Source organism: Coregonus lavaretus (assembly GCF_964263955.1).
Source record: "Coregonus lavaretus genome assembly, contig: HAP1_SCAFFOLD_2309, whole genome shotgun sequence".
NCBI classification, from domain to species: domain Eukaryota; kingdom Metazoa; phylum Chordata; class Actinopteri; order Salmoniformes; family Salmonidae; genus Coregonus; species Coregonus lavaretus.
Window position 1 is genome coordinate 1 of NW_028162007.1, and position 72,089 is coordinate 72,089.

A 72,089-nucleotide genomic window follows, 5' to 3' on the forward strand; every position below is an offset into this window, starting at 1 on the left:
CGTGTAAAGGAAAGAATGAATGGGGCCATGTATCGTGAGATTTTGAGTGAAAACCTCCTTCCATCAGCAAGGGCATTGAAGATGAAACGTGGCTGGGTCTTTCAGCATGACAATGATCCCAAACACACCACCCGGGCAACGAAGGAGTGGCTTCGTAAGAAGCATTTCTAGGTCCTGGAGTGGCCTAGCCAGTCTCCAGATCTCAACCCCATAGAAAATCTTTGGAGGGAGTTGAAAGTCTGTGTTGCCCAGTGACAGCCCCAAAACATCACTGCTCTAGAGGAGATCTGCATGGAGGAATGGGCCAAAATACCAGCAACAGTGTGTGACAACCTTGTGAAGACTTACAGAAAACGTTTGACCTGTGTCATTGCCAACAAAGGGTATATAACAAAGTATTGAGAAACTTTTGTTATTGACCAAATACTTATTTTCCACCATAATTTGCAAATAAATTCATTAAAAATCCTACAATGTGATTTTCTGGAATTCTTTTTCTCATTTTGTCTGTCATAGTTGACGTGTACCTATGATGAAAATTACAGGCCTCTCTCATCTTTTTAAGTGGGAGAACTTGCACAATTGGTGGCTGACTAAATACTTTTTTTCCCCACTGTATCTGAGTGTCATTAAAAACATGCGCCAAAGTGCCAATTTCAGTATGCGCTGGTTTGGGATACTTACTTCCAACCGAAAGCTGGTCTTAGCGGTAATGCGTTTGGTTATGACATGGATTTTGACAGCGGAAGCACAGCCTATCCAGCCGTGACGCACAGTGCCCATATGCACATGGAACAAGAGAGATGTTCTTTTTGTGCCCGTAAACGTCATATTTAGAAACATAAAAAACTAATGTTTTCGTTTTATTTGATTAAAAACCAAGCATAGCCTCCTCTCCTCTCAATGAAGGCGTTTTGTTTTATGCCCAATGCATTCGCCAAGTTGTCAAGACTATCGATTAAGGGTTTGGCTCATGAGACCTTACCCTACTATAACAAAAGCTGGTTCAACAGCAATGCATCTGGTGTCTTTCTTATCCTGGCCATGCATTAGCCAAGCAGCCTATCGATAAAAGGTTTCTAAATGGTCTACTCCTGAGGGTTTTGCCAACATGCTTTTGCATTATTCCCAATTCACATAGGCCTACCTGTAGTGCATACTCCATTCAGCTTGTATACATCCCCATTTCTAAAGAGCGCCTCATGTCCGGTTACCAAACATTTTCAGTCCTATAACATCATATCAACGGTAGGCCTAGGCTATATCTTTCTTATTGAGAATGTGCCTCAAACATACAATACAATTTACGGGTGCCTAGTATTTTTTGTGTGACGCGTAAAGGCCTATACATATTGAAGCCAATTGACTGTCAACACCCCAAACATATTAAACAAACACTACATGTTTTTTTACTGTTACTGTAGCCTATGCTATTTAATAAACTGTAGTATCAATCCACAATGGACTTGGAGGAGAATATTCCGTGCCCCAAACCGTATTGGAGTTGATAACAACGCAAAGACCGTCAATAACCTACAGAACATGAGACAAATGCATGCAGTATTGAGCCATGGAACGGCTAGATTGGCCAGTGAGTGGCCAGGCCCTCGTCACACCTACAACTTGTTTATTCATCAAGATCCAGCCCTTTCACATGACTGCCAGCTATTGCGCTCATAATAACGGCTGTGAAAATATTTCTGACACACCCCCGGACCTATAGCGCTACCGCCAGGGCTTAGATTTACCATTGCGTTAGGTTTGTTAAAATAAAGCCCTCTGTGTGTGTGTGCCCCTGAGCCAAAGACAGACAGTCAAATAGGGCTTGATTGAGAAGCAGAAGGGAGAACGACTGACTCAGTGACTGTTTAAGTCATCTCATCATTCAGGCTTTAATTGCCTATAGCTGGGTATTGTCACGGTGGTGTAGGCGTTAGGCATTTGCCTCAGCTCGTCTCTCTCCTGATGTTTATTAATGCTTTGCACTCAGGCAGAGCAAACCCGCTCTTTACCACAGGCACTCATTTGAATGAAATGGTATGAAATGCATTGGTCTCAGCAGACTGTCATTTCTGTTGCCACATCTCTGACCTTGAGGGAACTTTAGAAACCGATATAACATTGCTCATAGGCTTGATCACGATCTGAATACATACAATAGTGAGTCGTGTAAGGATGAGGTTTGGTTTGGTGATTCCCTTTAAAGGAACATGGTTAATTTGATTATCTTCCTAAACAGTGACTATTATGGGATTTCTCATTTATGGTGATACGGGCCTGTATTCAAAACTCGTCTCAGTGTAAGAGTGCTGATCTAGGATCAGGTCCCACATGTCCATATAATCTTATTCATTATGATCTGAAAGGCAAAACCGATCCTTTATCAGCAATCCTACTCTGAGACAACTCTTTGTGAATACAGAGGGAGTCTGTGTCATATCATACAGGGAGGGAGGAGTCAGGTGCGATATCATTTGGTGATGACATCATACCTTCACAGACAGGACAGCACTCTCCTTCAGGGATGTAGTAGCGTTCACAGTGCAGGATACCACACTGGGCGGTGAAGCACACCGACACCCCTCCCTGACAGCGGCAGAAGCGGCAGGCGTCCATTCGGAACATGTCTCCGTCATGGTACTCAGACCCGTTGAAGCTGCAAGCTGCCTTCGTCTCTAGAGAGGAGAAAGTATTTATGATGAGAGAAATTCATCAATCAATCAGTCAATCAAATGTATTAATAATGCTCCTATTTGACATCTGCGGTTGTCACTAAGTGCTTTTACAATAACTTGCCCTGACCCCAAAGAGCAAGCGGAAGCGGAGGCACATTGTCTAGGAAAAACTCCCTTTCTTTCAGTGTTATTTATTACGCCCACCGACCAAGCGACAGCAAAGAACAACATTTAAAAAAAAAAGCAGGAACAAATGAGAAAAACACATTATAACGATGACAAAAGTGGTCCAAAATTCCAATCAGACAGCTAGTGTGGTGTCTGTTGTAAAGACACAGCAGAGTTTCAGAAGGCTATGGAATTGGTCTCTCCTGGTCTCCATGGCAACACAAGGTGAAAAATGCACCTTTCAGTCCAGTGCTTGATATAAGGCCTACAGTGGTGAGTGTGTGTCAGTGAGTACAACTCACAGAAATCCATGTATGAGATAGACAGATTGTAAACTATAGTCCCTACAGATGGATAGAAACACTGCACCACTATAGGAAGACATTTGAGGCAAGACCGCAAGACACACACATTCACACACACACACACACACACACACACAATGAATAACTGTCAACTCATTTGATCTCCAACACGACACAACTGTCCCACTGGGCACACACTGGTTGAATCAAGGTTGTTTCCAAGTCATTTCAATTAAATTACGTTGAAATAGACGTTGAATTGACATCTGCGTCTAGTGGGGTCTTAACTCTTATCCCTCTCAGGAGGAGTCTGTTCACTCCACAAGCAACTGGTAATCTATCTGTCCTCTTCAGCTATTAAAACCCCAAAAAGGTCAGGACCAAAAAAGATTTTAAAAAACACAAGCATTTAATCTAGTGCAGCTGTATCAGAGAACAGTTAATTCCCAGGAATCAATGGCACAGGAAAATTGGTTTCTACATGTTTACAATTACAGGGCCTGCCAATATGGAATGTGGGTTCTTTCATTTTCTGCTATTAAATTTGTCAATTAGTTGTGGTTCAATGAATAACAACGTGATGGGGCGATCCTGCACGCATGGTTGTCACACCAGTGAAGGCTGTGAATTCACTCAATCATTTTCTAATCAGGCCCACTTCTGTTCATATGTTCTTAAATGCTGTTCTGTGTATGTGTGCGTGCCTCCCTCATCGTATTGACTGCTATGGTGTGTGTAAAGCACTGGGAAGTGTGTGTGTGAGTGTGTGTGTGTGTGTGGGAGGGGGAATCACCCAAAACAATCCATGGGAAAAATGAAAACACGAAGCAGACCAAACTCTTTGGTCCTTTAAAAACCTGCTGTATGTACAATATTGTGTGCTATAGCTTGGAAAATAAATAGATGTGACTCTGGATGACAACTTAATGATGTTTGCTTCCAACGTTAGGGCTGTTTTCGTAAAGAAGTTAAATCCGTTTTGTGTTTTGTTTTCTTGCCACGACACTAACGAGTATCACGATACTGGTATCGTCCCGGCCCTATTAACTGTCTATTATGATGGCATCAGTGTGTAGGTGTCATACAAGGACATCACTATACAATGCATACAATGCAAGTATTTCAGGAGCAGTGTTTCAAGGTCCTCTTCATGATTAATTCAAACACAAATAGTATTTGTGTTTTCTTTCAAATACATTGAGCATTTGATTGAGCCTGCCTGGAGTGCAGGTGATGGAGATGGGCAGAGTTTGCACTTTTGGGAACAATACCATTGATTATTTTGAGCCAGATAAACTCAATCAAGAACTGGTCAAAGTACTTGGAAGAAATGCTAGGGGCTCCAGAGCTGCAGGCTGCAGTGAATCAGAGCTGCCTGGGAGAGTGGTAAGAGAGGTGTGGAGCAGTCCTAGGTAATTATGGGGAAACATGACAGATGGTAATTCTGGCATCGCACACTTCCTTCCCAGATGTTCACTGAGTGCCTCCCTCTTGGGTATTATTGCCTTTATAAATGAAACAGTTACCCACTGGCACATGAAAACCACAGGCCAGCAACACTAATGGCTACTACGGCAAAACACTGTACTGTAGTTAGGGGGTACCAATGATGCAGGAGAGACTGATGTTGTATCTGTTCTTTTTGGGGGGTGTCTGACTCATGGGAAACAACGCATCCATACTATAGGCTTGTGATTGGACAGGGCCAGAGTGGGTCCTCTATTGCTTCTCAGTATACAGGTAACTGCCAAAATACAGGAAACACTTGAGTAAATGAAAGATACACAGTACAGTATATACTGCTTCCACACAGTTGTGGAATTAACATCCCATAATGCTTAGGGGTCATGTATAAAAATGCTGAGCAGGCCCAGTTGCCCATTACTTTGGATACTTCAGTATGTCTCAGTCACCAGATATCAACCCAATTGAACACTTATGGGAGATTCTGGAGCGTTGCCTGAGACAGCGTTTTTCACCACCATCAACAAAACAAATAATGGAATTTCTCATGGAGGAATGGTGTCACATCCCTCCAATAGAGTTCCAGACACTTGTAGAATCTATGCCAAGGTTCATTGAAGCTGTTCTGGCAGCTCATGGTTGCCCAACGCCCTATTAAGACACTATGTTGGTGTTTCCATTATTTTGGCAGTTACCTGTACATTATGATACATTTGAAGCACATGGTTATTCTCCACATGGTTATTCTAGCCATGAGAATACATGAGTCTTGGAGACTGACTGACTGTGTAAGCAGTTTGCTTGGGCAGAAACCAAGCTGAAGCCAGACTCTGGTTTTCTATAGAGCTTATCCCTTTCTCTCCACAGATAAGCAGGATGAGATTTGCAGACAATCATTGTGCAAATTGTAAATCTTGATTGTTGCTGAGTGTTTTGTGGCCTTCCTCTCTCAATAGACTTATCATCTGGCATTTGAACTGCAATCCATGACTGGGATTACATTTTACATTTTAGTCATTTAGCAGACGCTCTTATCCAGAGAGACTTACAGTTAGTGAGTGCATTCATTTTTCATACTGGCCCCCCGTGGGAAATGAACCCACAACCCTGGCGTTGCAAGCGCCATGCTCTACCAACTGAGCTACAGGAGGGACTATCATAATACCAGTTTGTTTCTACATTGTTTGGTGAGAAAAGTCTTCCAACATGGAATGGGTTACCAGATTTTGTAGCCATTTGTGCTTTTAGATTTTTGGTTGAACTGAACCACTGTTTTGCTGCCAAACTGAAACAGTAAAACCTTACCATTCAAGGTGTCTGTCTCCAGGTGATTTCCTTTTCATGAGCCTTCACAGAAAATCATTCTTAAAGGGATAACTGCATCCAAAAGCATTTTCATATTTCATATTTCCATCTGAAACACACGTCGCCCACCTTGTCTGATGAAAATGGATGTAATCGGTTCTAGTGGCTCTAGTGTGCGTGTGTCTGTCTCATGCTGCAAGGATACAGAGCCCTGACAGTGAACACTTGACAGAAATGTGTTGGTTTTTAATGGTTGAATATCTTAAGCATATATCTAGATCCAGCAAGCTACAGCCATAGAAATATTCAGCTATGTACAGTACATTATCCCCACCAGATAACATCACCTCGCCTAATAGTATTACTGCTATAGCTCTGTTGGTCCACAATACACCTCCATATAACCAAACCTTAACCAACCTTTCAAATAGTAAACACGCAGGATCAGGATCACACCTTTGAAGCCTGGATCACTCAGATAGAACTTACCTTTACGTGCCTCAAAACCACTTATGATATTACAGTTTGGCAGGCAGCATATTACAGACAGCCAGGGCTATGAAACATCGATATCTTCTTCTATGGCTAAAGTGTTCATTTCTCATGCTTAAAAACACTCTTATTGCCAATGTGTTCCACTTGGGCATGCTCAAGGAAAGCCCTGCTCTCATGTAGAGAGAAATACACTCTTATTGGTAACTTTTAACAAGGCTTTAGATCTCATTACCTGGAGGACTATTTAGTTTCACCATGGTGATGGATGAGTCCACTGTCTCAGATATAATCCTATAAAGAAGCCTATAAAGCAAAGGCAGGAATCCAACACGGCTTGGCAACGTGTGTGTTTCAATGTGTGTGTGTGCGTGCATGTGTGCTTCGATGTGTGTGTGCTTCGATGTGTGTGTTTGTGTGTGCATGTGCGTGTGTTTTTCAATGCATGTATCTGTGTGTCTTGATTCAGTAAAGAAAAACACCTTTCTAAGCACCTCCATAATCTACCTCTGATAGAGCAATAGTAGAGTTCCAGCTTTTTGCAGTAGATAAACAATGGTGTGCCTGCCAAGCCAGAGCGCTTGGCAGGCATAAGGACATCAATTAATAAAAAACAACAGATGTGCATGTTGTGGCACTGCGTGATAGAGGAATCCTGTAAATATTTGATAACCCACCAACAACCTGGATACAGATTCACCATTGGCTGTGAAACGCTTTGGAGGGAACAAAAAGCGTAATAAATGTTTGTAAAAGCTACTGTACCTGTTGTGATTTGCATTCTGTGAATATATTTGGAAAGGTATTGCTAAAACAAACCAGAACTCATTCTGATGTTATGCCTTTCATGCAGAAAATAAACTCTTCAGATTGTGAAATAGCTGAACTAGCTGAACTGTGTATCAAGGACACAATTGAATGTACAATTGAATGTGTGGTCCTCTGTAGCTCAGCTGGTAGAGCACGGCACTTGTAACGCCAAGGTAGTGGGTTCGATCCCCAGGACCACCCATACACAAAAACAAAAATGTATGCACGCATGACTGTAAGTCGCTTTGGATAAAAGCGTCTGCTAAATGGCATATTAAGAAATATTATTACACTGAGAGTACAAAACAACATGCTCTTTCCATGACATAGACTGATCAGGTGAATCCAGGTGAAAGCTATGACCCCTTATTGATGTCACCTGTTAAATCCATTTCAATCAGTGTAGATGAAGGGGAGGAGACAGGTTAAATAAGGATTTTTAAGCCTTGAGACATGGATTGTGTATGTGTGCCATTCAGAGGGTGAATGGGCAAGACATGGGCTATGGTACTAGGTGCCAGGCGCACCGGTTTGAGTGTGTCAAAAACTGCAACACTGCTGGGTTTTTCATGCTCAACAGTTTCTTGTGTGTATCAACAATGGTCCACCACCCAAAGGACTGTGGGAAGCATTGGGAGTCAACATGGGCCAACATCCCTGTGGAATGCTTTCGACACCTTGTAGTCCATGCCCCAACGAATTGAGGCTGTTCTGAGGGCAAAATGTGGTACAACTCAATATTAGGAAGGTGTTACTAATGTTTTGTACACTCAGTGTATGTGTCATGTGTGCCATGTCATATACTACACATTTCCGCCTTCATTCACCTTCTTTACCCTGAATTCTGTTTCCTTTTGTAGTGGAGTGTGCTGCATACATTATGTCTACAAACTCCACACTTCCAAAACTGCAGTTGAAACAAAATTGGTTCACTGAATACAGGCTTTCTGTATGATATGAGTTTGGAGTTAAATTATATAGGTGTGAAGGACAGCGTGTGAGTGCATGAGGAGAGAGAATAAGGAGGAAGTTACTAGTCCTGAGACACACACACACACACACACGAGAGGAGTTGAGGATTTACATAATGTAATGTACCATGTAATCTGCATTAATGGTATATCTCATACCAGGCCCACTGTGACTAGTATAGCTACATATTTGTATTATATATTTATTATATTATATTCCAAGCTGATTTTAGTGGTCTTTTAAGTTTAAAATTAAAAGGTTTTGAATGCCAACGGCCTTCATTTGATATCCACAAATGAAAATGGTATTAATAGCAGTCCATCCTATGGTTACTGTGTTCATAGAAATACATATACAGTATAATATACACTACCAGCGAAAGTTTTAGAACACCTACTCATTCAAGGGTTTCTCTTTATTTTTGCTATTTTCTACATTGTAGAATAACAGTGAAGACATCAAAACTATGAAATAACACATATGGAATCATGTAGTAACCAAAAAAGTGTTAAACAAATCAAAATATATTTTATATTTGAGATTCTTCAAATAGCCACCCTTTGCCTTGATGACAGCTCTGCACACTCTTGGCATTCTCTCAACCAGCTTCACCTGGAATGCTTTTCCAACAGTCTTGAAGGAGTTCCCACATATGCTGAGCACTTGTTGGCTGCTTTTCCTTTACTCTGCGGTCCGACTCATCCCAAACCCTCTCAATTTGGTTGAGTTCAGGGGATTATGGAGGCCATGCACACCTGTTAATTGAAATGCATTCCAGGTGACTAATTCATGAAGCTGGTTGAGAGAATGCCAAGCGTGTGCAAAGCTGTCATCAAGGCAAAGGGTGGCTATTTGAAGAATCTCAAATATAAAATATATTTTGATTTGTTTAACACTTTTTTTGGTTACTACATGATTCCATGTGTTATTTCATAGTTTTGATGTCTTCACTATTATTCTACAATGTAGTTCTAAAACGTTTGACCGGTAGTGTATATATAATAATATACCACTTCTACAGTATGTGTGTACATGCCCATGGTTGAAAACAACAGTCTGTTACATTGAGGTTTGATAAACACAAAGTGGGTCCTGTAGTTTGTTTGCAGCAGACAATGTTCTCCAGGATTATTATCACCATCATGTTTATAGAAAACAGAGAAGCAGAGGTCTCTGTCTGTTCCTCTGTACTAAACCTCCCATGTAATGTCTATCTCTTAGTTATCAGGAACCTGTGAGAACCATGCACTCCTGGTGCACTCCTCTCCTACCCGTCTGTCTGTCTGTCTGAATATGTATCTATCTCGATGCCTGCCTGCCTGTCTGTCTGCTATTCTCTGTTCTTGTCCAGTTCTCTTCTGCATTCCCCACCCCTGCCATCACCCCAACCCCTCTCTCTCTCCCCTATGTCTGGACCAGACCAACCACCTCCCTTCCTCCCTCTCGCCCAGCCAGCCAGCTAGCCAGATCTCTTCATTCCTCCATGCCACCGCACCCTCATGTTTTGTCTGTGTTGCTGAGACAGAGACTAAATAATGTCATAACATGCAGCACTCGACAGGTGTGCCTCCCTCTCGGCCTCAGCAGACAGGCAGACAAGACTCAGCTCTGTGGATGAACAGAATAACACACCAGCCTGGCAGGCAACAGCACCTGCAAATCAAGGCTACATCACACAAACAGCCTCAGAGTTTAGAATAATGTGAACTTATTGAGTGAGATAGCTAGTGCTTTCTGCTTACAGCAATGCAATGAAACATAAAAAACATCTGATCCCACAATGGCTCCCAGGCCCGGTCGAATGTTATTCTAATCTCCTCCACATACCTCACAGATTAAGTTGTTGCGCCTAGTCAGTCACTGTGTTCCAATGACTTTATTAGCATACTACGTAGAATGCATGCCCAATACTTTGCTTCACTTTAAGTGGTACACTAGCCTAGGCTATTATGGATATTGGAACAGACTCAGTGTTTCTAAGGTGAAACTGATGACCTTTAGTAAACTTCCTGTTTCTAAAGCCAATAACAGCACCAGGTTCTCCTTTGACTGACTGGCCCAGAAATGTGTTGTTTACTCTAACCTCCATCTGTGAACTGACATAACATGAAATTAAATAAAAAAATTGAATGAAATTGTATTTGTCACATGCACCGAATACAACGGGTGTGGACTTTACCGTAAAATGCTTGCTTACGAGCCCTTCCCAACGATGCAGAGTTAAAAAATAATACTAAAAAGATAAATAGTAACACAAGAGGAATACACAAGAATGGAGCTACAGTATATACAGGGAGTACCAGTACCAGATCAATGTGCAGGGGTAATTTGAGGTAGATATTTACATGAAGGCAGGGTAAAGTGACTAGGCATTAGGATATATAATAATAAGAGAACAGAGTAGCAGCAGCATATGATGAGTGTAAAAGTGTGTGTTTGTGTGTGTGCGTGTGTATTTATGTTGTATCGGTATGCGTGTGTGTGTGTGCGTATGTAGTGTATGTGAATGTGTTTGGGTTTTGTGTGAGAGTGTCAGTGTAGTGTGAGTGAGTGAGTGTGTATATAATGTGTATATATAGTCTTGTGAGTGTGCATAGAGTCAGTGTAGATAGTCCGGACAACCATTTAATTCACTATTTAGCAGTCTTATGGCTTGGTGGTAGAAGCTGTCTCAGAGCCTGTTGGTCCAAGAGCTGATGCTTCGGTATCGTTTGCTGGACGGTAGCAGAGCGAACAGTTTATGGCTAGGGTGGCTGGAGTCTTTCACAATTTTTCAGGCCTTACTCTGACACCGCCTGATATAGAGGTCCTGGATGGCAGGATGCTCGGCCCCAGTGATGTACTGGGCTGTCTGCACCACCCTCTATAGCGATTTGCGGTCGAGGGCGTTGCATTTGCCATACCAAGCAGTGATACAGCCAGTCAAGTTGCTCTCGATGGTGCAGCTCTATAACTTTTTGAGAATCTGAGGGCCCATGCCAAATCTTTTCAGCCTCCTGAGGGGGAAGAAGCGCTGTCGTGCCCTCTTCACGACTGTGCGGGTGTGTGTGGACCATGTTAAGTCCTTAGTGATGTGGACGCCATCGATGTGGATGGGGGCATGCTCTCTCCTTTTTCTCCTGTAATCCACGATCAGCTCCTTACCGATGTTGAGGGAGAGGCTGTTGTCCTGGCACCACACTGCTAAGTCTCTGACCTCCTCCCTGTAGGCTGTATCATCGCCGTCAGTGATCAGGCCTACCACCGTTGTGTCGTCAGCAAAATTGATGGTGTTGGAGTCGTGCGTGGCCACGCAGTCGTAGATGAACAGGAAGCACAGGAGGGGATTAGGCACACACCCCTGAGGGGCCCCCATGTTGAGGATCAGTGTTGCGGAGGTGTTGTTGCCTACCCTCACCACCTGGGGCAGGCCCGTCAGGAAGTCCAAGGATCCAGTTACAGAGGAAGGTGTTCAGTCCCAGGGTCCCCAGCTTGGTGATGAGCTTGGAGGGCACTATGGTGTTGAACGCTGAGCTGTAGTCTATGGACACCATTCTCACATAGTAATTTCCCGTCATGTTCAGGTGGTAGAGGGCAGTGTGAAGTGCAATTGAGATTGCGTTATCTGTGGCTCTGTTGGGGCGGTATGCGAATTGGAGTGGGTCCAGGGTGTCTGGGATGATGGTGTTGATGTTTGTCATGACCAGCTTTTCAAAGCACTTCATAATTACAGATGTGTGTGCTACAGGGCGATAGTCATTTAGGCAGCTTACCTTGGAGTTCTTGGGAACAGGAAAATGGTGGTCAGTTTGAAACATGTTGGGACTGGGACAAAGAGAGATTGAAACACTTGGCAGCTGGTCTGCAAAATGCTTTGAGAACATGCCCTAGTATTCCATCTTGTGAGTGTTAACCTATTTAAAAGTTTTACTCACATCGGCCACGGAGAGCGAAATCACACAGTCATCCGGAACAACGGGGAATAACACACCAGCCTGGCAGACTCAGTGTTGTATTCCTCGAAGCGAGCATAAAAGACAATTAGTTATTTTGGGAGTTCTGCATCACTGGGCATCTCACGTCGCTGATCTAACCAGAGTGGGTTTAAGGTACCGATATTAAAGTAGTAATCTCTCAAATAGCGGACTGCCAGCTGCCTCTGTTTCCGAGGCTCCTTCTTAACTTGATGTGTGGTAATCTGACCATGGCTGTAAGAGAGAGCACATTGTTCTGTCTGGCTTTCTCCACGTCATCCCAGAGCAGGAAGAACAACCAGGCCCTATACACAGCTAGGGATTATCCCTGGGCTAATTGCTTAAGGTCTGGTACACACACTGCTATGGATGGGTGAAGCCTGGGGCTGACATAGCAAAGTTCTTACTCAAAAAGGGAAAAGGAACCTCTGAAAAACCGACAGCATGAGCTCAAGACATTTAAGGTGGTTTCCTGTCTCTCTCTCAGACCATGTGTTGAGTAGATTACATAAACTGTCAATCACCTGCCTCCCCATGGCACCCACTCATCATGTTTGAACCAGCAGTCTGCCCTCTTCTCTCTTTTCTTCTCTCTCAGCCTGTCAGAGTGGTGTGAGTGTGTGGAATCAAACGCAGGAACCAGGATGACGTTAAACACTTTAGTAAATCCAAAAATGGACAAAATAGCCTCCCCAACCGGGTGGCGCACCAATACGCACTGAAACACTGTGCGGAAAACAAGAAAGAAGCGCACGCAGTGCAAACTCTCGAAAATAACCACGAGAGACTGATACAGCTGACACAGGCTGACATAAAACAATAACGCATAACACCTGACCCAAACACACAAACTAAATAAGGGGAACAATCAAGACACAAATAAGGGACAGGTGTTATGAACAGACAAAACCAAAAGAACAAGAAACATCGAACGGTGGCAGCTAGTACTCCGGAGACGACGACCGCCGAAGTCCGCCCGAACAAGGAAGAGGAGCAGCCTCGGCCGAAACCGTGACAGTACCCCCCCCTTGACGCGCGGCTCCAGCCGTGCGCCGACCCGGAGCTCGAGGACGACCCGGACGACGCGGAGCAGGGCGCGCAGGATGACCCCGATGGAAATCGGTCAGTAGGGACTGGTCTAACACGTCCCTCCTTGGCACCCAGCACCGCTCCTCCGGACCGTACCCCTCCCACTCCACGAGATATTGAAGACCCCCCATCCGGCGTCTAGAATCCAGTATGGACCTCACGGTGTACGCCGGAGCCCCCTCGATGTCCAACGGGGGCGGAGGAGTCTCCTCAATCTCAAAGTCCTGGAGTGGACCAGCTACCACCGGCCTGAGGAGAGACACATGGAACGAGGGGTTAATATTTTTGTAGTCAACAGGTAGTTCTAACCTATAACTCACCTCGTTCAATCTCCTCAGGACTTTAAACGGCCCCACAAACCGCCGACCCAGCTTCCGGCAGGGCAGGCGGAGGGGCAGGTTTCTGGTTGAGAGCCAGACTCGATCTCCAGGTGCGTACACTGGCCCCTCACTGCGGTGTAGGTCGGCGCTCGTCTTCTGTCGACGTATGGCACGCTGCAGATGGACGTGTGCAGCGTCCCACGTCTCCTCCGAGCGCCTTACCCACTCATCCACAGCGGGGGCCTCGATCTGGCTCTCATGCCATGGTGCCAGCACCGGCTGGTACCCCAACACGCACTGAAACGGGGTTAGTTGGGTGGAGGAGTGGCGAAGAGAGTTCTGTGCCATCTCGGCCCAGGGCACATATCTCGCCCACTCCTCCGGCCGGCCCTGACAGTATGACCTCAGAAACCTACCCACATCCTGGTTGACACGTTCAACCTGCCCATTACTCTCCGGGTGGTAACCCGAGGTAAGGCTTACCGACACCCCCAACCGTTCCATAAATGCCCTCCACACTCTAGAGGTGAACTGGGGGCCTCGGTCAGACACTATATCCTCGGGTACCCCGTAATGCCGGAAGACATGGGTGAACAGAGCCTCAGCGGTCTGTAGGGCAGTGGGTAGACCCGGCATGGGAAGGAGACGACAGGCCTTCGAGAACCTATCCACAACGACCAGGATGGTAGTATTCCCCTGTGAGGGGGGAAGGTCGGTAACAAAATCCACCGAGAGGTGGGACCAGGGTCGTTGTGGAATAGGCAGGGGTTGTAACTTACCCCTGGGCAAATGTCTGGGCGCCTTACACTGGGCACACACCGAACAGGAGGAGACATAAATCCTCACATCCCTAGCTAACGTTGGCCACCAGTACTTCGTGCTAAGGCAGTGCACTGTCCGGCCGATACCCGGATGGCCAGAGGAGGGGGACGTATGAGCCCAACAAATGAGGCGATCGCGTATCTCGAGCGGAACGTACGTCCGACCCACAGGACACTGAGGAGGACTCGGGTCGGTGCGTAACGCCCGCTCGATCTCACCATCAACCTCCCACACCACCGGAGCAACCAGACAAGACTCCGGTAGTATGGGCGTGGACTCAACTGACCTCTCCTCTGCGTCATACCGCCGGGACAGAGCATCTGCCTTCCCGTTCTGGGACCCCGGGATGTATGTGATCTTAAACACAAACCGGGCCAGGAACATAGTCCAACGAGCCTGGCGAGGATTCAGTCTCCTAGCTGCCCGGATGTACTCCAGGTTACGATGGTCAGTTTGAATGAGGAAAGGGTGTTGAGCCCCCTCGAGCCAATGCCGCCACACCTTTAGGGCCTGTACCACGGCTAACAGCTCCCTGTCTCCTACGTCATAATTCCGCTCCGCCGGACTGAGCTTCTTAGAGTAGAACGCACAGGGACGGAGTTTAGGTGGAGTACCAGAACGCTGGGAAAGAACGGCCCCTATCCCGGCCTCTGACGCGTCCACCTCTACTTGGAACGGTAAAGAGGGATCCGGATGCGCCAACACCGGCGCCGAGGTAAACAGGTCCTTCAGTCTCCCAAATGCCCTGTCCGCCTCAGCTGACCACCGCAAGCGCACCGGACCCCCCTTTAACAGAGACGTTATGGGAGCTGCCACCTGTCCAAAACCCCGGATAAACCTCCGGTAGTAATTCGCAAAACCCAAGAACCGTTGCACCTCCTTCACAGTGGTTGGGGTCTGCCAATTACGCACAGCTGACACCCGGTCTACCTCCATCTTCACCCCTGACGCAGATAACTGGTAACCCAGAAAGGAGACCGACTTCTGAAAAAACAGACATTTCTCTGCCTTGACATATAGGTCATGCTCCAACAGCCTCCGCAATACTCGGCGCACCAGGGCTACATGCTCAGCACGGGTAGGACTATACACCAGAATGTCGTCGATGTACACAACCACTCCCTGTCCCTGCATGTCCCGGAAAATCTCATCAACGAAGGATTGGAAGACTGAGGGAGCATTCATCAACCCATATGGCATGACTAGATACTCGTAGTGCCCGGAAGTCGTGCTAAACGCTGTCTTCCATTCATCGCCCTTTCGGATGCGCACCAAGTTATATGCGCTCCTAAGATCCAATTTTGTAAAGAACTGCGCACCGTGCAGTGACTCCGTCATAGTCGCAATCAGAGGAAGTGGATAGCTGTACTTCACTGTGATCTGATTGAGACCGCGGTAATCAATACACGGCCGCAGACCTCCATCCTTCTTCTTCACAAAAAAGAAACTTGAGGAAACGGGTGAAACGGAGGGCCGTATGTATCCCTGTCCAAGAGACTCAGAGATGTATGTCTCCATAGATTTCTTCTCCTCCTGAGACAAGGGATACACATGGCTCCGCGGGAGAGCTGCGCCTGACTGGAGATCTATCGCACAATCCCCCCGTCTATGAGGCGGCAGCTGCGCAGCCCTAGTCTTACTGAACGCCAATGCCAAATCCTCATACTCGGGGGGAATCTGCAGTGCTGGCATTAGATTCGGACTCTCCACCGAGGTCGCCCCTATGGAAACACCCAGACACCGCCCCTCACATTGAGCAGACCACCCTTTAAGAGCTTTCTCTCGCCACCCAATAATAGGGTCATGAGTCATCAACCAGGGAAGACCCAGCACCACCGGATACGCAGGAGAGTCAATCAGATAAAGCTGAATTCTCTCCTCATGACCCTCCTGCGCCATCATCTGAAGTGGTGCTGTGACCTCCCTAATCAACCCAGACCCTAACGGACGGCTATCTAGGGCATGGACGGGGAAAGGCTTATCCACTGGAAGAAGGGGAATCCCTAACTCTAAACAGAACTGGCGATCTATAAAATTCCCAGCTGCGCCTGAATCTACCAGCGCCTTATGCTGGGAACGAGGTGCAACCTGTGGGAAACAAACAGGCAAGGTTAGGTGCACGACAGAAAGCTCTGGGTAAGCAGGGCGCCTACTCACCTGGGGGGACCCCCCAATGCTAGACCTGCCATCTCCTCCCCTGGAGGACCCGCCCCAGCACCTAGCCGCAGTGTGCCCTCCACGACCACAGTTGGTGCACGGGCCGGGTCCCCGTGGGCTCCTCCTCCTCCTTTCCCTAGCGCCAGCACCCCCGAGCTCCATAGGACTCGGCTCGGAGGCGCTGGAAAGTGGAATGGGCGAACCCCCCCCTCCGGGACGCCCACGGGTGGCGAGCAGGGTATCCAGCCGGATGGCCATGTCGACCAGTTGGTCGAAAGTTAACGACGTGTCCCTGCACGCCAACTCTCGCTGGACGTCCTCTCGGAGGCTGCAGCGGAAATGGTCAATATGGGCCCGCTCATTCCACCCTGCATCAGCCGCTAGGGTCCGGAACTCTAAGGCAAAGTCCTGTGCGCTCCTCATCCCCTGTCGGAGGTAGAACAGACGTTCCCCCGCCGCCTTCCCTTCTGGTGGATGGTCGAATACAGCACGGAAGCGGCGGGAGAACTCCGCATAGTTCGTGGTTGCGGCGTCCATTCTCCTCCACTCGGCGTTGGCCCACTCCAACGCCTTGCCGGTGAGACAGGAGATGAGGGCTGAGACGCTCTCGTGTCCCGAGGGCGCCGGGTGTACGGTGGCGAGGTAGAGCTCCACCTGCAGCAGGAACCCTTGACACCCGGTGGTGGAGCCGTCGTACGCCCTCGGGAGCGAGAGCCGAATCCCACTGGGTTCCGGAGATGACACCGGAGGGCTGACCGCTGGAGCTGGGTCGGTGGTTGGAGGTGTGGGCACCCCGCTGGTCTCCCATCGGTGTAGAGTGGTCATCACCCTCTCCAGGGCGTGACAGACCTGGTTCATTCGGTCCTCCTGACCACGAAGACGTTCGTCCATATCGGCGGTCGGCGCGGTCGCTCCTGCTGATTCCATTTCGATGCGTTATTCTGTCAGAGTGGTGTGAGTGTGTGGAATCAAACGCAGGAACCAGGATGACGTTAAACACTTTAGTAAATCCAAAAATGGACAAAATAGCCTCCCCAACCGGGTGGCGCACCAATACGCACTGAAACACTGTGCGGAAAACAAGAAAGAAGCGCACGCAGTGCAAACTCTCGAAAATAACCACGAGAGACTGATACAGCTGACACAGGCTGACATAAAACAATAACGCATAACACCTGACCCAAACACACAAACTAAATAAGGGGAACAATCAAGACACAAATAAGGGACAGGTGTTATGAACAGACAAAACCAAAAGAACAAGAAACATCGAACGGTGGCAGCTAGTACTCCGGAGACGACGACCGCCGAAGTCCGCCCGAACAAGGAAGAGGAGCAGCCTCGGCCGAAACCGTGACACAGCCCTGAAATGGGCAGGCTGAATAAACCTGAACTGCCCTAAGCATTAATGATCTGAAAGTCAATAGGGTGTGTTCTGCTTTCATCAGAATGAATCATGTCTGATTCATAGAGATAGATAAATAAGTAATCATATAGTCTATCAGTCAGTGTGCGTGTGTGTGTTATACATCTGATATATGTTTATGCAAAGTCTCATAGGAAAATGGAGAGACATCAATGTGGTCAGATCAGTCTTCAGAAAAGAGATGGCTGTCTAGATGCTGTTAGATAGCAACAGCCTGCCTGGGATAGCATCAACCTGCTTCTTAATATTTTCGTTGCAGGGCATGAATAGGCAGATACTGTATGTCCCCTCTTCTTCCAGACCGAAGGCTCCTCTCAACTGCCTCCTTCAAGCATGAGTGGCCTTCTGCAACTACTGAATAAAGGACAGACCGGCATGTCCACTTGCAATGTAGCACTTTACACACTCGGTCCAAATGCCACACACATTCAATAGAAATGCCAACTTTAAGTGTATCTGCCATAAGTGCCAACAGAGATTGTCAGCCTTTACTGCTCCTTTGTCACCGCATGACGCTCGGAAAGAGAGTAGAGCACACCGCAGACGGATAAACAGGTGGCTAAAAATCTAAGATGGCGTAGCAGTGCGGTCGTGTATTCTGTAAGGTGCTCGTGTAAATAGCCTGTTTTTTAGTTTTTTGTCTTTTTCGTATATATTTCTCAATCTCACTTTTCATCCTTCAACTAAATATACTTTCCTGCAACCCGCCTCACCCAATGTGGAACGGATTCTATTATTTCTTATACCTTTTTATCTAGAAGCGGCTGAAACTAGCCAGCTAACTAGCTACTTGCTAGCTACATGCTATTAGCCACCGTTAGTGGTTTTCACTATTGTCCGTGGCCTGCACTACCTACCAGCCAGCTCTAGCCTGGACAATTATTGGCCAGTCTGCACAGCGCGCTATCGACCCAGAACATATCGGATTTTCTGCCGGAATCACTGAATCACTGGACCTTTAACACCGGATCATCGCAACTAGCTAGCTGCAACCGAATGGATGTTGTTGTTGTTGGCTAATCACCACTGTCCCGAAGCTAGCACCAGTTAGCCTTGAGCTAGCCTCGAACCAGGCCCATCTCCCGGCTATCTACCTCTCTGTCAACCGGACGGGACTATCCTAGTGTCGACACGGAGCCCCGCCGATCCATCACGACTGGTCTCCCGACGTAATCGCCTGATGTGGTTACAACAGGCTTCCTGTTGTGACGACCACGAAGATCCATCTGCTAGCCTCGGCCCACTAGCACACATAATCAACAGCCGTGCCTCCTGCTCGCCTGTGCCGTAGCAGCCATCGAACTTGCTCCCGGACTCACATATTGCTGTTCACTGGACCTTATGATCACTCAACTACACAGGTGATGCCTGCTGGACTGTTCCTTTACATGGTACCCCATCCTGTTTATCTGTCCTGTTTATCTGTTTAGCCTCAGCACAAATTTTCGTTGCCATTACCAGTTGTTGTCTTAGCTCTCTCGAATAACACCTGTGATTGCTTTATGCCTCTCTCCCATGTCAATATGCCTTACCTATTGCTGTTTTGGTTAGTTCTTATTATATAATTTCACTGTAGAACCCCCAGTCCCACTCAACCTGTCTCAGATAGCTCCTTTGTCCCACCCCCTACACACGCGGAGACCAGCTCAATCGGTGCCTCCAGTGATGCTATCTCTTTCATCGTTACCCAACGCTTAGGTTTACCTCCACTGTACTCATATCCTTCCATATCCTTGTCTGTACATAATGCCCCCTATTCTACAACGCCCGGAAATCTGCCCCTTTTATTCTCTGTACCCAACGCACTAGAAGACCAGTTCTTAAAGCCTTTAGTCGTATCCTTATTCTACTCCTCCTCTGCTCCTCTGGTGATGTAGAGGTTAACCCAGGCCCTGTAGCCCCCAGTATCACTACTACTCCCCAGGCGCTATCATTTGTTGACTTCTGTAACCGTAAAAGCCTTTGTTTCTTGCATGTTAACATCAGAAGCCTCCTCCCTAAATTTGAGTTATTCACTGTGTTAGCACACTGAAATTTCTATTCCCAACTACAAAATGTTCCATCTAGATATAACTGCCAAAGGGGGCAGAGTTGCAATCTACTGTAGAGATAGGCTGTAGAGCTCTATCATACTATCCAGGTCTGTGCCCAAACAGTTTGAGCTTCTACTTCTAAAAATCCACATTTCCAGAAATAAGTCTCTCACTGTTGCCGCTTGCCACAGACCCCCCTCAGCCCCCAGCAGTGCCCTGGACACCATATGTGAATTGATTGCCCCCCATCTATCCTCAGAGTTCGTACTATTTGGTGACCTAAACTGGGATATGCTTAACACCCTGGCCGTCCTACAATCTAAACTAGATGCCCTCAATCTCACACAAATTATCAAGGAACCTACCAGGTACAACCCTAAATCCGTAAACATGGGCACCCTCATAGATATCATCCTGACTAATTTACCCTCTAAATACACCTCCGCTGTCTTCAACCAGGATCTCAGCGATCACTGCCTCATTGCCTGCGTCCGTACTGGGTCCGTACTGGGTCCGCGGTCAAACGACCACCCCTCATTGCTGTCAAACGCTCCCTAAAACACTTCAGCGAGCAGGCCTTTCTAACTGACCTGGCCCGGGTATCCTTGATGGATATTGACCTCATTCCGTCAGTAGAGGATGCCTGGTTGTTCTTTAAAAGTGCTTTCCTTTCCATCTTAAATAAGCATGCCCCATTCAAAAAATGCAGAACTAAGAACAGATATAGCCCCTGGTTCACCCCAGACTTGACTGCCCTTGACCAGCACAAAAACATCCTATGGCATACTGCATTAGCATCGAACAGCCCGCGCGATATGCAACTTTTCAGGGAAGTCAGGAACAAATATACACAATCAGTTAGGAAAGCAAATGCTAGCTTTTTCAAACAGAAATGTGCATCCTGTAGCACTAACTCCAAAAGGTTTTGGGACACTGTAAAGTCCATGGAGAATAAGAGCACCTCCTCCCAGCTGCCCACTGCACTGAGGCTAGGAAACACTGTCACCACCGATAAATCTACGATAATCGAGAATTTCAATAAGCATTTTGCTACGGCTGGCCATGCTTTCCACCTGGATACCCCTACCCCAGCCACCAGCTCTGCACCCTCCGCTGCAACTTGCCCATGCCCCCCCCCCCCCTTCTCCTTCACCCACATTCAGATAAATTATGTTATGAAAGAGCTGCAAAATCTGGACCCCTACAAATCAGCTGGGCTAGACAATCTGGACCCTTTCTTTCTAAAATTAGCCGCCGAAATTGTAGCAACCCCTGTTACTAGCCTGTTTCGTATCATCTAAGATCCCCAGAGATTGTAAAGCTGCCGCGGTCATCCCCCTCTTCAAAGGGGGTGACACTCTAGATCCAAACTGTTACAGACCTATATCCATCCTGCCCTGCCTTTCGAAAGTATTTGAAAGCCAAGTTAACAAACAGATCACCAACCATTTCGAATCCCACCGTACCTTCTCCGCTATGCAATCTGGTTTCCGAGCTGATCATGGGTGCACCTTAGCCACGCTCAAGGTCCTAAACGATATTATAACCGCGATCAATAAAAGACAGTACTGTGCAGCCGTCTTCATCGACCTGGCCAAGGCTTTCAATCTGTCAATCACTGCATTCTTATTGGCAGACTAAATAGCCTTGGTTTCTCAAATGACTGCCTCGCCTGGTTCACCAACTACTTCTCAGATAGAGTTCAATGTGTCAAATCGGAGTGCCTGTTGTCTGGACCTTTGGCAGTCTCTATGGGGGTGCCACAGGGTTCAATTCTCGGGCTGACTCTATTCTCTGTGTATATCAATGATGTCGCTCTTGCTGCTGGTGACTCTCAGATCCACCTCTACGTAGACGACACCATTTTGTATACATCTGGCCCTTCATTGGATACTGTGTTAACAACCTCCAAACGAGCTTCAATGCCATACAACACTCCTTCCGTAGCCTCCAACTGCTCTTAAACGCTAGTAAACTAAATACATGCTCTTCAATCGAACGCTGCTTGCACCCGCCCGCCTGACTAGAATCACTACTTTTGGCGGGTCTGACTTAGAATATGTGGACAACTACAAATACCTAGGTGTCTGGTTAGATCGTAAACTCTCCTTCCAGACTCACATTAAGCATCTCCAATCCAAAGTTAAATCTAGAATCGGCTTCCTATTTCACACAAAGCCTCCTTCACTCATGCTGCCAAACATGCCCTCGTAAAACTGACTATCCTACCGATCCTTGACTTCGGCAATGTCATTTACAAAATAGCCTCCAACACTCTACTCAGCAAATTGGATGTAGTCTATCACAGTGCCATCCATTGTGACCTGTACGCTCTCATTGGCTGGCCCTTACTACATATTCGTCGCCAATCCCACTGGCTCCAGGTCATCTATAAATCTCTGCTAGGCAAACCCCTGCCTTATCTTAGCTCATTGGTCTCAATAGCAACACCCACCTGTAGTATGCGCTCCAGCAGGTATATCTCACTGGTCATCCCCAAAGCCAACACCTCCTTTGGCCGCCATTCCTTCCAGTTCTCTGCTGCAAATGACTGGAACGAACTGCAAAAATCTCTGAAGCTGGAGACTCTTATCTCCCTCACTAACTTTAAGCATCAGTTGTCAGAGCAGCTTACCGATCACTGCACCTGTATACAGACCATCTGTAATTAGCCCACCCAACTACCTCATCCCCATATTGTTATTTATTTTGCTCATTTGCACCCCAGTATCTCTATTTGCACATCATCTTCTGCACATATATCACTCCAGTGTTAATACTACATTTAAATTATTTTGCACTATGGCCTATTTATTGCCTTACCTCCATAACTTACTACATTTGCACACACTGTATATAGATTTTCTATTGTGTTATTGACTGTATGTTTTGTTTATCCCATGTGTAATTCTGTGTTGTTGTTGTTGTTTTTAATCGCACTGCTTTGCTTTATCTTGGCCAGGTCGCAGTTGTAAATGAGAACTTGTTCTCAACTGGCTTACCTGGTTAAATAAAGGTGAAATAAAATAAAATAAAATAAAGGCACAACAGGCACATTTATAAAACATCTGGCTCCACTAAATGCAGCATAACTTGTAGTGTACAGACGTAGGATCTTAAATTTAGACAGTTTGCTACAGCAGGAAAATAATCCTGCAGCAACAGGAAATGTGAATTATTATGTGGATTACAAGTTTTACATTTCCTGCATTGCAGGAAAGTTCTCCTGGATCACGATGATCAAATTTAGATCATACATCTGTAGTAAGCTCTATGACTATATTCTATTCTATTCAACAATTGATAGATTCTTTCCCCAACTACACTAATTCCATGACTCACAAACAAATTCCATATTTATTACAAAGTGTTGTCTTTATCAACTTCCTTAGTAAGACCTGTAGCCTGCTGAGTGAGTGTTTAGAATAATAACTTTCCCTGCTTATAACACTAACACCACCGCATGCCATTTAATTTACAATCATGTGGTGACCTGACTCAACAGCTGTTGTTCTATTGATCCCCAGATCAGTTTCCACCCTTTAAGGATGAGTTCATCTTCACTCCCCGTTTCCTTTCCACCCTCCACCCCCTTCAGCGGCAGAATATTAATTCCTCCCTCCCTCCCTTCAGGCAGACAGATAAAGCAACCTTAGAGCCAGCTGTTCAATCAGTGTATATTTCTGTTTGGTGCTTTGATGTTCTGAGGGCAGATCTCTGAACGCATGTCTCTTTGTTCTGAAATCACCAAATATACAAAGGGCAATTTTGCAGCAGGATGTAGGGATGACACAGACCCCTGGCTCTACATCGCCAACAGATGTTTGTTCTAGCTAATAGGGCTAAGGGGGGAAGGAAAGCACGGTACTGCCTGTCACACCCTCTCCCCTGTCGCCCCAACGTCAACCAACAGAAAAACCTCCTCCTCGCTACAGTATATTTGCTTTTCCCACGTCATTTACAACATACAGTATGCCATGGTGTCACGCCCTGACTCTGAGGACTCTTATTTGTTGAGTCAGGGTGTGATTTTCCTTGTTGTGTTTGTTCATTGTTGTAGAATCTAGTATGTCTAGATCTATGTTGTCCGGTGTGGTTCTCAATCAGAGGCAGCTGTCGCTCGTTGTCTCTGATTGGGGACCATACTTAGGCAGCCTATTGGCACTAGTGGGTGGTGGGATCTTGTTCCGTGTGAGGTATGTTGTTTGTCTACCTTGGACTTCACGTTTCGTTTCATTTGTTGTTTTGTCGTGGTGTTTATTCAATATAAATAAACATGTATGCATATCACGCTGCGCCTTGGTCCGTCCCGTCTGTAAACGATCGTGACACATGGCTCTCTTAGACCTCCTCTCAGAGCCAAGGAGCAATATTTTCTAACTTATTTGATTTTTTATATACTATAGATTTCCTTCTATTAAACGCAATATCTTGAAATTATTATTTTAATGGCTAGCTCTCCCTTGAAAGTTCACCACCGCTCATAATGTGGGCTCCATGAATCCTTGAGAATTTGCTTTAATATGAAAAGCATCCTCTGCCCATTCAACCAGCTCTTTAAGGATTCACATGTGAGGCCATGTGCTAAACAGAGTGAGTACGGAAGTGTACTAAACAACCAAAGATTTCAAGACTAAATGCTGGTTTATACTACGTCTATCGACATGTCTGTATACAGTTGTCGCAGTGACATCATGAACATTGTCGTCCGACATCAAACTTGTCGTTGTCGTTATGGAAAAGTATAAACACAAAAACGACAGACATCAGCTGCCTGGTGGTCCAAAATAGCATAACTGGTGTATTTTAACACCAATAAACCCATCCATCTAAACAATGTTTTGGTTAGTTTCTAGCTTGTTATGACCATATAGCTGACAACGTCTTAACTTTAGCTAATTTGTTCCATTATTACAGGAAAATAAACTCACAACAAGATCATTATTTACAAGTTAATGGCGATCTAATTACAGAAAATAGCTTACGGTTGTGATTGTGACGAAATACAAGCAGGGCATTGTACCGGATAATTTTTGAACATGGACACTGTCTCGTTGGCCTAACGTTATATCCTAGTTTGACTTTGGTGCAGGTCATGTTGTTCTTCACATTACCGTCTCTGGTAAACACATACTATATCAAATAAAATTGAAGTTTATTTGTCACATGCAAAGGATACAGAAGGTGTAAACGGTACAGTGAAATGGTTACTTGCATAGTTTAGTCTTTTGTTTAGACATGTAGCTAGCTAGCTAAACAATGAACCACAATCCCAACTCATAACGTTACTACCCTGCATGCATCTACAGGTAGCTAAAGCTAACCAACTAGGTTCAATGTTAGCTAGCTAGCTGACATTAGGCTATAACTAGCAATGCAAATGGCTCTGAGATACGAATAATATTACTACACAGATCACGTAATGTTAGCTAGCGAGCCAGCCAGCCAGCTAATGTTAGCTAGCTAGCTAACAGTATGCATTAACTTGCAATGAAAACAACTTTCTGATAAAATTAGAAACATATATAATATCTGAAAATGTAGCCAGCTAGACTCTCTTACCCATATACATGAATGAACGCTTCTCCCTCTCTGTCATGGATGCCATGGTTGCCCTTAGTTTGAAGATGTAATCTGGAGACAGGTGTTTTATACAACAGCCTTCTGTGTTCTCTTTTCAACTCCCTCCGCATATTTGCAATCAAATGCCTGAATTTTCTCCATCTCCTTAGCTATCATACTCTGCTTCCATCGGGCATTCCACTGATTTCAAAACTTGGTCCTCCAGAAAGTGGAGAGCATTATCAACACTTTTGCAGTTCTTCGTGATATATTTTTAAAAAGCTGCATTAGAAAGGATTACCTACATGGCAGACCAATCTGAACTTATCTCTCGGCATGTCCATCCCTTCCATTGTCTCAGCCAATCATGGCTAGCGGGAAGGTTCCTGTCTTTTTCCGTGGCTAAACCAACTAGGCTCGTAATTTAACAATTGTATTTGTATTTACAGATGGCATACAAGTTTGTTATTAAGGCACATGCAAGTTCACATGTTCCAGAAGGCATATCTGCCAAAAAATGAATTTCTTAAATGCATTTTTTATTTACGTTCAAATGCCTCTCCTGTGAAGTAGTGACGCGGGACATACGCCTAGTTTCCTGAAACGAGTCACATTTACACTCTTCTTCAACCTGCAGAATCTACAGCCCAAAAGCTGCTGGTTTGATGCTGTTCTTTACCACACACACTTATACGAGCATATTGCCCTCCTTTTCTTTTCAAAGTCTGGCTGATATTTTACTTGTGTTGCCAGTATTTTTTACTGTAGGTCTACTAATCTCAGGGGTGGAATTTTTAAAACGTAACTGGGAACTCACCATTGTTAATTTACCAAGAGTTCAGTTATAAAAAACAACAACACTTTTTACCTGACAATATCATGTCACATTCCCACACAATTCTACCCCTGATGTGTATTGCTGTAACATCTATATTCTCTTCTACTACCATCCTCTCACTGAGTACACTCCACCGACAACCCTCTTCAACAGTCAACATGCTATCTTGTTGTTAGAAGGATTTTCCCATTGCGTGTTCCACCTAACATCCAGCTAGGTATACGGTTGTATTTATCAAACACGCTCGCCGAGTGTAAATATATTCATTGTAAATATTTTCATGTCTTCTTAGTGCTTATCTCCTAACCTCCCCCGTTAGCTGGTCTGGCACAATATTCTTTCAAAAGTAACCGGAGAAGAAAGCAGGAAAACAGGGCTTTACCATCACCCTGTATAACAGCTCAGACACAGTGAGACGGGCGCTGTGCAGTTCAGTTCAGAGCCAAGTGGAGGGAGAGAGCCAAACTCACCGTTGATACACTCGTACACATCACAGCATCGCCCGGGGGTACCGTCGCCGCGGGAGACCACCTTGGGGGAGCTTCCCGCGGTGCATTGTGGGAAACTGCACATACCAGGCAAACACTCACACCTAGAGATGGGATGGAGAGAGGGGGATTCATAGAGTTAGCCCACATCAGATGGATACACCCTCACACCTGACTTATTTCACCTGACTACTTTTTATAACTGCCAAAGAAAGTGCATTGATTGTTGCATTCAGGGGGAGGTCGAGGCTCACCTGGTAGGAAGGGTGCAGCAGCCGTCCGCGGTGAGACGCACCTGGGTCTCATAGCTGTCAGGTGGACACTGAACCTGCTGGACAGGAGGGCACTCCACTGTGCTGCAGTCCACACTAAACACTAGATAGGGCACAACACAGAGACAATCATCAGTGCTGCAGTCCACACTATACACTAGATACAGTAGGGCAAAACACAGAGACAACCATTAGTGCTGCAGTCCACACTAAACACTAGATAGGGTACAACACAGAGACAATCATCATTGCTGCAGTCCACACTAAACACTAGGTACAGTAGGGTAAAACACAGAGACAACCATTAGTGCTGCAGTCCACACTAAACACTAGATAGGGCACAACACAGAGACAATCATCAGTGCTGCAGTCCACACTAAACACTAGGTACAGTAGGGTAAAACACAGAGACAACCATTAGTGCTGCAGTCCACACTAAACACTAGATAGGGCACAACACAGAGACAATCATCATTGCTGCAGTCCACACTAAACACTAGGTACAGTAGGGTAAAACACAGAGACAACCATTAGTGATGCAGTCCACACTAAACACTAGGTAGGGCACAACACAGAGAGAATCATCAGTGCTGCAGTAAGTATGTTAATTTGACCAGTTTCTCACAGCAGGAAAATAATCCTGCAGCAACAGGAAATGTGAATTATTAATGGACATTTTTGTAGGGGTGATACATTTTTCGTAAGGACAAATCAAGTCTGACATTTTAAAGTGGAAATTACAAACTTTAGAAGCCTTTTTAAACCTAGAATAGACTACAATTTGTATTTGCGACAACAGAGTGATCAAATTAAGATAGCATACCTGTAGGGAGGGCACAACACAGAGACAACCATGAAAAACCTTGTAGAGGAGCACATTGGGAGAAGAGTGTATTAAGAAAATAGACGTGTCAGTATTTTAACTGCAGCGTTATATGTCATACTGTCTGTTTATGTGAACAGGGAGATCACGGCACCAGCACATTCCTATCCTAGCAACCACTACTTCTGTTGGCTAGGGCCTACGTTATGCCAGGTGATAAACCACTGGCGGAAGGATACAGCTGCCATTCATGAGTGTAGCCTACAATTTGGGCATTGAGCTTGGGAAATATATTATTATATTTATTATTTCTACAATGAGCTAAGTATCAGAATCAGAAAACAATATTGCCATGTCACAAATAGTTGCTAGAAATTGTTATTGGTTGCTAGTGTACCTGGCTTGCACTCGTACAGGTCGCAGCATTCTCCAGGCTTCCCAGAGCCCTTGGATACCAATATGTTGAGGTATCCAGGTTGGCACACCTTCCTCAGGCACCCTGCAGGGCTGCAGACACAGCGGCTGGGCAGGGGACAGCACTCTCCAGGGGGTGCGTAGCCTTCGATTAGCACCGAGTCCTCAGGGCAGCGGGGTGAGAACTGCACCTCACACCGTGCCTTAGAACAGTCAGGCCGCTCCTCTGCATGAGAGAGAGATCAGATTGTTGATTGTAGCATTAAGCCAATATTTGTACAGTTACAGATGAAATAATCTGCCCTGGCTGTTATCTTTAGTGTAATGGTTAAAAACTTTCAAGGAATTTCAAACTGAAACTTTAAAACATGAAGGTTTTTCTCAGGGAATGTTTCTGAAAGGAACACTCTTGGGACACCCAGAACATTGGGCAAATGGACATTAGAGGAATCGGGAATGTTATTGCTAACATTTAAGAACCTACAAAGAACATTCAAGGAACTAAAATGTGTCGGCTGGGCAGTCAATCAAATTGACTATTGACCATTCAGGTCAAAGTCCAAGATTTTATACACACAATTAGCACAAACCCTTTTCCATCAGAAGCACAACAGTTTATTTGTGACTCCAACCTTTATTGAAACAGAGAGCTACATGAAGGAAGTATAAAAGTGCACCAGAGGGGCAGGTAAAACAAGCATTCAACATTGATGTGAACGTAAATTAAGTGAAAATGTAAATTGCTGGAATTATGAGTACAGCAAACAAACAGGAACTGAGAGAGGCGCCGCGTGCTAATGCCCTCCCTTTCAGGATAACACACAGACGCAGGAGGCTAACAGGCAGAAAGCTGAACACACACAATCGGATGTGGCACGCACGCACACAAACACACAAAATCGGCTGTGGCACGCACGCACACACACACACAATCGGATATGGCCAACTACCATCCAGTATAAATTGTGCTGTCTCCAATGTGCTGGAAAGGCTGGTGCACACACAGGTTGCCAACTATTTCTCACTCAACAGCCTATCAAAGCGGCTTTAGGAAGACAGCACATCTACAGCAGTGCAAAGGGTTGTGTAGGACAGCAAGTCGGCTTGTAACAGCCAGGAGGACACAGCAGCACTCTTCTTGGATCTGAATAAAGATTTTGACACTGTTCACCACCACACACTCCTGAGGAAGCTTGCAAAATTAGGCTTTGACAGCACTGCAATAAAGTGGTTCACATCATACTTACAGAGAAGCAGTACACGGCAAGTAGCTTAGTGGTTAAGAGCGTTGTGGCAGTAATCGAAAGGTCGCTGGTTCTTATCCCAGAGCTGACTAGGTGAAAAATCTGTCGATGTGCCCTTGAGCAAGGCACTTAACCCTAAATGCTCCTGTAAATTGCTCTGGATAAGAGCGTCTGCTAAATGATGTAAATGTAAAAATGTACGCCAAACTGCAGAGCACACAGTCAGCCCATGTACCTGTGGTGAATGGAGTCCCACAAGGGAGTTTACTTGGACCCCTACTTTTCTGCATTTACATAAATAACCTTCCATCAGTGCTGGAGAAATGTTGCGTACATTTATATGCAGATGACACAGTCCTGTACTACTCAGCGAAGACCACCCGGGAGTGTGAGGAGGCAGTGTCAAATGACATCAAGAGGGCAGCAGCTTGGTTCACTGACAACAAGCTCTCCCTACACCCTCAGAAGACCAAGGCAATGTTGTTTGGCAACCCACAAAAGCTGAGACACAGGCAAAAGTATCACAATAACAGACGGACAAAACACTTATGAACAAGTAAACCCCATAAAGTACCTGGGGATGAAGTTGGACTAACACCTACACTGGACTTAACACGCTAGCCTGGTCACAGGGAAATGTCTGGGCTTGGTGCTCTAAAAAGGGCAAGGGAGTTCGTCTCCAAGGACATTCTCCTGACAATCTACCACACCATAATAACAACTGACCTGGACTACTGTGCCACGGTATGGCTTCCCACCCTACATCAGTGCAATAAGACAGGTCTTAACCAGCTTATGGATGAGCATTTTACGTTTTTTGATTTTTATTTATTGAAACCGTAATATCAACTGGTTATATTATATCGTCAAACACAATCTTCAAAAAGGCAGTAACCTCAGCAGTGATGCTTGCTTGTACAAGCCTTTGGCTGTGCAACGGCATTGCATTGTTTTGTTAATTTAGTAGACAAGACACTCTTATTTCCTGAGTCCTTATCACAGTCAAGATGGTGTCACCATGGTGCTTGCCTATGGAGCAGTGAGGGGAACGGCACCTCCGTACCTTCAGGCTCTGATCAGTCCCTACACCCAAACGAGGGCATTGCGTTCATCCACCTCTGGCCTGCTGGCTCCCCTTCCTCTGCGGAAACATAGTTCCCGCTCAGCCCAGTCAAAACTGTTCGCTGCTCTGGCACCCCAATGGTGGAACAAGCTCCCTCACGACGCCAGGACAGCGGAGTCACTCACCACCTTCCGGAGACATTTGAAACCCCACCTCTTTAAGGAACACCTGGGATAGGATAAAGTAATCCTTCTACCCCCCCCCCCCCCCAAAAAAAAATAATAATAATAAAATAAAATAAAATAAATTAATTAATAATTGTAAAGTGGTTATCCCACTGGCTATAGGGTGAATGCACCAATTTGTAAGTCGCTCTGGATAAGAGCGTCTGCTAAATGACGTAAATGTGCCCTTGAGCAAGGCACTTAACCCTAATTGCTCCTGTAAGTCGCTCTGGATAAGAGCGTCTGCTAAATGACTAAAATGTAAATGTAAAATGTCAAGACACGCCTATTTTATAGTAAAAGAAAACATGTAATATAACTGAATAAAATATAACTTAATATTTTTTCAAATGAAAAAAGTTGCCATTGTGAAGTGATGTGCATCAAAAATATATATATATATATATTGGTCGCATACACATATTTAGCAGATGTTATTGCAGGTGTAGCGAAATGCTTGTGTTCCTAGCTCCAACAAACAGTGCAGTAATATATAACAACACATAAAAATACACACAAATCAACAAAAAAAAAGTAAAATAATGGAATATTAGGATGAGCAATGTCGGAGTCCGGAGTGTGTACATACAGTGCATTCGGAAAGTATTCAGACCCCTTTACTTTTTCCACAATTCATTACGTTACATCCTTATTCTAAAATGGATTAAATTAAACATTTTCCTCACCTATCTACACACAATACTGCATAATGACAAAGCGAAAACAGGTTTTACGAAATTTACATAATTATTCAGACCCTTTGCTATGAGACTCGAAATTGAGGTGCATCTTCTTTCCATTGATCATCCTTGAGATGTTTCTACAACTGAATTGGAGTCCACCTGTGGTAAATTCAATTGATTGGACATGATTTGGAAAGGCACACACTGTCACGATCGTTTACGGACGAGAAGGACCAAGGCGCAGCGTGATATGCATTCATATTTATTTCACGAATAAACACACGACAAAACAACAAACGAAACGTGAAGTCCAAGGTAACACACAAACATACCTTACACGGAACAAGATCCCACACCCTACTAGTGCCAACAGGCTACGTAAGTATGGTCCCCAATCAGAGACAACGAGCTACAGCTGCCTCTGATTGGGAACCACCCTGGCCAACATAGATCTAAACGATCTAGAAACTAACATAGACAAACCCAACACAGAAAATACACACCCTGACTCAACCAATACAAGTCCCTAGAGTCAGGGCATGACAAACACCTGTCCCACAGTTGACAGTGCATGTCAGAGCAATAACCAAGCTATGAGGTCGAAGGAATTGTCCGTAGAGCTCCAAGACAGGACTGTGTCAAGGCACCGATCTGGGGAAGGGTACCAACAAAAATTCTGCTGCATTGAAGGTCCCCAAGAATACAGTGGCCTCCATCATTCTTAAATGGAAGAAGTTTGGAACCACCAAGAATCTTCCTAGAGCTGGCCGCCCGGACAAACTGAACGGAGAAGGGCCTTGGTCAGGGAGGTGACCAACAACCCGATGGTCACTCTGACAGAGCTCCAGATTTCCTCTGTGGAGATGAGAGAACCTTCCAGAAAGACAACCATCTCTGCAGCACTCCACCAATCAGGCCTTTATGGTAGAGAGGCCAGACGAAGCCACTCTTCAGTAAAAGGCACATGACAGCCCGCTTGGAGTTTGCCAAATGGCACTAAAGGACTCAGACCATGAGAAACAAGATTCTCTGGTCTGATGAAACCAAGATTGAACTCTGACATGAATGCCAAGAGACAACCTGGCACCATCCCTGCGGTGAAGCATGGTGGTGGCAGCATCATGGTATGGTGATGTTTTTCAGCGGCAGGGACTGGGAGACTAGTCAGGATCGAGGGAAAGATGAACGGAGCAAAGTGCAGAGAGATCCTTGATGAAAACCTGCTCCAGAGAGCTCACGACCTCAGACTGGGGCAAAGGTTCACCTTCCAACAGGACAACGACCCTAAGCACACAGCCAAGACAACACAGGAGTGGCTTCAGGACAAGTCTCTGAATGTGCTTGAGAGGCCCAGCCAGAGCCCGGACTTGAACCCGATCGAACATCTCTAGAGAGACCTGAAAATAGCTGTGCAGCGACGCTCCCTATTCAACCTGACAGAGCTTGAGAGGTTCTGCAGAGAAGAATGGGAGAAACTCCCCAAATACAGGTGTGCCAAGCTTGTAGCGTCATACCCAAAGTGCCTCAATAAAGTACTGAGTAAAGGGTCTGAATACTTATGTAAATGTGATATTTCACTTTTCTATTTGTAATAAATCAGCAACAATTTCTATTAACCTGTTTTTTCTTTGTCATTATGCAAATATATACAAATAAAAAACTGAAAACTGAAATATCACATTTACATAAATATTCAGACCCTTCACTCAGTACTTTCTTGAAGCACCTTTGGCAGCGATTACAGCCATGAGTCTTCTTGGGTATGATGCTACAAGCTTGGCGCACCTGTATTTGGGGAGTTATTCCCATTCTTCTCTTCAGATACTTTTTATGGAGTATTGAGTGTCGATTGATGAGGGAAAAAATTATTTAATCAATTTTAGAATAAGGAAAAAGTCAAGGGGTCTGAATACTTTCAGAATGCACTGTACTTGACCCCCTCTCAATCAGAAAGATTTCTGGCTCCCAGGTGTCTTTTATATAGGTAACGAGCTGAGATTAGGAGCACACTCTTAAAGGGAGTGCTCCTAATCTCAGTTTGTTACCTGTATAAAAGACACCTGTCCATAGAAGCAATCAATCAATCAGATTCCAAACTCTCCACCATGGCCAAGACCAAAGAGCTCTCCAAGAATGTCAGGGACAAGATTGTAGACCTACACAAGGCTGGAATGGGCTACAAGACCATCGCCAAGCAGCTTAGTGAGAAGGTGACAACAGTTGGTGCGATTATTCGCAAATGGAAGAAACACAAAATAACTGTCAATCTCCCTCTGCCTGGGGCTCCATGCAAGATCTCACCTCATGGAGTTGCAATGATCATGAGAACAGTGAGGAATCAGCCCAGAACTACACGGGAGGATCTTGTCAATGATCTCAAGGCAGCTGGGACCATAGTCACCAAGAAACAATTGGTAACACACTACGCCGTGAAGGACTGAAATCCTGCAGTGCCCGCAAGGTCCCCCTGCTCAAGAAAGCACATATACAGGGCCGTCTAAAGTTTGCCAATGAACATCTGAATGATTCAGAGGAGAACTGGGTGAAAGTGTTGTGGTCAGATGAGACCAAAATTGAGCTCTTTGGCATCAACTCAACTCGCCGTGTTTGGAGGACGAGGAATGCTGCCTATGACCCCAAGAACACCATCCCCACCGTCAAACATGGAGGTGGAAACATTATGCTTTGGGGGTGTTTTTCTGCTAAGGGGACAGGACAACTTCACCGCATCAAAGGGACGATGGACGGGGCCATGTACCGTCAAATCTTGGGTGAGAACCTCCTTCCCTCAGCCAGGGCATTGAAAATGGGTCGTGGATGGGTATTCCAGCATGACAATGACCCAAAACACACGGCCAAGGCAACAAAGGAGTGGCTCAAGAAGAAGTACATTAAGGTCCTGGAGTGGCCTAGCCAGTCTCCAGACCTTAATCCCATAGAAAATCTCTGGAGGGAGCTGAATGTTCGAGTTGCTAAACGTCAGCCTCGAAACCTTAATGACTTGGAGAAGATCTGCAAAGAGGAGTGGGACAAAATCCCTCCTGAGATGTGTGCAAACCTGGAGGCCAACTACAAGAAACGTCTGACCTCTGTGATTGCCAACAAGTGTCAAGCCCTGGCTCTGGGGACTCTTTTATGTTGAGCCAGGGTGTTAGTTTCTATGTTGTAGTTTCTATGTGTTTATTCTAGATCGTTTAGATCTATGTTGGCCAGGGTGGTTCCCGATCAGAGGCAGCTATTGCTCGTTGTCTCTGATTGAGAACCATACTTAGGCAGCCTGTTTTGCACAGTTATTTGTGGGATCTTGTTCTTTATAGGTTTGTGTTTGTGAACCTTTAGACTTCACGTATCGTTTTGTTGTTTTTGTGATTGTATTAAGTACTGATTAAAAGATGTACGCCTATCACGCTGCGCCTTGGTCCGGTTCTTACGACGATCGTGACAACTGACCTCTGTGATTACCAACAAGGGTTTTGCCACCAAGTACTAAGTAATGTTTTGCAGAGGGGTCAAATACTTATTTCCCTCATTAAAATGCAAATCAATTTATAACATTTTTGACATGCGTTTTTCTGGATTTTTTTGTTGTTATTCTGTCTCTCACTGTTCAAATAACCCTACCATTAAAATTATAGACTGATCATGTCTTTGTCAGTGGTAAAACTTACAAAATCAGCAGGGGATCAAATACTTTTTTCCCTCACTGTATGTAAGAATGCTGTTCATTGACTATAGCTCAGCATTCAACACCATAGTACCCTCCAAGCTCATCATTAAGCTTGAGGTCCTGGGTCCTGTGCAATTGGGTCCTGGACTTCCAGACAGGCCGCCCCCAGGTGGTGAAGGTAGGAAACAACATCTCCGCTTCGCTGATCCTCAACACTGGGGCACCACAAGGGTGAGTTCTCAGCCCCCTCCTGTACTCCCTGTTCACCCATGACTGCGTAGCCATGCACACGTCCAACTCAATCATCAAGTTTGCAGACAACACAACAGTAGTAGGCTTGATTACCAACAACGATGAGACAGCCTACAGGGAGTACCCCCCTATACACATCGATGGGACAGCAGTGGAGAAGATGGAAGTTTTAAGTTCCTCTGTGTACATATCACTGACAAACTGAAATGGTTCACCCACACAGACAGTGTGGTGAAGAAGGCGCCACAGCGTCTCTTCAACCTCAGGAGGCTGAAGAAATTTGGCCTGTCACCTAAAACCCTCACAAACTTTTACAGATTCACAATTGACAGCATCCTGTCGGGCTGTATCACCACTTGGTACGGCAACTGCACCGCCCACAACCGCAGGGCTCTCCAGAGGCTGGTGCGGTCTGCACAATGCATCACCGGGGGCAAACTACCTGCCCTCCAGGACACCTACAGCACCCGATGTCACAGGAAGGTCAAAAAGATAATCAAGGACAACTACCACCCGAGCCACTGCCTGTTCACCCCACTATCATCCAGAAGGCGAGGTCAGTACAGGTGCATCAAAGCTGGGACAGAAAGACTGAAAAACAGCTTCTATCTCAAGGCCATCAGACTGTTAAAAAGCCATCACTAGCACAGAGAGGCTGCTGCCTCCATACAGACTTGAAAATCACTGGCCACTTTAATAAATGGAACACTAGTCACTTTAATAATGCCACTTTAATAATGTTTACATATCTCATATGTATATACTGTATTCTATACTATCTATTGCATCTTAGCCTATTCCACTCTGATAATGATATTGCTCATCCATATCTTTATATATTCTTATTCCATTCCTGTACTTAGATTTGTGTGTCTTAGGTTTTTGTTGTGGAACTGTTAGATATTCCTTGCTAGATATTGCTGCACTGTCGGAACTAGAAGCACAAGCATTGTGCTACACTCACAATAACATCTGCTAACCATGTGTATGTGACCAATAAATTTGATTTGATTTGAGTAGGCGTATGCTTAATGATTCTGATGTAAATACGATCTTTGTCTTTATCACACTAATGTTTTGCATATTTTCAGTGTGGAACCTATTTATGTTCCGGGGGGTTATAGCTTAGGCTAACCAATTTGAAATGTCACTAGCAGTTCGCAAAGTAGCTTAAGCAGAAAATACTGTAGATGGGACGCAATTATTCCAAAACTGCAGCTTGATGTTGGAACACATATTTTCCAAAAAACTATCGTCATTTGGCAAGGAATGTAGCTTGTGTGTCAATTACGTTTTTATAGGCATTCATTTCTGTAGGCCTAATGGGAGCTTGTGTGCTCACTCAGCACATGTGTGTGGAGGGAGCGTTTGGAACGCAATTGAGTGAATGAGACACAGAGGGGAAAGGGAATTTAGGGAGAAGAATGGTGTAATGCTTGGCTTGGTTTCTTTTTTGTTGTGCCCCACAAATGCACATGTACAAATGGAACACTAGAGTCAAAGCAAATTAACGTTGTCTACAAGACAACATTTTACTTGCTCGTTCTGGCAGCCACAAAGCACATTCCACCAAATAGTTGTACAGTATTTGAAAAAGATCTCTGGTTAAAGATCGAGCTTTGACGTCCGTTCGAGTACTCGATTACTCATGCCCATCCCTAAACCAGCTACAGCGTATCATCAACAGGGTTGCTCATATCATGACTGGGCATTCATGAAGGGAGCACATAAAACAGAGGTTTTTCTGCAAAAAGTTGGAATCGACCACTGACGGACAGGATCCACACCCTAGTGACTGTTTTCAAGGCGACACAGCACAAACTATCTGAATACGTCAGACCTGTTCAGGTGGGAGTCTCCACCCATCCTCCGGGGGCGCACCTGAACAGCAGCCAAAACTTACGAACAATGGGAACCGTACCTGCTGGCACAACCATCAGTTAAAAACATGGCCTTCCAAGGCAGTCTGGAGTTCTTTGGACCACTGCTCTGGAACAAGCTGGACTTATCCACACGACAGCTAGCTACCATGTCCGCCTTCAAAAGAGCTGTACACAAATCAAGACAGATGTAATGTGAGCGTAATTTCGTATTTATGCTATTGCGATGTGTGCTTCTGTGTTTGTTGTGTTAGCTGTGCGTTGGTATTGTGAGAGAGAAATTACATATTTACTTGATTTGTTTGATATTAATAGTTAACTCTAGTTCCCTGCAGCTAATCTGGGCGTATAGTCACTAGAGATAGCTTGAGCTGACAATTGACCCGGCCTGCATTCCATAGACAAGATGTGGTGTGTGTAACCGAGATAGGGATAGCCTGGAGGAGTAGAACGAAAATCCTCATTGTTCCTAATGATCCTTGCCATCTGGGAAACTAAGCCGGGTTGGGGGTAGAACAACACCCCGTGCAAATAACTAACAGATGAACCCAAAGTGGCTTATGATGCCCCGGTCTGCATGGGAAGGGTGGAACCAGCCATGACTAAGCATAAAGCATAAAGCATAAAGCATAAAGAACTCTGCATTTTCTGTATGTCAGAGCTCTCGACCAGCCTCACTTACTACCTTATTAATACGTTTTGAATAAAGTAATATCCTGATTGGTGATTGACCTTGTCTCTCCTCATTATTGATTAGAATTTCCACGACAATTTTGGTGACGAGGATGGGATCTGCACTTCACCTGTTCACCACTCCTGAAGACCTGGGTAAACTGTGCACAGGAGATCAGAAATTGGGATCTCAGGGAAAACCACGCTCCTGTAGAGCAACTGGACCCGCCTAAGATCTGAGAGGAAGCGGGCAATGGTGGATGCCAGATCCCGAACATAGTACTGAGAGAGCTGAGCTTGAACAATCTATCAATAAGTGATGTCGTGTAAAGATAAGAAGAAAAAAATAAAAAAAATAATAATAATAAAAAAGCCCCTGTGGTATGCCCACAGCTGGGTTAACTAGCAGGACTGTTGAGTTGGTAGGAGTGTTCTTAAGTGAGGTATCCTTGGACATGCAGTACCAGTCAAAAGTTTGGACACACCTACTCATTCAAGGGTTTTTCTTAATTTTTACTATTTTTTACATTGTTGAATAATGGCGAAGACAATGACATAACACATATGGAATCATGTAGTAAGTGTTAAACAAATCAACCACGCTTTGTCTTGATGCCAGCTTTGCACACTTGTGTGTCCAAACTTTTGACTGGTAGTGTAATTGTTAAATTAGCCAGTTGCGGGCAACCAAAAGTCCAGATCCGTGGTACTGGGTTGATCACAGTAGGACTGGTGAGGTTAATATATTGAACGAGGGACTAGAGTGCAGGTGAAACCTTACGAGGGCACCTGGCTTGGTGAAGTTCAAATTATAACGTGTAATGTTTTGATAAAATGTTTTGATAAATGAGGTAAATAGGTATGCCCTGGGTTAATATTGTTAGGGTTTTGTTATTCCTGGCATGTCACCTGAAGTGGAGGTTAGAAAATACAAGGTAAGATTAGATTTTTGGAACCATCTTACATACATTTACATTTTAGTCATTTAGCAAACGCTCTTATCCAGAGCGACTTACAGTTAGTGAATGCATACATGTTGTTTTCTTCTTTTTTTTTATACTGGCCCCCCGTGGGAAACTAATCCACATCCCTTCCGGCCAAACCCTCCCCTACCTTGGACGACGCTGGACCAATTGTGCTCCGCCCTTGGGTCTCCCAGTTGCGGCCGGCTGTGACAGAGCCTGGACTCAAACCAGGATCTCTAGTGGCACAGCTAGCACCGCGATGCAGTGCCTTAGACCACTGCGCCACTCGGGAGTCGTAGTTAGATAGGAGACATGGGTACTCTGTTGGTAGTTTTGCACATTTGGATAGACATAAGATAATCCATACCACAGTAATCGCAGTAGGAAATATCCCAGTGTGGAGACACCCCGGTTTTGGGACCACTAATATTTTGAAAATGGTATGGGTTTCCTTGTTCATATAGGCAGGGTTTGAAATCTAAAAACAGCGCTAACCGGTTTCCCTCGTCTGTCTCATTCCACTGTGTGTCCTGTGTGTTCGTGTTTCTATATGTGTGTGTGAATGTGATATGAGTGTTGTGTGAGTGTAGAAATAAGTGTTAATCTTAAATTTGGATAATAAGATATAGAAATTTGCATAAAATATTATAAAAATGTGGATAATACGTTTCGATTTATAGCGTTATCTTGGGGTTCCATCCATCACTGCCCATCATAGAATATCATGGGGTGGTATTGAGTGTGGGATGTTATTTTAGACAGTAAGTGGCAAGTCTATAAAGTCTGGAAGGCTAGAGAACCGTTGAGGATACGTGCGGAGCAGCGTCCGGGAAATTTGAGTTTTTGGGTTCTGCTGGGAGTGTTTGCAGAGCTGCCTTGTAGCAATGGGGAGTCGTTGACAACGCACATGGAGTGTTGGATGTGAGTACCTAAGATTTCTAACGTTATGTATGGATTCTGTGAATATATGAAAATGTGACAAATTGTATGTGTGTATAATCTATTACTACAGATTTGATGAAGTAATGATGGAACGAATGATAAATAATATACTAACTTGCGCACCCAAACGTAGACGTACGTCAGGTTTGAAAAATTATTAATAAAGGTTTTCTGAGTTGGTCCCTTTTATGGATCATTTGATAAAGATAAGGTTTAAGCATTATATGACTGTCTACAAAGTCTGGGAAATAGTCTCAGAAACTGATTGGGGTACGTCCACTTTTTGGTAAGAATATGGGAAATTGACCTAACCGATGTAACTATAAAACGCTCATGGGACTACATTTGCTATATTTCTCGAATAAACTTTTCCCATACAGTTAAGAGTGAATTAAGGTGGAGTCTCGACGTAAGTTATAACGTAGTACAAAGCCAAATTAGGGGTTTCCATCAAAATAATTATCATTGTGGAGCTAATGTGATGTAGTAAAGGAATTTCATTATGTCGCAAGGGAAAAGATAATCCGCTTTTATGTTTCCAAATCAATGAATGTGGATTTAACTCATTGACTGCTAATTTATTTCCTTTGAGCATGTGAATACTTTGCAAAGAACTTTAAGGTTATTTTCTGGTAATTGTGTCATTATTATGTGCCAGATGTTAAGACTACAAACCATTGTAATTGTGTTATTTGCATAGGGTCGGTGTTACTGACTAAAATCTGGGTTTCTGACTGTAATTCAACTATTGATATGTTTTGCTTAGATAGATACAACGGTCAGGGTTCAAATTGAAAGGCTAATTTATTCAACATGATTAGCAGGGCCATTTCGAGGTAATAATATTTTGGGGTGTGGCCTAATGGTTTGCTGGAGGAACCTACTGAGAATGGGGTTGTAATTTAAAACACTGAATTGAATATGGATATGAATTGAATATATGCTTGTCAACAACAGCAAGTGTTTGTTTTATTACCTGTAGTCTAATCAGAAGGGACTGTTACCTATAACTAATGCATTCTAATGATAGCGGATTGGCAATTGTGATAGAGCTGTGACCATGATCATAATGGATAACTAAACATGGATATTATTTATTGCATGATAATAGAAGGCTACAACAGCAATGCATTGAAGTTGTGGGCAGACAGAGGTTCCTGTGTTGTGAACTATTTTATATTTTTCCTTATGAATTGACTGATGTATAAATTCGGTGCATTACATGTTAATTTTAAAATAATAGACATTTAATAAGTGTGATGCAGAAAGAGAAGACAAAGTTGTCAAGTTGTTTTTTAACCTTACGATAGAGGTAAAAGCAGAACGTTGTTTGAGAATGTTATTTATAATTTTCTACTGGACAGAATGGAAGAGTTTCCATGTTTTAGTCTGAGGGTGTTAGCAACTGGTGCTCGCTGAAATCTAGTGGGCTGTAAGAGACATAGTGGGTTAGTTTGGTGTAGAGGTATGACTAAGTTGAATGCAGATATGTTCTTTGAAAATGTATAATTATTATTACTCAATTCTATAGTTTGGGTAACACCAGTGAATTTGAGCAGAAAGTTAATGTATTTTAAACCGATAATATGTTTCCACTACGTGGAACAGTGTCAAGTAATTTAAGTGGATTGCAGTTAGTTTTGACTATTACGCTGATGAGACAGCACCAACTTTTTGAAGGTTCTAGATTTGTTAATCAACACGTTTCTATTTTTACTAAATCAATGCAACAGATTACAATAATAAGATTACCGGAAAGGGGTTCTGGGTTTGTTTATTTTAGAAGGTGTTCATTCTGCTTAACGGGACGCTGTATCATCTGATGTGTTTTAAATTTACCCTACGGGAAATTAGATTGGAGTTAATATTGGGAGTAAGTGTTAGTAGAGTTTTTAAGAAGCAATTCTGTCAAGCGACAGCATTGGGGTTACCAAACCTAAAATGTTTGTTCATGAACATGAAGGGCATTGTGGTGTGTTGGATATGGGAAATCATGCTAAAATAAGAGAGACCAGTCAGATACGGGAGTGAATCATTAGACTCGGTGGCGAGATAAATGTTGCCGTGTCTAAGGGTAGTACATGCTAAATTAAGGGCACATAAACGTTGGGGTGGAATAAAACAAACAATTAATGATTGGAGGGAGGACAGTGGACTTATCATTATCGTGTTTTGTTTGTAATTAAAACTTTTGGGTTGCTGATTAAGATGTAGGGTAGAAATGTACACTTCTCTTCCAGGAGAGGGGTTAATCATTATCTCACTCTGTGAAATGCTTCCTGAGAGTCTGGGGAGCGCAGTTAGTGAAATTCAGCAGTTTTTTTAAGTATAAATGTATCTGTATTCGGCCGTAAAGAGAGCACCCAAATTAAATAAGGCCTGGCCATTTTTGTTTGTTTTTGCCCACACTTGTTATGAATATTTGTTGGTGTTTTTAATACAGTGTTTGAATTATTGTGAGTGGTCTATTCTTTTGGTTTCAGTGGTGGTTTTTAAGGGTTAAAGCCGAGGTATCTTAAAGGCGCACACTAATGGCATTTTCTGTTTTATTTTTTTATTTTTTATTTTTTATTAAACGCATGTGAATTATTTTGATAATAAGTGTATTGGAAACTTACTGTAACCTGGGACACGAAATGAATGAAATGTTTGACTGTTTTTAAATAATTAGTCTAATATAGAAGGGATTGAATGACCTCTGACCTCTGTCCTGACTTTCTAGTGTGGTTTGATCACCCTCACTGGAAAGCCGAGAGAGGGTGGGTGATGATTTAAAGGTCATATCTAATACTGATTTGAAGGACATGGGTAAAACTCATACTTATAATTAATAGTTATATTGTGATTCGGACCACGAGAAGGATAGACCTGTCTCTAGTCTATTTTTCTATTCCTTGTATGACCGTATGGGCAAACATTTTTCTTTATGGAGTTATTATGGATTTGTTATATTCAATAGTTTTTTATTATTTCACCAGTAGTGTTGTTGTTTTCTACACATTAATCACATTATGAGTAATGTGTCAAAACTGGGGGAGTTACCAGTCCTCTGAAGGTTTTTGGATTGAAGTTTTACACACCTTGAGTGATATATAGAAGTGTATCGAGTGATATAGGAAGGAGTGTATTGTTGTGTTGTTTGTTCTGTTTTGTTTAGATACAAATCTCACCAGATTGGGTTTGCTGGATGATGGAGATTACTCCCTAAGGATTGGCGGTCTAACTTCCTGACCCTGTGACTCTGCGATGAGGTCGACAGTGTGATAGGGGAGTATATGCCAATTTGAAATAATTGTTTTAACAGAATGTGTTGTTATGTTCTTTGACATTTGTCTTAGAGATTTGTATTAAGAATATTGGTAAAAGTAATAAGTGGTCATACAGTTAATGCTTGTCTGGATTTCCTGAATCAGAAATGAACTGAACTAAATTGTTGTTTTGATCTGTCCTCTCTCGAGGTTATGGTGAAGGTGACTACAGATGGTATCTATATGCATGAAAGGGATAATTTGGCCGAGAACGGTGTGAACCTCAAACCCCCTCTAACCAGCTGAAGAAGAGCGACAAAGGCATTCAATACGACCTTGTCTTCACCACTTCTACCTGAGACCTGAGTCTGAGCCAGCAACCTGTACACAGGAGTGCTACAGGAGTCCACGTGGAATGAGCATGGAGAGAGATCCGTTCCAAAACTTCTCTCATATTGCTGGTATACTCGTTGGCAAATGGACAAGACATAATAGGTGCTGTGGTGGGGCTCAGGTGAGACATTAGTCTGTCTGGGAAAATCTGATTAATCCTGAGACATTGAAATTGGGACATTCATTTTGAACTGGGAAACTATCTGAAGAAGACAATGAAGAGACACCAGAAGAATGAGTGCCTGAAGGTGGGGTTGGTCAACTGTGCCCATAATTGATTTAGACTTGTCCAAAATTGTTTATTTCGGGTATCAAGTTGATTGTAGGGGTCTACAGTCGGCAAAATGTATAGTAATTTAGACTAAGAATGCATTGAGATACTGATCTGTAATTATAACCCTGATGAGAAAGTTAATGCTAGAATTATAAGATGAATATATTGTATGTTAATATAAATGTACATTCTGCTAGGGTCGATGTGTGCTAAATTGAGGGTTTTAACTTTGAGTGATAGAACCAACGTGAATCACTGAGAAATGTCATTCTAAATTTGGCTTGGATAATTCATTGGTTAATTATGATTTGGAAACTGACTGATTGATTTGAGTAAGTTGTTAGTATGTTAATAACTATATGAGTGGAGCAATTAATGTATTATGGATTGATTGTTTTGATTGTTGTTATGCTGATTGTGACATGTGTAAAGAAGTTGTGTACTAAAGATGTTGACACCATTCTCAGCATGCCCTGGTGAATGGAGAGGGTGAACTCTGATCCTGAGAGTGAAACTGATCCTAATCTATTTGACCTATATCCATTACCAAATTACATTTTTGATGATAATGACAATATTCAGGAACTATAGCAGGTTTATGCTAATGCAACATAGGCGTTGCCTTATACACTTGAAGTCGGAAGTTTACAAACACTTACGTTGGAGCATTAAAACTTGTTTATCAACCACTCCACAAATTTCTTGTTAACAAACTATAGTTTTGGTAAGTCGGTTAGGACATCTACTTTGTGCATGACACAAGTAATTTTTCCAACAATTGTTTACAGACAGATTATTTCACTGTATCACAATTCCAGTGGAAGTTGACTGTGCCTTTAAACAGCTTGGAAAATTCCAGAAAATTATGTCATGGCTTTAGAAGCTTCTGATAGGCTAATTGACATCATTTGAGTCAATTGGAAGTGTACCTGTGGATGTATTTCAAGGCCTACCTTCAAACTCAGTGCCTCTTGCTTGACATCATGGGAAAATCAAAAGAAATCAGCCAAGACGTCAAAAAAAAAAAAATGTAGACCTCCACAAGTCTGGTTCATCCTTGGGAGCAATTTCCAAACTCCTGAAGGTACCACGTTCATCTGTACAAACAATAGTACGCAAGTATAAACACTATGGGACCACGCAGCCGTCATACCGCTCAGGAAGGAGACGTGTTCTGTCTCCTAGAGATGAACGTACTTTGGTGCGAAAAGTGCAAATCAATCCCAGAACAACAGCAAAGCACCTTGTGAAGATGCTGGAGGAAACAGGTACAAAAGTATCTCCACAGTAAATGAGTCCTATATCGACATAACCTGAAAAGCCTCTAAGCAACAAAGAAGCCACTGCTCCAAAACCGCCATAAAAAAGCCAGACTAGGGGGGATTGGAGGGACGCCATGTGCGACTGACGTGTTTTCCGTTTGCTCCCGTGGTATTTTTAAAGTTTATGTGAATTTTGCAGCAAAACCGTATTTATTTTCATATATTATTTTGGTGATCCCTTCCCGTAAAAACCAAGACTACTTTACTTCCAAATATCAGCATGTCGACGAAACATAAGGCCAAAAGCATGACTTTGAGAAAACCCGGCCTACAAGACACACTCTCATCACCGCCCTCCCCTGAGCCTGACGACCCGGGGACTGATACTCTACCCGGGGGGGCGGCTTGGCCTGGCGGCGCTGAAGTGAACATTCTCGAGGCCATCAAACTACTACGCTCTGAGATAGTTGAAATGAAAACGGAGGTGGTTGCTACGATTGAGGCCCGAATAAAGGAGGTTTCTGATACTTTAAAAGCAGATCTAACCATCCTGCGGAACGAGACGGTGCCGGCAATCGCATCACTCAAAACAACAATGGAGTCGCACACTACAACGATTGCAGCACTGGAGACCTTCGCTACAAATGTCTCCGACTTAACTACATCCCTGGAGGCTGACGTGAAACGCCTAGCTGCGGACTTGAAAAAGGTGAAGGAGAGCTGTGTAAGTTTGGAGGGATTCTCTCGCCGCAATAACCTGAGACTTGTATCAGTCCCAGAGTCAGCGGAAATGCCTCGCGCCACGGATTTCGTTTCTGGGCTGCTGAAGGATGTTCTAGCCTTGGATGAAAAGCCCCTGATTGATCGTGCCCACCGGTCGCTGCGCCCAAAGCCCCGGGATGGGGAGAGGCCCCGTGACATAATTCTTCGAGTGCACTTTTTCCATGAGAAGATGGAGATTCTCCGACGAGCCCGCAATACCACTCTGAGCTTTCAAGGACAGAGCTTCTCCATCTACCAGGACTACTCCCCCACTGTTTCCAGGCAGCGCGCAGCTTTCGGACAGGCCAAACGACTACTTCGGGACCATCCAGGTGTGAAGTACGGACTGCGATTCCCGGCCCGTTTATGGCTATCTCATGATGGTAAAGACTACACATTTGAATCTCCGGATGAGGCTCTCTCTCACATTCAACGTCACATCAAGAAGTCTTGAACTTGCTCATAGTTCAGCAACTGTTGCTAGCGAACTGTGGATAGTAAGTAACCCACCTGTGGTACAACTAGGTTTAGCTACAACATGCTAATTTTGTATAGTTGGGGGGTTGGCGTACCCATTCAGGCTTATTTGATGTGATCTAATGTTTTGATCATCTAGTGTGCTTACCTTACAAGCATTCAGTCATTTTAATCTCATTGTATTGCGGTTTTACTATACTCCTGTGTTTTCTAGGCTGTCTTGCTCACCTATTCAGTTTGTTTACATAGTGTCTCAGTGACTCAAAATATTCTTGGTTATTTGCTTACTGCATCCGTTTGCATTGACCCAGTAAACAGTAAATGCTTCCCGAGGCGACACGTTTTTTTGGGGACTTCACTTAAATTTTAAGGCTCAGAGCGTCATTTATGCCCAGCAAGCGTTAAACGTTGCGCACACGTAGTTTTTTGGTCTTGGTTGTAAGCTGTCTCAGCATTCAACTAGACAACTATTATAATAATAATAATTATTATCATTTTTGATTGTCTTACTACGATTTCCTTACTTCAAATTAGGTTTTCGGCTGAGAGCCGTTACACATTCTATTTATTTTCTTTATTTTCTCTCTCAAATGCCTGTTATAAGACTGGGAATATAATTATATACATCTACAAGTGGTGCTTTTGTAATTTCGTCTGCACAAGGGATTCACCTTAATTTCTTTTATTTAAAAAATGATTATCTCTTTTTGCTGTTTGATCCACTAACAAAACACGACTTTAAAGAGCGGGACTGTGGGTTTAGGTTTAAGACCGCACTCTCACAGACATACTGTGCGAAGAGAACATGCTCTATTTAGGCTTGTACCTCGTTTGGGGAGGTACTGTCTGGGATGGGGGGAGGGGGTGGGGGGAGGGGTTGAATTGTTCAGTTCTAATGTTGTCATTCTGTCTTTTTTTTTTTTTTTTCGGTACTTTTTCTCAACATCTACCACCGTACATTATTACTCTGAGACAAGTTATTCTGGGGTTTCTGGGCGCTCATTGCTTTTCCATTCTATGCTCTAATGACGGGGTTGTATAACGGGAATGCCCAGAGGGGCCGAAACAATGCGATCAAATACATTTCGTGGAACACCAAAGGGGTTAATAACCCAGTGAAACGTAAGAGGGTGTTGACACACTTAAAGGGTTTGAATGCAAATGTTGCATTTCTACAAGAGACTCACTTGAGGACTGGTGAGCACTTTAGGATGCGTAGGGACTGGGTTGGTCAAGTGTTCCACTCTAACTTTCATAGTAAATCAAGAGGGGCTGCCATTTTGGTTGATAAAGTCACTCCCTTTGTAGCTTCTGAGGTTATCGCTGATCCTAAGGGACAATACGTCATAGTAACCGGTAAACTGTTTTCTACCCCTCTTGTTTTGGCTAGTGTTTATGCTCCCAATTGGGATGACACAAGTTTCATTTCTTCCTTTTTGTCTGCTATACCCAATTTAGATTCTCATTTATTGATTTTAGGGGGGGATTTCAACTGCAAAATGTCCCCAGTTCTTGACAAGTCCTCACGAACAACTACAGGCCCATCTAAATGTGCCCTACTTATTCAAGCCTTTCTTCAGAAATATGCCATGTTTGAGGCCTGGCGTTTCCTACATCCTACAGATAGACAGTATTCCTTTTATTCTCATGTTCATCAAACATACTCCCGGATTGATTACTTCTTTTTGGACAAAAACCTTTTGCCTAACCTTCGGCAGTGTACTTACAAGAGTATTGTTATTTCGGACCATTCACCATTAGTGCTTGAACTAGAGTTTCCCCAGCGACCTCCTATGTGTTATCAATGGCGTCTTAACCCCATTTTACTCTCAGATAAGGAGTTTGTCAATTTCATTTCTTCTGAAATCACCTTATTCCTAGAAACTAATTCAACACCAGGTATGTCCTGCTCTACCATATGGGAGTCTCTCAAAGCATACCTACGTGGCCAAATTATTTCTTATACAGCCAACCAAAACAGAGTTCGCTCTCAGCGACTTCGGGACCTGAGCGAATCCATAGCCACATTGGATGAGAAGTATGCCACGGTTCCTTCCTCTGATCTGCATAAAGAGCGCCAACTACTCCAATCTGAATTTGATGAGCTTTCTACCAGGCAAGCTGAACAGCTACTCTTGCGAGCTCGGTACAGAGTGTATGAACAAGGCGACAAGGCCAGTAAACTTCTTGCACATCAGATCCGTAAATCTGAGGCCTCACGTTTAATCCCACAAATAAGGACCCCGTCTGGTGCCACCACAGTTATACATAAAGAGATCAATGATCAATTCAAACAATTTTATTCTGCGCTATACACCTCTGAATCCCCTCAAGACCCTTTGCTGATTGATTCCTTCTTTAATGGCCTGAATATGCCTTCAATTGATACAGACACCCATGACTATCTAGAAGAAGAATTTACACCTGAGGAGATTGCAACAGCAGTGTCCGCAATGAAAAGAGGTAAATCACCGGGTCCGGATGGTTTTCCAACCGAATTTTACAGGACGTTTTCTGGTCTGCTTTGCCCATTCTTGTCTCGACTATTTGCAGAGTGCCTTAATACCTCAAAGCTACCGCCTAGTCTTTATCAAGCTTCAATTTCATTACTATTAAAGAAAAACAAAGACCCTCTGGAATGTGGATCCTTTCGCCCAATCTCGCTTTTAAACTGTGATTACAAAATCCTAGCCAAGCTTTTAGCCATCCGTATGGAAGGCTCGCTGCATCAAGTAATACACTCTGACCAGACTGGCTTTGTGAGAAATAGGCATTTGTTTTTCAATATTAGGCGCCTTATGAATATACTGTACTCCCCTGCGTCGGAGGACCCAGAGGTGGTGGTCTCACTTGATGCAGAAAAAGCGTTTGACCGCGTTGAGTGGGATTACCTAACAGCCACCCTTTATAGATTTGGCTTTGGCCCCAAATTCATTGCGTGGATAAAGATTCTTTATTTTTCCCCCATGGCTTCGGTACGGACTAACAACTTGTCCTCTGACTATTTTCCCTTGCTCTGCGGATCCAGACAGGGCTGTCCACTCTCCCCCTTGTTGTTTGCTTTGGCAATCGAACCTCTCGCCATTGCATTACGCTCTAATGATGCCATTCAAGGAATAATCCGGACGGGCTCAGAGCAGAAAGTCTCGCTATATGCGGATGACCTCCTTTTGTTTATCTCTAACCCTGATACCTCATTGCCACGCGCCTTATCTGTTCTTAAAAGGTTTGGATCAATCTCAGGGTACAAGCTGAATCTAGGCAAGAGTGAGCTTTTTCCTGTAAACAAGGCTGCTTTAAAGTGCTCTTTTACAAGCTCTCAGTTTAGGATTGTCCGGGATCAATTCACCTATTTGGGAGTTAAAGTGACAAGGAAATATTCAAATCTGTTTCAGGAAAACTTGGTTGCTCTAGCAGACAGTTTGAAACAATCTTTTGCTTTTTGGAATGCGCTACCTCTTTCTCTTATCGGAAGGATTAATGTCATTAAAATGAGTGTGTTGCCCAAATTTCTATATTTATTTCAATGTCTACCCATTTTTATTCCAAAATCTTTTTTTATTTCACTGGATCAAACATTCATGCATTTTATTTGGGATGGCAAGGTACCACGGATTGGTAGAAAACATTTACAGAAGCCTAAGTCATTGGGGGGTTTAGCTCTACCAAATTTTCAGACATACTATTGGGCTGCAAATTTCAGAGCCCTTCTGTACTGGCTGCAGACTGATCCTACTGGCCCTAGACCAATCTGGGTCCAGATGGAGTCTGAATCGTGTAAACCTGCTGCACTTTCTTCTGTGTTGTGCTCGTCTCTCCCAGTGTCCCTAGGCAAAAGGTGTGTCAACCCAATTGTAAAGCAGTCTCTTAAAATTTGGAATCAGTTCCGCTTAGCCTTTGGCCTCCGAGGCTTTTCTCTATCAGGCCCAATCAATCAGAACATTTTATTTCCTCCATCTTTGAATGATGGGGCTTTTGACATCTGGCACTCACTAGGCCTCTCCTCACTAGCCCAATTATTCTTTGATGATACATTTGCCTCTTTTGCTCAGCTACAGGAAAGGTTCAACCTCCCCCAATCCCACTTTTTCCGCTATCTCCAGACTAGGAACTTTGTCAGAGCTAACACACCTGAATTTCCCCATAGGCCTGTGAATACAGCTATAGAGAGCATCCTGGAGCTGAACAAGCTTCCTAGGGGCGCAATTTCAGATGTATATGCAATCATTCATGACTTACAGAACCCTTCTTTGGTGCCTTTAAAGACTCGATGGGAAAAGGATTTGGGGGAGGAACTTGGGGAAGACACCTGGGAATCTGTGCTGCGCAGGGTGCATTCGTCCTCTTTTAGCACTAGACACAGCCTCATTCAATTCAAGGTGGTTCACCGTATCCACTGGTCTGGGGCCAGACTTGGAAGAATATTCTCTGATTTTGATCCTACCTGTGTCAGATGTAAAATTGAACCGGCCACACTGTTGCATATGTTCTGGGGCTGTCATAAACTGTCAGGTTTCTGGGAATTAATATTTAAATGTTTCTCTGATATATATAACACTGTTATAGATCCCTCTCCCCTTACAGCCCTTTTTGGAGTACTGCCCATAAGCACCCCCCTGTCAAGAATCCAGTCGGACACCGTTGCTTATACAACTCTTTTAGCTAGACGGCTAATACTACAGAACTGGAAGATGGCAGCTCCCCCATCTTATAAATATTGGGTGAGAGACGTGTTGTGCTCTCTGAAACTAGAAAAAATTAAATTCAATTCACGTGGGAACCCCAAACTGTTTAATGAGGCTTGGGCTCCATTCCGGTCTTACTTTAAACAGTCCATCCTCTGATAGCATTCCTATTAAAACCAAAATAAGTCTGTATTTGACCCCCCTGTGACTTAGGGGTTGGATGAGCATTTCTCTGTGTTTTTTTTTCTGGGGTGGGGGTGGGGGGCATTAAGGTTGATGTGCTTATTGATTGTGACCTGCGGATGCCTTGTTCATCTCGCCCGGGCAGAGACTAAGGTGTGAGCTTGTTTTTCCCAGTTATTTTTATTTTTTTAATTCTGTTCACGCCTACATAAAATTATCAATATTCATTTTTTATTTTAAAGCATTGTAACTTTTTATTTTTGGTCCAGTGGATGATTGGTCTGTGGCCTTGACTGTCTGTGAGTGGTTGCATTTCTCCACCCCATCCCTTAACTGTTTACAGGAACAATGGTGAGGTGTTTGCTCTGTCCCTATACTATAGATTGCCCTTTAACCTTTTGTAGCCTTCTGCCTGGTGTGTTTAAGTTGTCTAAAGTGTGGTATCTTTAAAGTTCTTTTTTTTTTTTTTTTTTTTTTTTTTTTATATATTTTTTTTTTTTTTTTTATATGTATTATTTGTATTTTTGTCTAGTTGAGTATATTATTTATATTGCTTTGTCTTGTCTGTGTGTATGTAAAACTTAATAAACAGAGTTCTCAAAAAAAAAAAAAAGCCAGACTATGGTTTGCAACTGCACATGGGGACAAATATCGTACTTTTTGGAGAAATGTCCTCTGGTCTGATGAAACAAAAATAGAACTGTTTGGCCATTATGACCATCGTTATGTTTGGAGGAAGAAGGGGGCTACCCGAAACGTTTGACCCAAGTAAAAAAATTTAAAGGCAATGCTACCAAATACTAATTGAGTGTATGTAAACTTCTGACCCACTGGGAATGTGATGAAAGAAATAAAAGCTGAAATAAATCATTCTCTCTACTATTATTCTGACATTTCACATTCTTAAAATAAAGTGGTGATCCTAACTGACCTAATACAGGGAATTTTTACTAGGATCAAATGTCAGGAATTGTGAAAAACTGAGTTTAAATGTATTTGGATAAGGTGTACGTAAACTTCCAACTTCAACTGTAAATAGTGGAATCATGATACTTGTCCTGGGTCATGTTCATTAGGCACCAAACAGAATATATTTTACTTAAACCAGGAGTCACTACCAGGATTTGTCCAACAAGATATGCTAATTTTAGTTTCTACAGATGGTGTTATAGGGATGGAAATAGTTATTTCCACCTTGCTGACCAATGGGAGTATGCTCAGTATCAACATGATGATTTGTTTCATACTGTTGGAAAATGTACTCTGACTTAGATTGCTGAGAATTTCTTAAACAATATTTTAATATCTTTTTAAAACTTGTAATTTTCTTTTAAATTGAGAGAAATCTCAAAATGGGGGAATGTGAGAGAAAAATTACATATTTAACTGATTTGTTTGATATTAATAGTTAAATTATATACATAACAAATAGTAAGACATTTCTGTTCTACTAATGCTGTGTTTTTGTAAAGGGATGGTCTCCACTCTAGCTCCCTGCAGCTAATCTGGGCGTATGGTCACTAGAGATAGCTTGAGCTGACAATTGACCCGGCCTGCATTCCATAGACAAGATGTGGTGTGTGTAACCGAGATAGGGATAGCCTGGAGGAGTAGAACGAAATTCCTCATTGTTCCTAATCATCCTTGCCATCTGGGAAACTAAGCCGGGTTGGGGGTAGAACAACACCCCGTGCAAATAACTAACAGATGAACCCAAAGTGGCTTATGATGCCCCGGTCTGCATGGGAAGGGTGGAACCAGCCATGACTAAGCATTTTTAGATCTACTATATAAAGAACTATGCATTTTTTGTATGTCAGAGCTCTCGGCCAAACACTCAAGAGTGTTGGGTCGACCAGCCTCACTTACTACCTTATTAATATGTTTTGAATAAAGTAATATCCTGATTGGTGATTTACCTTGTCTCTCCTCATTATTGATTAGAATTTCCACGACAGTATGCATGCTACTGGGTATGCTGTATACACTTCTGTGTATGGTGTATTTTTATCTAGTCAACTGTCATGTGATGTGTACGCTTTTATTAATTCTATGGAACCCAGGACTCCCTGGATAACAGTGGCAATTGTCACTGAGTGGACTATCCTGGTATTTCTTTTGGGAGAAATAAAAGAAAAGAAAATGTACACGTCAAACACTGCAAATTAAAAGTGAATTCACTTTGCTTTAGAACAGCCTCCAAGTCTGGCATGGCAGCAAGGAACAGGGCTAGGCTGAAGCTCTGGAGGCATATTTAGAATGTTAGATCTTTCTGAGTGAAGTAGGCCTACTTGGTAAGACTAGCTTTGAAGTGTTGTTTTTGTTGGGCTTGAAGAATAAAAAAGAATAGAAAGTTTCACATTGGGTTGGACGAAAGCTTCTGTAGTATAGTGATTTTCTGTGACGGGTCAAGTTGAACTAACACAGAATAGAGCTTCACTGTGAAGACAGGCTCCAGCTACCTCAGCAAAGGGCCTGTCTGATAAGGCCAATCTAGAATTCCCAAATGACTGCAGCCTAGCAAAAACACTAAAGGCAAGTGTAGCCAGGTGGTAAAGGTGCATAGCTGTATTAATGTATATACACTAGATGGCACTGTCCCTTTAAGAGATCCATAAATAAGGTGTGCAAGCAGTTATGGGATTGTGCATGTGCAGTGTGTAAGAGTGAGAGCAAGCAATTACACTGGAGAGCTGTTGAAATCCATTGTGGGTCCAATGTTACTTTAGATGGGTAAATAATACTTTTTATCTTACTCTTGTATTGGAATATATCATATTTTGCATCATCTGCAGTGTATAAGAGTTTGTTTTGTAATATTTATGCCAGATGGTCATGTTAGCCTGTTGATACTTTTAGATTGACTTGAGGATGTTAGCTTCTTGCTAGCTGAATACCAGTTCTCTCAGAACCACGTTGTGGAGTTGATGATAACATAATTTGAAGCGTGAGTAATTATCAGAATTACATTCTATTTTGTGTAAAGCTTCAGGGTGTTGTATTTTGTTTCATTTTTGAATTGTAACTTATCTGCTGATATGACACTTCCCCCAGTGTTGTATGGGTGAGATGAGGATCTACTGTATTTTCTTGTGTTTTCCTATAGAAAGCAGAGCCACTACCTTTTACGCATTTCACTTCGGTACTTATTGTACTCAGATTGTTTATAATGAACTTTACTAACTTGATTGTGATTAGACTGAACTTTACTTTATGGTGACTTCACCTTGCGGTGATTTCCCTTCTACGTTACCCTATTTTAAATGTAAGCTTTGTCAGAATAAACAACCCCAAATTAGTTTGTGTCCTGTGCTGGGTTTACTTTCACCAGGCTACACAAGGATAGCTTTCTGTTCTATCTCCTTTTCAAATAATATCAGGATCCAGTGCAAAGCAACAAAGTAGGAAAAAGCTGAAAGAGAAAATGGTTTCATCTAACGAGATAATGATTCTGGGCACTTTAATTACAGTATAGAGAATAGTGGAAAAAGTACTATAGAATCCACCTTCGTACTAACTTGTTTGTTATACATTGGCTCTTAGAAAAGCCCATCCGCTGTATTAAATGCATCCATTCTGTCTTTCTTCTGGAGGTTACTGATTCTGTGTGATGTCGGAGAAAGAAAGAAAGAAAGAAAGAAAGAAAAAGAGAAAGATAGAAAGACGGCCCTCAAAGAGGGCAGTGATACTGAGCGGAGGAGGATAATTAGGTTATATTAGATGGAGGAGAGTGTTTGGGAGCACAATGCAAGGAACTACAATAAAGGAGCTATGGAGGAGATAAGTCCTTTTTGTCTATTAGAAAGCTGATCATATTTAACAACAGTTTTTGTGTGATTATACAGCCGTATCACATCTCAGAGTTCACTATGGACCGCTCACTAAAAGGACTGTGGGAACATATTCCTGCTGAAGGTAAAAGGTCAACGCAAAATGGATATCAAATGATATGGTTTACCCATGGAACAAATGTGAAGTAAACAACACCTTTGGAAGTGAACAACATCTTTGGAAGAAATGGACCAATTGATGTTGGTACGGTAACAACATCCTACTACTCCTTCACTTAGACCTGACTCGTAGCTGACCCTATGACACTTTCAGGTCTGTTAGATGCTCTGGTGAAGAGCATCTGTGAATGTCAGAGGATGGTAAATTGGACTCTTCTGATCACATTAACAACCCAGCGGACAAAACTGTAATGTTGTAATGACGTCATTTCAACCAGTTTTGCCTGCTAGCTGGGAAGTTCAAACAGATCAATAGATGGCAACAATTCACTTATAGTTGATATTGGTACCTAATTTTAGTCATTGACTCCATATGAGTGTGTCTACATTCAAATAGACATTTTAATTTTAATTATGAAAGGTTTTTACATTACACACATCCAGCTATAGTAGGAACCACAGTGGATGTGTGTAATGTAATAATCTGTCAGCAGTGTGTGTGTTGTAAAGACCTACTCAATGTGTTAACATATGTAGCTAGCAAATTGCCAATTAAATGTTGCCAATTTGCCAGTCAAATCCTCCCCTCTCTATGTTCAGTGTAGCAGCACACGTCAACGTCAGAGAGATTGTTTTTCACCTGCAAAAAGCAGAGAACATTTTGTAGCTGTATTTTCTTTGTTTATGAATTTTGTTAGTTCTGAAAATGGATTTCCTGACCCAATTGTGGATTTCTATTTCAATGGGCTGAATATTTCCTTAAAAGCAATGGCTCTAATCTTCTCTTTCTCGTCCATCTACTCTGTTCTGATTAAACTATTAATCTTTTGACGTTATGTTCCTGCTTCTTTCTTAGTGTATCATCAGAAAACCTATTTTCATATAACTCCCTTCAAGAATGTACAGTAGCTACCCATGTATGACACATTGGGTTTACTTCACAAATTGCTTTTAGTGAGCAGAACATTACAAATAGACCTGAACATTGGGCACTGATTCTAGTTCAGTGCGGTCCACATATTTTTCCAGCACCCCACAAACAACACAACACAAAAACAACATAACACAAAATTAGTGTCACGACTTCCACCGAGGCTGCCTCCCCTACTTGTTCGGGCAGGTTTCGGCGTTCGTCGTCACCGGCTTACTAGCTACTACCGCTCCCATTCTCATCACTCCACTTGTCTTGTCAATCACACACACCTGGTGCTCATCCCCTAATTAGTCTGTGTATAAGTGTTCCCTCTGCCCCCTTGTCTTTGTGAGTGATTGTTCTATGTGGGAGGAGAGTAGCTCGGTTGAGCTACTCTCTCATTTATTTTGCCAGGGTTGATTTTCCCCTGTGTCATTACATTTATTGAATTTTCTGAGACTGTGTTTGGTCAGGGAGGATCGTTTCCCCTGTCCCTGTTTCGATTGTCGTTGTAGGCGCATTGTACAGTGGGGAAAAAAAGTATTTAGTCAGCCACCAATTGTGCAAGTTCTCCCACTTAAAAAGATGAGAGAAGCCTGTAATTTTCGTTATAGGTACACGTCAACTATGACAGACACAATGAGAGAAAAAAAATCCAGAAAATCACATTGTAGGATTTTTAATGAATTTATTTCCAAATTATGGTGGAAAATAAGTATTTGGTCAATAACAAAAGTTTCTCAATACTTTGTTATATACCCTTTGTTGGCAATGACACAGGTCAAACGTTTTCTGTAAGTCTTCACAAGGTTTTCACACACTGTTGCTGGTATTTTGGCCCATTCCTCCATGCAGATCTCCTCTAGAGCAGTGATGTTTTGGGGCTGTCGCTGGGCAACACGGACTTTCAACTCCCTCCAAAGATTTTCTATGGGGTTGAGATCTGGAGACTGGCTAGGCCACTCCAGGACCTTGAAATGCTTCTTACGAAGCCACTCCTTCGTTGCCCAGGCGGTGTGTTTGGGATTATTGTCATGCTGAAAGACCCAGCCATGTTTCATCTTCAATGCCCTTGCTGATGTAAGGAGGTTTTCACTCAAAATCTCACGATACATGGCCCCATTCACTCTTTCCTTTACATGGATCAGTCGTCCTGGTCCCTTTGCAGAAAAACAGCCCCAAAGCATGATGTTTCCACCCCCATGCTTCACAGTAGGTATGGTGTTCTTTGGATGCAACTCAGCATTCTTTGTCCTCCAAACACGACGAGTTGAGTTTTTACCAAAAATTTCTATTTTGGTTTCATTTGACCATATGACATTCTCCCAATCCTCTTCTGGATCATCCACATGCACTCTAGCAAACTTCAGACGGGCCTGGACATGTACTGGCTTAAGCAGGGGGACACGTCTGGCACTGCAGGATTTGAGTCCCTGGTGGCGTAGTGTGTTACTGATGGTAGGCTTTGTTACTTTGGTCCCAGCTCTCTGCAGGTCATTCACTAGGTCCCCCCGTGTGGTTCTGGGATTTTTGCTCACCGTTCTTGTGATCATTTTGACCCCACGGGTGAGATCTTGCGTGGAGCCCCAGATCGAGGGAGATTATCAGTGGTCTTGTATGTCTTCCATTTCCTAATAATTGCTCCCACAGTTGATTTCTTCAAACCAAGCTGCTTACCTATTGCAGATGCAGTCTTCCCAGCCTGGTGCAGGTCTACAATTTTGTTTCTGGTGTCCTTTGACAGCTCTTTGGTCTTGGCCATAGTGGAGTTTGGAGTGTGACTGTTTGAGGTTGTGGACAGGTGTCTTTTATACTGATAACAAGTTCAAACAGGTGCCATTAATACAGGTAACGAGTGGAGGACAGAGGAGCCTCTTAAAGAAGAAGTTACAGGTCTGTGAGAGCCAGAAATCTTGCTTGTTTGTAGGTGACCCAATACTTATTTTCCACCATAATTTGCAAATAAATTCATTAAAAATCCTACAATGTGATTTTCTGGATTTTTTTCTCTCAATTTGTCTGTCATAGTTGACGTGTACCTATGATGAAAATTACAGGCCTCTCTCATCTTTTTAAGTGGGAGAACTTGCACAATTGGTGGCTGACTAAATACTTTTTTTCCCCACTGTATGTCTGGAAGGAATAAATCTGCATCCAGATTCTGTTGAAGCGATTTAATACGATTTCTGAGTTGTAAGAACTTAAAGAAATTGGCCTTAGATAATCCAAATCTTTCTTGTAATTGATTGAATGACAGAAGAGATCGATCATAGTACACGTTCAAAATTCATGATGCCACTTTGGAACCAGGACTTAAAGCCAGACTCAGTAAGTCTCATTTACGTCATTTGTGATTATGAAATATCAAACTGTCGGGGTGACAAAACAAATCCAGGCAAGACATAATGTAAACAAACCCAGGCAAGACGTCATAACGTGCCGCTGGGCCAGCCACTCCGTATCAGACAGCTGGTGTTCTCATTTGCTTGTAGCCTACAACAAGTATGAAGGTTACTTTACTGTATAAAAATGACAATTTACAAGTGGAGTCAGCTAGCTATGAACATTACAGCAGTAAAATGTAATTCTAATTTACATAGACAAGTTTGCCTACTGCAAAGGCCGCCTACTGCAAAGGCAGCGGCGTTATCTGCTTGATCAATTAGCCAGCTAGCAAACGTTTGCAAGTGCATGAACGTTTATTTGGTTGTAGGCTAATCACCCACCAGTAGGCTATGTACATTTGCAAGCAATGCGTGTGTAGATCTGTTTGCTAGCCAGCTAAATTAGCTAGCTAGCTTGCTTCACCTACCAGTAGACAGAGCTGGCTTTCATGATTATTATCCAGTGTCCAGCATGCTGCTGGTCGTGCTGAGAAGTCTGAAATATGATCCAACTAGCAACTGTTGCACTACGAAAATATCAACCCTTTGCTGAATTAAAATTGCCCACAATTTTCATTCAGAAGCTCATGCTAGCAACATCAAAGCAACTTTGTAACAACAGACCCACCAGTGTTTTCAAAACTGCACAGACAGGATCCAATATTATTAACCGTAGGGACAAGCATTTGTCAGCTAAATTACACGTTTATTCCGTATCACTCAACTCTCATTTATGAGTCTCGTTTGTATTGATTGAGAGGGATATAGCTACATATGTATTGTTGATGTGTTGCTGTAGTCATGGATGGATCAGAGGGACATATAGAACATGCACAAGATCAATTATCAATAGGCCTTTGCATCATAATTACCTGGAGAAATCTGACCTGCAATTTGTAAATAAAGCTGCTGTACTTATACTTCGTAAAACCTTCATTTGTGTCACTTTGAAGTGATCCAAATGGCAAATTAATCTATACATTTCGAGATATATTAAACCAGAAGAAAATTGTTACATTTTATTTGGGACTTACTGAGTCTGGCTTTAAAGGTGTTGTCATTAAACATTGAAAGTAAGGTTATTATTATAATAATAAATAAAATAATAAATGTTTTAGTCAGTATGTGTAATCTCTGACAGTAGAGGGGTCTGGGTCGCTGCGTGTTCATCTCCCATACCTGCAGAGTGAGTGTCAGTACTATGTGTCAATGCTATGTGCGTTCCACATTCTAAATGTACATCTAGTGTAATGTCATGGATGAAGCTGGGGTAATGTGCAGAGAGCTTTTTCATTGATCTGCTTTGAGTAAGGAAGACAGGTTCACTCACCTGTACACCACACACTTTTCCATAAATCATGAGCCAGAGGAACCTTGGTTTCTGACATTTCTTTGAATGAGAGAGACTTTATAGTTCATAGTGGTATCCTTGAAACGAGAAGGAAGGCAGCAACTCCAAATCATACCTCTGTCATCTCTAGCCTAGCAAGTGAAGCAGTGCAGGCTACCTTAAATGTAGTCGTGATTTAAAGTAACTGCCCAGTGTTTTCAGATTTCTATGAAATATGATCTATAATTACTTACCATATGAGTGAAATAGTTGGTGTAGAGGTGTAGACAAGCTGAATGTACCGAGCTGTCTGTTTGGAATGCTGGCACACAGCTCGGACACCCATGCATACCCCACGAGACATGCCACCAGAGGTCTCTTCACCGTCCCCAAGTCCAGAACAGACTACGGGAAAACGCACAGTACTACATAGAGCCATGACTACATGGAACTCTATTCCACATCATGTAACTCAGTAAAGCAGTAAAATCTGATTTAAAAAACAGATAAAACTACACTTTATGGAACAGCGCAGACTGTGAAGAGACACACACACACAGGCACACACACAGCATTTACAAACACATGCTAACACACGCACTCTACACACACACTTTAATATTGTTATTTTGCTGTATTATTGATTTTGTATTGTAAATATGTTGTTATGGTAGAGTAGTGTGTAATAAGGTGTTGTGTTATGTATTGTTTTATTGTATGTAAATTGTGGTTGGACCCCAGGAAGAGTAGCTGCTGCCTTGGCAGCCGCTAATGGGGATCCGTAATAAATACAAATAGTTTCCCTTTCAAAAAATGATAATTAAGTATGTTCAAAAGCAGCTTCTCTTTGTTGGAATGGTGTGGGCATACCTCAACAACAGAATAGTGTGGGCATATACCGGTAATAACAAATGCAATTTCTAAATTGGAGGGTGCGTCATCAGTTTTCCTCTTGTCATGTCACTTATTGCATACCTTAGAGAGCTATTTATAACTTGTCAGAAATGTCCAGATCAACTAGCCCATGTCAGCTAACGTTTTTTAGCTAGATTTTTTAGCCCATACATTTTGTTGTAATTTTTGAGTCACTTATATCACATGACTACACATTAGGCATGGCTAAATGTATAGAATTGCAAGAAAATTAGCTTTAAAACTGCAACATTTTCTCTGCACCCCGTGACAAAATGTGTAGAATTGCAGGAAATAAGCATTAAACCTTCAGAATGTTATCTCGGCCAACAAGAGGGGTGTGAACAGTTTTTGTCATGAACAGTGCTTGTGCCCATATAAATAGATGTGGCGCGGGATGTTCGCCAATGCTGGAAGGGGGGCCTGAGGGAAAAAGTTTGGGAACCCCTAGACCGCTGATTGGCCAGCTCATCCTCCCCTATGGGGAAATGGCAAGCATTTTTTAAATGGTCTGTTTGAGATACAAGTTTGAGATAGTATGTTTTTTCTCCAATTTATGCTTTGGCCACAAATATCTGTATAGGACGAGTCAACAACATTATTTGGATATACGTTAACAGGCAGTCACTTTAAATGCCTTCCTTCTCCTCCTCCCTTTGATTTGTGTTTTGACAATGGCAGCTGGTGGGGTTTGATCACATCAGAGTTGTGTGTGTGTGTTGCCAAGCATCTGGAAAGGCACATGAAACCCATTGTAAAGGGTGTGCAATCAAATTGATTGCCTTCTTTTAGATCTTGATGGCAAATAAATCTGCCTGTTAGAAGAAAGAAATACAGTGCTGCCATTACATCTAGTATACAGTGCAATGAAACGGATATAATACAATCAAACTGATTAGGCCACTTCCCTTGGATCTTGATGACAAACACACACATACATGCACCCACACACACACACACTACACAGCATAATGAACACCCGGTAAAGGAAATTAAAGTATGTTTATTTTGAATACAACCAACTAATTACATCAAAGCCGCGGATAATTGTCCAATCTGCTCTGCTCTGCTGAGAGAGACTCCAATGCAATGCTTCAGGTATATAAATGTAAGCAATTATTTGATATTCCATACAGAGCCAGTGAGAAAGGATGAGAAATCCTCATACCTTGCTGAGTCAAATAAAGAAAGCCCCACAGGATCAACACAAACAAACCTCTAAAATACTGAATGCAAAATATGTGACATCAACTCATTAAAGCATTTTGCAAGAGAAAATAGGAGGATCTAAAAACAAACCGTTGGGTTCTTTATTCAGCTTTAACTGTCAAATTAGTCAGCTGGTTGAATTACTTAATGGTGCCCGAACCAAATTGTTTATTAATATTTTCTGTCCAAGCAAGTAGCGTGTTCATCTCTCACAGGAAATGTAAAGCCTTGTTCACACTGCAGGCCTTAATGCTCAAATCAGTTTTGTTGTTCAAATCCGTTTTGGAATATTAACTGTCCAAACAGCAAGTTACAAGTGACCAAATCGGATGTGTGTGTGTTCAGACAGCAGTCATTTGCTAACATGGCTATGCTAGTTGTCATTGTAACGACATGTGTGCACAGTGGTGTAGGCTAGTTGGTGGTGGTGCTCATGCGTCCTATCGCTCAGACGCTAGCAAGCAACAATATATGCCAAATAACAGTCTAAAAACCACTTGAGGGCAAATAAATCAGGTTTGACAGTTCAGACACAAGTCGCATGGCCAGGAATCAGATTTGTATCTGACTTCAAACCACCTACGAAGGTGTTTTGAAATGTGGCTTGAAATATCAGATTCCATGTCTTTTTTAGCTGTTCAGACTGCAGGAAAAATAACAGATTCGAATCGGATATGCAAAAAAAAGGATTTGAGTCACTTTAAAACTGCCAATGTGAACAACGCTTTATAGTTTCGGTCCCAGATCTGAATGGTCCCAGATCTGTTTATGAGGTATACACGCAACTGTCAAAATAAAGCTAACACCAACATAAAGTGTCTTAATAGGGTGTTGGGCCACCACGAGCCAGTGCAGTGTCACGCCCTGACTCAGGGGACTCTTATATGTTGAGTCAGGGTGTGTGTATTCTTTGTTTGTGTATATTCTATGTGGGTTTTCTAGAATGGGTATTTCTATGTTGGCCGGTGTGGTTCCCAATCAGAGGCAGCTGTCGCTCGTTGTCTCTGATTGGGGACCATACTTAGGCAGCCTATTGGCACTGTCTAGTTGTGGGATCTTGTTCCGGTTAAGGTATGTTGTGTCGTCTACCTTGGACTTCACGTTTCGTTTCGTTGGTTGTTTTGTCGTTGTGTTTAATAGAAAATAAACATGTACGCATATCACGCTGCGCCTTGGTCTGTCCCGTCATTCAACGAACGTGACAGAAGATCCCACCAAACAAGGACCAAGCAGCGTGTTCAGGAGCAGACAGCCTGGACCTGGGAGGAGATCCTGGACGGTAAGGGATCCTGGACTTGGGAGGAGATTCAGGCTGGGATGGATCGCCGTCCTTGGGAGGAGACAGTGGAGGCCCGGTATAGAGAGGAGAAACGGCGCCAACAGTGCCGACGACAGAGACCCGAGAGGCAACCCCAAGAAAATGTTGGGGGGGGCACATGGTGTGGACGACGAGGCAGCAGGAGGCCGTTAAAGGGCGGGTCTGCAGGTTAGGAGAGGAGGCCACCATGTTAAGGGGCTATTGGTTCAGAGGGAGCAGGAGTTATTCGGTCAGAGGGAGGCGCTACAGGAGGCTATAAGGGAGAAGGAAAGTGTAGAGGCACGGCAAGAGGAGCTGGTTAGGCAGCAGAAGGAGCGGGGGTTAATAAAGGAACACAGTCCTGCTCCTCGCACCAAGCAAGTGGTGCGTGTCGCCAGTCCGGTCCGGCCCGTTCCTGCTCCCCACACTAAGCCAGTTGTGCGTGTTCCCAGTACGGCCCGACCCGTTCCTGCTCCCCGCACCAAGCCAGTGGTGCGCGTCGCCAGTCCGGCCCGGCCTGTTCCTGCTCCTCGCACCAAGCCAGTGGTGCGCGTCTCCAGTCCGGCCTGGCCTGTTCCTGCTCCTCGCACCAAGCCAGTGGTGCGCGTCGCCAGCCCGGCCCGGCCTGTCCCTGCTCCTCGCACCAAGACAGTGGTGCGCGTCGCCGGCCCGGCCTGTCCCTGCTCCTCGCACCAAGCCAGTGGTGTGCGTCGCCAGCCCGGCCCGGCCTGTTCCTGCTCCTCGCACCAAGCCAGTGGTGCGCGTCCACAGTCCGGCCCGGTCTGTTCCTGCTCCTCGCACCAAGCCAGTGGTGCGCGTCGCCAGCCCGGCCCGGCCTGTCCCTGCTCCTCACACCAAGCCAGTGGTGCGCGTCGCCAGCCCGGCCCGGCCTGTTCCTGCACCTCGCACCAAGCCAGTGGTGCGCGTCGCCAGCCCGGCCTGGCCTGTTCCTGCTCCTCGCACCAAGCCAGTGGTGCGCGTCGCCAGTCCGGCACGGCCTGTTCCGGCTCCTCGCACCAGACCAGGGGTGCATTTGTCCAGTCCGGCACGGCCCGTGCCCGTTCCACCGGTGCCTGGGCCAGCACTGGTCAGCTGCTCCACTCCGGAGCCAGAGCAGTCCGCTCCACCGGTGCCTGATCCAGTTCCGGTCAGCTGTTCCACTCCGGAGCCAGTGCAGTCCGCTCCACCGGTGCCTGATCCAGCTCCGGTCAGCTGCTCCACTCCGGAGCCAGAGCAGTCCGCTCCACTGGTGCCTGATCCAGCTCCGGTCAGCTGCTCCACTCCGGAGCCAGAGCAGTCCGCTCCACCGGGGTCCAGTCCAGCTCCGGTCAGCGGCTCCACTCCGGAGCCAGAGCAGTCTGCTCCACCGGTGCCTGATCCAGCTCCGGTCAGCGGCTCCACTCCAGAGCCAGAGCAGTCCGCTCCACCGGTGCCTAGTCCAGCTCCGGTCAGCGGCTCCAGTCCAGACCATGACGTCAGCCCCTCTCCAGGTTCGGGGTCTCCCACACCAGGGTCCAGACAGGTCCTGGCGTATCGTGGGAGGAAGGAGAGGGGAAGTAGCGCGCCGAGGTCTAGACCAGACCAGGGGCGCAACAGGGAGGCGGAGAGTGAGAGGTCGTCACGCCCCGAGCCGGATCCGCTTTCGAGGCGGAATGCCCACCCGGCTCCTACCCTGTTATGTTTATGTTGTGCGGTCGGAGTCCGCACCTTTGGGGGGGGGGTACTGTCACGACCTGACTCAGGGGACTCTTATATGTTGAGTCAGGGTGTGTGTATTCTTTGTTTGTGTATATTCTATGTGGGTTTTCTAGAATGGGTATTTCTATGTTGGCCGGTGTGGTTCCCAATCAGAGGCAGCTGTCGCTCGTTGTCTCTGATTGGGGACCATACTTAGGCAACCTATTGGCACTGTCTAGTTGTGGGATCTTGTTCCGGTTAAGGTATGTTGTGTCGTCTACCTTGGACTTCACGTTTCGTTGGTTGTTTTGTCGTTGTGTTCAATAGAAAATAAACATGTACGCATATCACGCTGCGCCTTGGTCTGTCCCATCATTCAACTAACGTGACAAGCAGCTTCAATGCACCTTGGCATAGATTCTACAAGTGTCTGGAACTCTATTGGAGTTTGGTGTTTTGTTGATGGTGGTTGAAAACGCTGTATCAGGCACCACTCCAGAATCTCCCATAAGTGTTCAATTTGGTTGAGATCTGGTGACTGACAGCCATGGCATATGGTTTACATCGTTTTCATGCTCATCAAACCATTCAGTGACCACTCGTGCCCTGTGGATGGGGGCATTGTCATCCTATGGGGGCATAGCCATGGTGGCCAATATAATGGCCTGCCCAGTAGTTTTATATATGACACTAAGCATGATGTTAATTGCTTAATTAACTCAGGAACCACACCTGTATGGAAGCACCTGCTTTCAATATACTTTGTGTCCCTCAATTACTCAAGTGTTTCCATTATTTTGGCAGTATACTGGCTGTTATGCAACTATAGGAGTCGGCTATACTGCACAAACAGATCTTGTAGCAGGCTACCAAATATCCACACATACAGCAAGAGAAAATGATGGGGTCCAGTGGACAAAATATTACAGCGAGCAGAGTAAGGGTTGAAAATCCTATGCTATAATATTTGTTCTACAATCTCTTTTCATTTGGTTTTTCATCCATCCATGGAGCTGTGTTGTGTCTGGAAGCAGGGGCAGCCGTGGGTATCCATTGATAAGAATGAGATTAATATGAGACAGCGTAGATATGGTTCTCCATCCACTCATTAACGAATCTCCTTAATCAAGTCAGTCACACAGATAAAAATACACCTTATGGAACAGCTGGGACTGTGAAGAGACACACACACGCACTTGCATACACACACACACACACACACACACACGATAACACACACACTCTACACACAAGTACACATGGATTTTGTGTTGTAGATATGTGGTAGTAGAGTAGTGGGCTGAGGGCACACACTTAATGTGTTGTGAAATCTGTTTTGAAATGTAATGTTTTTAATTGTATACAGTGCCTTGCAAAAGTATTCTCCCCCTTGGTATTTTTACTATATTGTTGCATTACAACCAGTGATTTAAATTGATTTTTATTTGGATTTCATGTAATGGACATACACAAAATAGTCCAAATTGTTGAAGTGAAATTAAAAAAATAACTTGTTTCCAAAAAATTCAAAAAAATAAATAACCGAAAATTGGTGCGTGCATATGTATTGGTCAGAATTGAAGGAATGATGGATGGCGCTAAATACAGGGAAATTCTTGAGGGAAACCTGTTTCAGTCTTCCAGAGAGTTGAGACTGGGAGGTTCACCTTCCAGCAGGACAATGACCCTAAGCATACTGCTAAAGCAACACTCAAGTGGTTTAAGGGAAAACATTTAAATGTCTTGGAATGGCCTAGTCAATGCCCAGACCTCAATCCAATTGAGAATCTGTGGAATGACTTAAAGATTGCTGTACACCAGCGGAACCCATCCAACTTGAAGGAGCTGGAGCAGTTTTGCCTTGAAGAATGGGCAAAAATCCCAGAGGCTAGATGTGCCAAGCTTATAGAGACATACCCCAAGAGACTTGCAACTGTAATTGCTGCAGAAGGTGGCTCTACAAAGTATTGACTTTGGGGGGGGGGGGGGTGAATAGTTATGCACGCTCAAGTTTTCCATTTTATTGTCTTATTTCTTGTTTGTTTGACAAAATCTTTAAAGTGGTAGGCATGTTGTGTAAATCAAATGATACAACCCCCCCCAAAATCTATTTTAATTCCATGTTTTAAGGCAACAAAATCGGAAAAATGGCAAGTGGGGTGAATACTTTCGCAAGCCACTGTATAACTGCGTTAATTTTGCTGGAACCCAGGAAGAGTAGCTGATCCATAATAAATACAAATAAAAAACACACACAGCACTGCACAAAAAGACACTCTCTCTACCTCTTTTTTTCTCTACCTCTCATGCTGTCTACCTCTCTCTCTCTACCTCCTTCTTTATCTCTGTTTCTCTTTACCTCTCGCTCTTCCTCTCCTCTCTATCCTTACCTCTCTCTATCCACCTCTCTTTTTCCTCTCTCTCTCCCTCACTCTTCCTTTCATAATTATCATCCCCACACTCTTTTTTGTTTCAGATAACATATGACAACCAGCTGGCTCATGTCATTCAACGGGAAACAACACCTGCTGTGACATTAAAATACAGTAAGGCTCACAAGAGGCACGACGCAAGCGTGCACACACACACACACACACAGCAGTGCAGCTATTCACACGACACGGAACATTGTGTGTGTGTGTTGTGTCCTCCAAGGTAACATCAGCGCCCTAATTGTTGTGGTTCTATTTTGACCTCATCACTACAGCAACCAGTTTTTTCCCCCCTCCATGGTTTCTCTGGCAACCAATTTTACTGCATTTGGTCACACTTTCCCTCTGGAGTGCAAAACATCTGTGTCCTTCTAATTAGGTTCAACTGGAGGAGCATTGTTATAATCCTTCAAGTGAGACACACAAATCCATGCTTCATAATCTACAATCTTCTTCAGAGATTATTAAATATGTTTGTGAGGGGGGTTGGTAGTAAATTCCTTGTAGTAAAGCAATTTGTGCTTCTTGATATCCTCATTTGCATAGCCAAATTAAAAACCTGAAGAAAATGATTATATGCTGTTATCCTGCTAACCCATTAGACATCCACATATTTTAAAGGATACTGTTACTGACATGGAGATATACTATACAGCTAAAATTGTATTGAATAATACCCTACGCTATAAACACGGAACAAAAACAATTAGTGGCTTCACAACCAGTTGTGAAATATATATCAAAAGGCTTGAAGAAGGACTATAGTTGAGTGAGTCGTTATTATCACTAGACTGTCTTCACTTACATCATCATCATCATCATCATCATCATCGAGAGAGAGCTTCCAGGGGAGAAAGCGAGAGCATCCCAACGCACTTCACCCTGGCTGATCTCACACCTGTTTCTGTCCTCACCTTCTTTCATATAGTTTTTGTCCGTTTGAAATGACTTTACAGGCTATGGAGTTTGCAATGGACATGCAGCAGTATACCGCAGCAAACTTGTTTTCTAATTACAAAGACATCTTGAAAAGGGAGCCTAAGCCCGAGATCCCGAGTCCCCATTCCATTATATTCAATTTCTGACCTTGCATTCAGTTTGAGTTCAACTCCAAATAGTGATCAACAGCTCAATAATTATCCAGATTCAACCTCACAAATCATTGCTGTAATTGGTGCTGCATTTCATCTGACCAAGGCAAACAGTCTGTTGCACTGTCAATATTACTCATACACATAGAGAAAGCTCTTCGGTCGCTCAGCATGTTGCCTGCATCAAAGTGTTGTTTCTTTCCCTCAAAGCATATATTAGGAGTATCATGGGGATAGATAGATAGATAGTCCAGCTAGTATACTACTAGAGAACCCAGATAACACCATTCGTCACCATGCATCATTCTGCCTAACTGTTTCAGACTTATGCTGGTAGGCAAAGCCCAATGGGCAATACTGGTTATAATGGAATAGTTTCATCCAGCTTTGCCCGCTGGGAAGGCTAAGCAGGGAATATTGAAGAGTTTATTTCCAAAATGCTATATATCGATTTTCAAAAATGTTGGTAAATTAGTTTTTATTGTTTAAAGAACTTATGAAAGAGATGTGTTTTTTTCACTATCTAATCATGTCATTGGCAGTGGTGGAAAATGTACTCAATTGTCATACTTGAGTAAAAGTAAAGATACCTTAATAGAAAATGACTCAAGTAAAAGTGAAAGTCACCCAATAAAATACTACTTGAGTAAAAGTCTAAAAGTATTCGATTTAAATATACTTAAGTATTAAAAGTAAATGGAATTGCTCAAATGTACTTAAGTATCAAAAGTAAATGTATAGACTATTTCAAATTCCTTATTTTAAGCAAACCAACCGGCACAATTGTCTTGTTTTTAAAAAAAAATGTACGGATAGCCAGGGGCACACTCCAATACTCAGACATAATTTATAAACGAAGCATTTGTGTTTAGTAAGTCCGCCTGATCAGAGGCAGTGGGGATGTTCTCTTGATAAGTGTGTGAATTGGACCATTTTCCTGTCAAAATGTAACGAGTACTTTTGGGTGTCAGGGAAAATGTATGGAGTAAAAAGTACATTATTTTCTTTAGGAATGTAGTGAAGTAAAAGTAAAAGTTGGCAAAAATATAAATAGTCAAGTAAAGTACAGATATGCCAAAAAACTACTTAAGTTGTACTTTAAAGTATTTTACCGTAAGTACTTTACACCAATGGCCATGGGGTTGTTCAATGACAAACATGTATTTGTTTGAAATCTATCATTTGATGATTTCATTTCAGAGAGACAAATAATCATGTTTCTGCAAAACGCTATATATCCGCCTCACTCTCAGAGAAATAAGTAGTACTACTAGGTTTTACACAGTCAAATTTAACAAATGACTACATTTTTTATTAAGAACTGTACAAATCATACATTTGTGACATCAATAAAAAAAAATTAAAAAAATGAATCAATACAGTAATATGAGATCTGTATGTAAAATATTTACATTTTACGCAGAGTTCAGACGCTGAACTTATGACAAGTCAAATTGAATAGAAATTAAGAGCAGGCTGGCATGGTTGAGAGCTTTTGACATACCGACATACCGACTTGTGGAGGTCTAAAATTTCTTTCTGAGGTCTTGGCTGATTTCTTTTGATTTTCCCATGATGTCAAGCAAAGAGGCACTGAGTTTGAAGGTAGGCCTTGAAATACATCCACAGGTACACCTCAAATTGACTCAAATTATGTCAATTAGCCTATCAGAAGCTTCTAAAGCCATGACATCATTTTCTGGAATTTTCCAAGCTGTTTAAAGGCACAGTCAACATAGTTTATGTAAACTTCTGACCCACTGGAATTGTGATACAGTGAATAAGTGAAATAATCTGTCTGTAAACAACTGTTGGAAAAATTACTTGCGTCATGCACAAAGTAGATGTCCTAACCGACTTGCCAAAACTATAGTTTGTTAACAAGACATGTAAACTTCCGACTTCAACTGTATGTTAGCGATAGCAATATTACAAAACAATTTGTATGTTGATGTAGTGCCCATCTGTTATGAATGTTTCAAACTCTGTGCAGGGAAGTCGTGTTTTGGTTGCTGAACTATCGTTAAAAGTCAGACGAGGCGCACTGCATGGTTTCAGACAGCACTCTATCCCCACTTTTCCAAAGAGAAAGTCAAATTTTTAGGTTTGGTGCGGCGATGGAGTGGTGTTTGAACTAGGGCTAAGTCATTTAGCAGATGCTCTTATCCAGAGCGACGTACAGTTAGTGCATTCATCTTAAGATAGGTGAGATAACCACATATCACAGTCAAATATACAGTATACGAACATTCCATTCCAGCTAAACAATGGATATTGTTTTTGCAACAACAACAAATATTTTAAAACACACCTAAAATCTTTTAATTAAAAATCTGAGAACAGTCATATTTTGCACACACATGATTGTACCCATAAGCAATCATTTCTGGTGAAAAAACATTGGTGGATATAGCGTTTTGGAAATCAACTCTTAATTTCTGCATCTACAGAGCATTTTGTTGGTGACTTTGTGGGTCAATTTCTTTAAATAAGTGTGGTAAAATTTTTTAAATAAACATTTGCATAAAGACCGGTTCGATGGAATATCATCAATCTGCGTTGTTAGACTTGCGGAAATATATTGTGCAACCTGCCCTTTAATGTACTGCTACAGTATGTTTATGTCCAGTAAGGCAGCTTTAGAGGACTACAGTAATCTGACAACAGTAACCAAAGTGATGCATACATCTTGCTCGTCCCAACACAACCAATAAGCATTTTAACAGTGGATTCCTTCTGTGGGGATAAAGACTGGTCTTAATAATCTTCTTAAGGAAATGTAAATCATTTCTAAGCCAACTGTAGCTTCAAAACACATATGTCTACTCACACACTGTCTCCTATTATCAATATAATGCTCTGTGCGACTATGCAGAAACTGGAAATAATTACTGTTTTAGCCGTCATCGTAAAGACTCGTGAAGGACGTTGAGAAAATTCTTCAAATTCTGTATCATAAAGGCTTCATACCATCTGCTGCAGGCACTTCATTGTCCAGACCAGTACTGATTCTGCCTTTAAAAGGTTGCTTCAACAACAACAAGATTTACAGAAGAACAGGGACAAAGAATAATAGTGACAACATGTTTGTGAGCAAACAAAAAGTAGTCAAGAGCTTCAAGTTCCTCGGTGTCCACATCACTATGGACCTATCATGGTCCAAACACACCAACACAGTCGTGAATAGGGCATGATAACGGCTCTTCCCCCTCAGGAGGCTGAAAAGATTTGGCATGGGCCCTCAGATCCTCAAAAGGCTCTATAGCTGCACCATTGAGAGCCTCTTGACTGGCTGTATCCCCGCTTGGTATGGAAACTGCTTGGCATCCGACCGTAAGGTGCTAGAGAGTGTACTGCGTACGGCCCAGTACATCACTGGGGCTGAGCTCCCTGCCATCCAGGACCTCTATACCAGGTGGTGTCAGAGGAAAGGGAAGGTTCTAAAAATTGTTTAAAGAAACTCCAGCCACCCAAGTCATAGACTGTTCTCTCTGCTACCACACAGCAAGGGGTACTGAAGGGCCAAGTCTGGGACCAAAAGGCTCCTGAACAGCTTCTACCCCCAAGCCATAAGACTGCTCAACAGTTAATCAAATACAGTGGGGAGAACAAGTATTTGATACACTGCCG

At 43.5% G+C, this 72,089-nt stretch overlaps 1 protein-coding gene across 1 annotated transcript; it reads right to left on the minus strand.

Moving 5' to 3' along the window:
• Window positions 1–2,492: 2,492 nt before the first annotated feature.
• Window positions 2,493–45,439, minus strand: LOC311119756 (cysteine-rich motor neuron 1 protein-like; the record flags this gene model as incomplete). The annotated part of the gene is made up of 5 exons (XM_084194414.1): window positions 2,493–2,675; window positions 26,862–26,983; window positions 27,134–27,254; window positions 28,372–28,614; window positions 45,424–45,439. Coding segments are annotated over 5 exons (685 nt in total), but the record flags the coding sequence as incomplete, so codon positions are not given.
• Window positions 45,440–72,089: the final 26,650 nt, after the last annotated feature.